The sequence below is a fragment of the Podarcis liolepis genome (assembly GCF_965112155.1).
Source record: "Podarcis liolepis genome assembly, chromosome: 2".
Classification (NCBI taxonomy): Eukaryota; Metazoa; Chordata; class Lepidosauria; order Squamata; family Lacertidae; genus Podarcis; species Podarcis liolepis.
Window position 1 is genome coordinate 8,241,152 of NC_139555.1, and position 60,948 is coordinate 8,302,099.

At 49.2% G+C, this 60,948-nt stretch overlaps 2 protein-coding genes across 2 annotated transcripts; one reads left to right on the forward strand and one right to left on the reverse strand.

The window, feature by feature from the left end:
• Window positions 1–7,193: 7,193 nt before the first annotated feature.
• On the reverse strand, window positions 7,194–56,218 carry MARCHF9 (membrane associated ring-CH-type finger 9; the record flags this gene model as incomplete). The annotated part of the gene is made up of 4 exons (XM_083485213.1): window positions 7,194–8,205; window positions 19,616–19,808; window positions 21,113–21,268; window positions 55,829–56,218. 4 exons carry the CDS (start codon window positions 56,216–56,218, stop codon window positions 7,877–7,879), a joined length of 1,068 nt encoding a protein of 355 aa, XP_083341339.1. The 3' UTR covers window positions 7,194–7,876.
• A 377-nt stretch (window positions 56,219–56,595) lies between these two features.
• LOC310698215 (uncharacterized protein) lies at window positions 56,596–59,197 on the forward strand (the record flags this gene model as incomplete). The annotated part of the gene is made up of 2 exons (XM_083485175.1): window positions 56,596–57,566; window positions 58,765–59,197. 2 exons carry the CDS (start codon window positions 56,596–56,598, stop codon window positions 58,892–58,894), a joined length of 1,101 nt encoding a protein of 366 aa, XP_083341301.1. The 3' UTR covers window positions 58,895–59,197.
• Window positions 59,198–60,948: the final 1,751 nt, after the last annotated feature.

The following is a 60,948-nucleotide window of genomic DNA, read 5'->3' on the forward strand; positions in this document are numbered from 1 at the left end:
CCTGCAAGAGGCAGCTGCCAACTTGGATGGCTTTAAAAGAGGATTAGGTGAATTTATGGAGAATAGGACTAGCAATGACAAACCTAGACAGCAATGACAAACCTAGACAGCATCTTAAAAAGCAGAGACATCACCTTGCCAACAAAGGTCTGTATAGTTAAAGTACTGATGTACGGAAGTGAGAGCTGGACCATAAAGAAGGCTGATCGCTGAAGAATTGATGCTTTTGAATTATGGTGCTGGAGGAGACTCTTGAGAGTCCCATGGACTGCAAGAAGATCAAACCTCTCCATTCTGAAGGAAATCAGGCCTGAGTGCTCACTGGGAGGACAGATCCTGAAGCTGAGACTCCAATACTTTGGCCACTTCATGAGAAGAGAAGACTCCCTGGAAAAGACCCTGATGTTGGGAAAGATGGAGGGCAGAAGGAGAAGGGGACGACAGAAGACGAGATGGTTGGACAGTGTTCTCAAAGCTTCCAGCATGAGTTTGACCAAACTGCGGGAGGCAGTGGAAGACAGGAGTGCCTGGTGTGCTCTGGTCCATGGGGTCACGAAGAGTCGGACACGACTAAATGACTAAACAACAACAACAGGACTATCAATGGCGACTAGCTACGGTGACTATGGTCTACCTCTTGTCAGGGGCAGTACGCATCCGCATGCCAGTTCCTGGAAACAGCAGGAGTGCTGTTGCGCTCAGGTCTTGCTTGTGATCTTCCCCATAGCATCTGGACTGGATGGACCACTGGCCTGATCCAGCAAGGCCCTTCTTATGTTAATAACAGGTACGATTCCAACTTGATTATTCTTTGAGACTACTACATAGTCTAACCTCACGGTCATGAAGATGCTCAGTTGTTTCTGAATTCAGCCTTGCAAATAACTCACAGACATCCTCGTAATCCAGTTGCCCACATCTGCCAAAGCTAGTGATCCATGGCTTAAAACAACTTTTGGAAAGATTCCATTGCAGGGGATTTTTCCTACTCTTCACAAGCAACAAGGCAAATAGCTATTTATAAGTCGGCGCTACTGTGATGAAATGGATCACTCTTTCTTCGCGCATAGATAAAAGGCTAAATTTGTTTCACTCCCATGCTGCATGCCTGGAGAATAATTGCAGCTTGGGGCAGCACCCAGGAGTTGCACACTGAGAAATGGCCCCAATGTGTCACTCCCTCATAGCCTTCTTCCGACAGCTCAAGCTCTCTCTCTTGATCCAGCAAAGCACCATGGCTCTCTGCTGCCTCCATTCATCTGATGGGTTGTCAGTGGACACCGCTTTCCTATAGCAGGGACGGGGAAATCTCCAAATGGTTGAAACTACAACTCCCATCATTCCTCATGTTGGCTGCACTGGCTGATGGAAGCTGGAATCTGACAACGTCTGGAGGGGCAAAGGTTCTCTATCCCCATTGCATAGCACAGGAAAGTTCTGCTCAGCTCCATAGGCTCAATATTTACAAGTGTTGGGGGTATGGCTATATTAGTTAGGTGCGGATCACCCTCCAATTAAGGTGGAGGAGATGGCTAGTAGTGATAGAAGTGTTATTGAAAATTGGTTGGAGATAAGATAAAGTAATGATATTGGTGGTAATTTTTGTCATGTTGTAAGCATTTGGGAAAGGCCCGTGCTTCTGAGCATTCTCTCCTTCCTTGTAATACAGTGGTACCTCAGGTTACAGACGCTTCAGGTTACATACGCTACAGGTTACAGACTCCGCTAACCCAGAAATAGTACCTCAGGTTAAGAACTTTGATTCAGGATGAGAACAGAAATCATGCTCCGGCAGTGTGGCAGCAGCAGGAGGCCCCATTAGCTAAAGTGGTGCTTCAGGTTAAGAACAGTTTCAGGTTAAGAACAGACCACCAGAACGAATTAAGTTCTTAACCTGAGGTACCACTGTACTGGTGCATGTGTGCTGATGTTGCTGTATATGTGCACATTTTGATATCCTCCTACTCTCCAGAGCTGTAGTCTGGTTTCACCTGTCCTCCACCTGCTTCCTAACAACAGCCGGGACTGAGAACCACCTGGAAATTCCATCAGCTGTCTCTCAAAGCCACTTCCGACCTGGGGAGGAGGTGGTGTTGTGGGCTTCACGCCCCCAACACGCACGCGGAGGCTGGCTTCCAGCCCCTGCGCGATCAGGGGAATCCTTGGGCCTTGTCATCCCCTGGCCAGCTAATTGGCTGGCTCAGGGGGTGTGGCTTGCCTCATTTAAGGCAAGCGCAGCCCGGGATCTCCCTTTTTGGTCGCTCAGCTACTTTGGTTACACTGGCCTCCTCCGAAGCCTATGGAGGTCAGGGCCTAAAGCACGCCCCCGAGCTGTGACCCCAGGGGAGTCCCTAGTTGATGTGCATCAGCAGGGCTGCCCCTGCTGGTGTTAACCCTTCCCGGTCTTCAAGCAAACAGGCTGAAGCCAGATAGTTGGATAGGACCAATGCCTAAGCCAATACCAATACCGCTCTTTACCTGTAACCAATAAAGTTGTGGCCAATTTTAGCCCATTAACCTAATATAATTGTGTCACGTGTCTTTATTCCTACTGGTGGGAGGTGGGAACTCGCCACTCAACTAACCACACCCAGGAACAATAGAGGGCTTTAGCTCTGGATGGAAAACCACCACCACCACCACCTGAGATGTGGAACCTCCCAGATGTTGTTGGAATCCAACTCCTAGAATCATAGAATCATAGAATCATAGAATCATAGAATCATAGAGTTGGAAGAGACCACAAGGGCCATCGAGTCCAACCCCCTGCCAAGCAGGAAACACCATCAGAGCACTCCTGACATATGGTTGTCCTATCAGTCCCAGCCAGTATGGCCAGGGGTCAGGGATGATGGGAGTTGTAGCCCATAAATATCTGGAAGACCACAGATTCCCCACCCTTGCCCCAAGAAACAAAAGAAGAAAAACTGATTGGCCTGAGCACAGAAGGGTCCCATTTGGTGCAGAGTCAAGCCACAATCAGGGAAAGCCAGGTTCAAATTCCCACTTGGTGGTGAGGTTCTCTGAGTGACCTTGGGCCATACACACATTCACACATTCTTTCTCTGCTTATCCTACCTCATATGGTCATTGTGAAGATAAAATGGAGGAACACCACCTTAAGCTCCCTGGAGGAAAGGTGACAAGTGAATGTAATAAACAAACGCTCGTAAACTGAAAGGTAGGTCAAGAGTGGGGAACCCATAGTCCTTCGGGTGTTGGTGGACTCCTAGCTTTCATCAGCCTCAGCAAGCATAGCCAAAGGTCAAGGATGTAGTTCAGAAACATCTGGAGGTTGTCGTCCCCAGTAGGTGGTCTGGTCATAAATTCACAGGAAACAACTGGAGAGAGAGAGGGATTCACATTCAGGAGCACTGCAGATGGCTTTGACTGCTGACCACACCTGCTCAGAATCTTATGTTCTGAATTAGAGAAAAGCTTCTCCAGGAGGTGCTGCTTGATTTGAAGCACAGCTGCGGATTACAGACAGATTCGTGTATCAATAGTTCTGGGCTCATGGCAACATCAGTACAGTAATAGAAAGTCCTGATCTGTGCATGATTGGGCAGATTCGCTCTGCTTTAATTGGAGCCGAATCCTATCGTAAAACTACCTCCCAAGGTGCTGAGAACAAACAAGACCCACACGAGGGAGCTGGTGTGGAAAGCAAAAAAAGCACGGCTGCCTCCTTCATCCTCTGCTGGCCTTGTCCCGCTGGAGCTCCGCTCTGCTACAGAAATACTGCCTCAGCATTTTCAGCCGCTCTTGTGTAGTGGTTTGTCCCTAGTGGGAGTATTGACCATTTGCTTCCGTCTGTGGCTGGTCTGCTCCTCCTTCCTCCCAGCCAATCCTTTGTGGGGGCCTCAGATCATCACAAGCAGTTTGCAGGGCTCCATTGACATTTCTTAAAAGGGAAGCGTTCAGCATAGGTCAGTCTTTTAAAAGTTCTCTCTCCCCCTCGCTCTCTTTCTCTGTCGATCACAGTGCAGGAGTTGCAGCAGCGAGAATACTCTGGCTCAAAGGATTCCAAATGGTTGTGTAACAAAGGCAGAGCGATAGGGGCACCTGCCCCACAAGCCCTTGAAAAGGGTACAAAGCAGGCAAAAAAATAAAAAAGCCCAAGCAAGGAAACAGTGATTAAAATTATGTTTGCTCCATGCCATGCTTTCCTTCCAGTTTGGAACCACTTGGCCAGAGGAAAGGCGAGGTCTCAACTCACTCAGAGGCACCACTGCCACTTCTCATTGGCTCTGTGCTGCCAGCCTGCCACCGTAAAAAAGTTAAAGGACCCCTGGATGGTTAAGTCCAGTCAAAGGCGACTATGGGGTTGCAACACTCATCTCACTTTCAGGCCAAGGGAGCCGGTGTTTGTCCACAGACAGCTTTCCGGGTCATGTGGCCAGCATGACTAAACCGCTACTGGTGCACGGAGGACCGCGATGAGTGCCAGAGCGCACGGAAACGCCGTTTACCTTCCCGCCGCAGCGGTATCTATTTATCTACTTGCACTGGCATGCTTTCAAACTGCTAGGTTGGCAGGAGCTGGGACCGAGCAACGGGAACTCACCCCGTCGCGGGGATTCAAACCGCCGACATTCCGATCAGCAAGCCCGAGAGGCTCAGTGGTTTAGACCACAGCGCCACCCGCATCCCTCTACCGCAGTAGAGCACATTCAGCCACCAAGCCAAGATGAACCAAACACTGCTGATTCAACAGCAGTGGCATTGTTGTCATTGTTTCAGACAACAGCTTCTGGGGATGGGAAATGGGGGCTATCCCTCTGAGCAGTAGGAAATTGGGATTTCAGCAGCAGTGGCCGTAAAAGCTGTCAGCTGTCCATAACTCAGTACTGGTCACTGAGAGCAATGAAGAGATTGATTTTTCCTGAATTCCCCTCGGATCTTACCTGCCCCACCCAAGGGGTGGCCAGTTCATTTGAGTGAGGCGCTTAGCAAAATACCCTCTTAAGTTTCCCCTTCCGATGTCAGCCCAGTAATCTTAATGGGTGGCACCACAGCAGAAAGCAGCCGTGCTGCAATGAAGCTGGCATTTTAATTTCCAGTGTCCTGGAGCGACAGTACGTCCAGGGCAATGGGAAAAGTTAAAATGGCATCTCTCAGACCTAGCAGCCTGGCATTTAATCAGGGCAAAAGGACTAGTTAAGAAAGCCTCTTGCAAGTATGTCAGGTGGGTCACTGCTGGAGCACTGGGAAGCTGCCTGAGGATATCACATGCTGGCCCCAATCCTGAGTCCAGGGGTGACTGTTGTTTGCTAGTTGATTTTTTTACCTACTGCTTGAATTTACCCTCCCCCAGCCCGTTTTAAAAATGTGTATGCTATAAGGCAGGGGTCAGCAAACTTGTACAGCAGGGGGCCGGTCCACTGCCCCTCAGACCTTGTGGGGGGCCAGGCTATATTCTGGGGTGGGGGAGGGTGAACAAATTCCTATGCTCCACAAATAACCCAGAGATGCATTTTAAATAAAAGCACATATTCTACTCATGTTAAAAACAGGCGGATTCCCAGACCGTCCGCAGGCCGGATTGAGAAGGAGATTGGGCCAGCCACAGCCCCTGGGCTTAGTTTGCCTACCCATGCTATAAGGTCTCATGATGGGGATTGTTGGACTGGGTGCTTACCCCCACGCTTCATGAAGGGGGTTTCTCTCATCTGATTTCTCTCCTCACAACTTCCCAAGAGGATTAATTCTACCTAGACCATCCCTCACAAGCAATGATCTAGTCAACTTTTTTATACATTCACTGATGGGGTTTCTGAAAGATCCCTTGTTGTTTGGTTCCACTGCCTGTCTCCCCCTCCTCATCACCCACATTGAGCGAGCATTTTCCCTGATATCCTTAAAACCGAAATCGATGCTTTGGAAACTGCTGCCTGGGGCTACATAGACTCAACTGTTCCATGAACAAACATTTGCATTTGTTTCTGCAGAAGAGTGTCAAAATTCCAGAGGTTCCTACAGATACAGACTTCCTGAAGAAACCTATTGATAGCTACACGATAGTCAAAGATTAGGATCAGCAGCCATCTCCAGCTGCAATCTCTGTGTTGGCCCAATAAAAGATAGAAATTCACCTATTTTGTATTTCAGACTAGAGGACGAGATGTGTAAACTGCAGAGACTGTCCTGGGACTAAGAAAATTCACATCACATACACCATCCATCCCTATACTGCAAGGACCTGTATTTTGGGTCATTTTGTGGCTGCTTTCTGGCAGGTTTCAGAAAGAAAGTAGGGTTGTAGCTCTGGGATCGTGTTTATAAAGCACAAGGCCCACTCTTACTCCATTCTTCCATCGCCTTGGTGTTTCTGTTGCATCGAGAACCCCCAGCCTAATCTTTTATTCAGAAAAGAAACTCCACATTCCATACAGCCAGTCTTAACAATGTCGCAAAAATTTGCATAATATGCTTAATTTGCATAAATGCATTCCGGTTGCAGAATCTTCCTCTCAGTGGTGAATATTCTTCCAGGCGTGGAGATCGGGCTGGATGTTTAGGCTGCCTTTAAAATACTGTACATGCATGATATGCCAATGCAACTCAGAATCACACTCAGAAGAATCAAGTATGGAAGGTTTGCACCCGGGCATGTATTCACTTTGCAGAATGGCTACTAGGATTTCATATCGTCAAGGCAATTGTGAGATTCAGACACGCATACAGTAGAGCTCTCTTGGGACCATAAGACTTCAGAATGCAGGGTGTTCCTGCTCTTAAATTGTATGGATGTGTCTGCACTTTTTTTTTTAAAGGAAACCCTTCCTGAATGTAAAATTCTAAGATATCAGGGAGGTTAGCCTGGAACTCCTCACTAATGTATTATTTCCCCACAAATAGAGTTTTTGACATTGAATACTCCTTAGATTCCCCATCCCTGTCCTAAAAGTTAACGCAAAGGGATCCCTTCGCTGCATAAATGTCCCCCATCATCTCCACATGCCCGCTAGATGACACATTGCACATACCCTGACCTGACTGGAACAGACTTTTTAAACGGAAAGCGAACAACGCAACTGAAGGACACCTTCATGTATATAAACAATTCTTTATCCTTCCATTGTCAGAGAGAAGGAGAAAAGAAGAGGGGCAGAGGGAGGAAGAGAAAGAGATTTCCATGCATTAAATTAAAGATGAAATGCACAGGTAATATATCTTATTGCAAGATGCCATTTTGCTTTAAGAAACATGTTTATTGCACCATTATTATTTTGGAGGGATGGGTAAAAGTTCAGAACCTCTCTGGTTGGTGTCTCCCAGTCAGAGAGACCAATGGGATGGGTTGGAAAGGCAGGATGGGTCTTCTGGCAGGATTTCCTTTGAAAGATGAGGTAAAAATGTTTTCAAATATCTGGATTGGTTGGCGCCGAGACTCGTTCAGAAGGAACCAGGCAGGGGCTGGTTGTTGTTTTTTTTTGTGTGTGTGTTGTTGTTTTGATTTTTAAAAAAATTAAATAAATAAATAAATAAATAAAAACCCCACCACACTTCCAAGGAGTTTAGTCATAACAAAGGAGGGTCAGGGGGTTTTTTTGAGGGGGGGGGAGGGGGGTTGTCTCTCCTTTCACCACAAGCTGGATGGAGAGAGAAAGAAAAAAAATTCACATTGATGGGAGGGCAGGAAGGTGCAACCAAGTTGAGGCACTCCCCACGCACAACAAGGAAGAGGCGGGTGGGGTCTGCGGCGGCAACACCACGGAACCGGGCAAACCTCCTGCGTCGGACAGTATACAGCGTGCGGCCCGCCCCGTAAGGGCTCGGAATGGAGCCTGTGCGGAAGATGAAGGCATCAGCTTCTTCCTTCCATGGGAACCGTGGAGCCTCTCCCTCCTGGCAAAGGCCCCGTAGGCTGTTATTATACCGTCGTGACCCTCATGACAACCTCGCGGCTGGAACTGGAGCCCCCGCGATGTTCGTTAGGCCGCAGGTGGCTGAGAATGTGCAGAATTGTATAACCACAGTGATGGTTCAAAATAGTCCTAACCCGCTGGCCCCGCTGGGAGGTCCTCTCACTCCCCGAGGAGGGGTTCGTCCGTGAATTCCGCCCTCCGGGCTTTGTGCTCCCGCCAATTGGTTCCCCTAGGTCCTTGGCTTTGTCGTAGTTCAGCACCTTCCACTGCTGGTTCACCGCTTGCCAACGCTTGAATATTCGATACACCGAGGAGCCTTCGTGGATAATCAAGCCTGTCGAAAGAAGGAAGGAAATATAAGATGGTTGCCTGGGTTCAGGGCTGGGGGAACTCTGAAAATAGGGTCCAATAAGGCACCTCAGTTTCTTTTAGCCTCTCATCATGTTGGCTTGATCTTTGACTCCTCACTCTCCTTTGTTCCCCATATTCAAGCACATCACAAAAATACAGCCCTTCTTTGTCTCTTCTGCTCTTCAGCAAAGACTCAAGAAACTCTGACCCTCACCCTGCTTTTCATCTTCTCTTGCAACCTTCTCCTCTCCACCCTTCTGTGGTTTTACCTATGTCCCTTCACTTTTATCAGGCACTCTGACAAACGCATTCGCCTCACTCCTTGCTCTGACCCATATCTCCTGAAATTGCTATGTTGGCTTCCAGTCCGCTTTGTGGTCGATCTCTTTGTTCATATCATCCCAGCAACAAATCTCTGCCCAAGTCCAGAGCCCCTCCACCACCACCACCAGTCACCGCTCTTGCTCCCGCAAGGAATTCCAGTTGCCTTTCTCCCTTGCTGTCCCATGTGCTTGGAACTGCCTCCCAGCACACACCCGTGTGACCCCTCCCTCTCACTTGCACCAAATCCTTCCTCAATCCATCCCTTGGAGCCTTTGGCACAACCCAGGTTCCCTTGCTACACTTTAGGGCACAGTCCTAAGCTTGTCTACCCAGAAGTACCGTATTTTTCGCTCCATAAGACGCACTTTTTTCCTCCTAAAAAGAAAGAGGGAAAGGGGGTGTTGAAACAAAGCCGCTGATCAGCTGATCAGCAAGCGATCGGGAGGGGAGATAAGGGACTCTAGCAATAAAGGAGGCTGCCTGGGAGGGGGGAGGTAAAAGCACATGGATCCTCAGGATGTTTGTACTGGGTCACCCCAAATTCACCATCAGATCACATAGCATGTCCATGGCTACAGCCTGCACCAAAAAATCATGCATCCATTGTTTCGTGGGGCCGCAATGGCACAAAAACGTGGTTACAAAGCACGGATCCACATGGATTCTCAGGATTTTTGCATTGGGCTACCCCAAACTCACCATCAAATCACATATCATGTCTGTGGCCACAGCATGAACCACAAAAATCATACATCCACTGTTTCGTTCAGAATATATTATTTTCTTGTTTTCCTCCTCTAAAAACTAGGTGCGTCTTATGGAGCGAAAAAAACGGTACGTCAATGGGGCTTCCTCACTGGTTAAACAGGGTTAGGACTGCAGCCTAAGCCTCTAACCAAGGCCAAACACATGCAATTGGAGTGATGGCACATTATTTCACCCACTTGCCACATCCCTCCCTTTCTTCTATCAAACTTCAGATTGGATGCTCCTCAGGGCAGGGAACTGCCTTCTTGCACAACACAGGTTGAGGGTACTATATAAGCAAATGAACAAATAAATACAGTGGTACCTTGGGTCTCAAATTCCTTGGTACTCAAAAATTTGGAACCCAAACACTGCAAACCCGGAAGTGTTCTGGTTTGCCAACTTTTTTCCAGAGGCCGAACATGCTCTGTTTTGAGTGTTACTCTTCCGATTTGAGTGCCACACTTCCGTTTTGAGTCTGTCTGAGGTCTGTCTGTTTTTGCTATTTATTTAGCATTTTGTTTTTGCGGCTCTTTTTGTTGTTACTGCGTGGAACCCAGTTCAGCTACTGATTGATTGATTGTGTGACTGCAGTACATTGTTTATTGTTTTCATTTTATGGATCAATGGTCTTGCTAGATAGTAAAATTCATGTTAAATTGCTGTTTTAGGGGTTGTTTTTAAAAGTCTGGAACGGATTAATCCATTTTGCATTACTATGGGAAATCGCACTTGGTTTTGGAATGCTTTGGTTTTGGAACAGACTCCTAGAACGGATTAAGTTTGAGAACCAAGGTACCACTGTAAGAGGTGAGGTCTGAGTTCATCTGGATCGCACCTCGATCCATTTCCACCTCCAGCTTAGCCTGAGTTCGTCACTTTGCCACAAAGCACCCGTGTCACTGGAATAATTTCTCTCCTGTAGTTTTGGGCATGCTCATGCGATTTCCACGCAGGGCCTGCACATATGCGTTTGGACGGGGGAAGACCCAGGTTCAAGTCTCTGCTCAGGAACAAAGCTTTCTGGGTGGCTTTGGGCAAGGTACCATCACTCAACCCAAAGCCATTTCACAGGGCTGTTGTACAAGAAGAGACTGCGCCTTGCACAATCATTTGCACGGCCAAGTAATTCTGTTTATAGCTTGTCCTCATGATTTGTGAAGGGATATTGGAAAAGTATCCACAGGGCACAGATCCTCTGTCTTGCAAGACTTGTCACCTAGCTGTTTCTCCTGGCCACTAGTTATTAAGGGTAAAGGTAAAGAGACCCCTGATCATTAGGTCCAGTCGTGACCGACTCTGGGGTTGCAGTGCTCATCTCGCTTTATTGGCCGAGGGAGCCAGCGTTTGTCCGCAGACATCTTCCGGGTCATGTGGCCAGCATGACTAAGCCGCTTCTGGCGAACCAGAGCAGCGCACGGAAACGCCTTTTACCTTCCCACCGGAGTGGTACCTATTTATCTACTTGCACTTTGACGTGCTTTCGAACTGCTAGGTTGGCAGGAGCTGGGACCGTAACGGGAGCTCACCCTGTCGTGGGGATTTGAACCGCCGACCTTCTGATCAGCAAGCCCTAGGCTCTGTGGTTTAACCCACGGTGCCACCCGCGTCCCTCCTCTAGTTATTAGGCCGCATCTTTTCCTACGCCCCAACCACCTACCCAAAATAAAACCTGCATATCGAGCCGTTTAAGTTAAGCATATTTGCATGCATTATATGTTTCTGCACAAATGTATTTCTTGAGCGTGGGGTGTTGAGCTTTCCTGGCAGTTCCCTGGGTAGATTTTGGATTAAGTTATGTGCAGTTTTGCTCCTATTCCCTACCCAGATTAAAAAACAAAACAAAACATCAGCTTTCATTTTCCATTTTCATGGAACCCAGGCCAAGAATCAGTTTTAGTCTGGCATTCATGAACTAAGGGCAACAAAAGCTCAAGAAGATATAACTGCTTTATGCTACGAACTCTCCCTCTTACTTACTTCCCCTCCCTTTCTTTCCCATGTGCTGAGATTTAAATGTGAAGGCCCTTGGGGCAGGGACTCGTATTTTGCTTATATTGCTCTGTGGCACAACAAGTGGCATAGTCAGAAGCGTACCCAGGCTCCCTTGCACCCTCGGCAAGGAGATGTATCTGTGCCCACGTCCCTTGTGCCCTTTGCAGATGAGTCTGTGCACCTTACCCAGCGACCCAGAGCAGTGGAGGACTCCCCAAGGAGTGTGCGGACAGGCAGGTGAGCTCCGAGTCACTCCAAGCCAGAGCAGAGAGGTGCGATTTTTGCAACCTCCTGGGACCGCACTCTTGGCAGAGGGCAACCCCTAGGTATGCCACTGGGCACAGTGGTTAGAGTATCAAATTAGAACCTGGAAGAAAACAGGGTTCAAATCCCCAACTGGCCATGAAACTAACTGGGTGGCTTTGAGCCAGTCACTACAAATGTACAAATGATGGTGGCAGAGACATAATATTACATGTAAAAAGGACCCTTCCTCCCTATGATAAGGCACAGACCAGATTCTTGGTAACAAAAGGGTGTAAATGTATTATTTCATGACATGGAAACTGCCTTTACGGATCGTGCAGACTCAGGAGAGTGAATAAACAAACATCTAGGAAATGGTGGTTTTGTGATTAAGCAAATATGAAATATATTTGGCGGGAGTGTGAAATAATATGAAACCTTTAGAAATAGGTAAATATCATTATTTCGGAGATAATCAAGTAAGTTCCACCTGTCTCCTCTTCTTTGGAGCATGCCAAAATATTATGTTAACGTCACGCTTAGGGAATTGGCATATAAAATAATTCCGCAAGACTGAATGTTGCAGGGAAACTTTCCCAAAATATTGAAAACCTGGCTAAATCAGCATCACGAGTCTTTGTGAACTATGCATATCAATAAATTAGCAATGTTGATACAATTACAGCGGAATTGGTGCCCTTGAGTGTTGACCCCCATTAGCAAGGCCCTTGTGTGGTACAACACGCAACAGTCTCAGCCAGTCAGGCCCTTTGGCTGGGGTTAATGACAGGTATAGTCCAGAACATCAGGAAGGTGCAGAGTCTGGGAAGGTTTATTTGCAGGAATTTCTGAGGGATGCATTCCGTGTTTTGGAATAAGGTTGTGACAGAAGTTTGATAGATAATAACATGCATACAGAGGGCGACATGGGGGACGTGGGTAGCTCTGTGGGTTAAACCACAGAGCCTAGGACTTGCCGATCAGAAGGTTGGTGGTTCAAATCCCCGCAATGGGGTGAGCTCCCATTGCTCGGTCCCTGCTCCTGCCAACCTAGCAGTTCAGTGCAAGTAGATAAATAGGTACCGCTCCGGCGGGAAGGTAAACGGAGTTTTCGTGCGCTGCTCTGGTTTGCCAGAAGCGGCTTAGGCATGCTGGCCACATGACCCGGAAGCTGTACGCCGGCTCCCTCAGCCAATAAAACGAGATGAGCGCCGCAACCCCAGAGTTGGCCATGACTGGACCTAATGGTCAGGGGTCCCTTTACCTTTACCTAGAGGACGATATGTCTGTAACGCCTTTTTTTTGTTTCCTTATTTCTGTGCGTGTTGAAAAATAATCCCTCTCCCCCCCCCCCGCAACATATTCTGGAACTCCAAGAGACCAGCGAGTTATAAATACCATCTCCCAACTGGATGCCACCCAGGGACAATCAATTGTGCTCCCGCCATCCTCTATCGTGGGTCATTACCATGCGACACGTGTCCCTGTTGAATCAATGGGAAATGGAAAAGTCATTCATTCATTTCCCAATGACAGCGCACCGCTCGCTTCCCACAAGGGGCCTAGCTGTTATCATTCTGTCTTGCCAGAGCTCATCCATCAGTGCCACAAACGCGGCTTGGCCTCTTTAGTGAATGTCATTGGCTTCCAATTAAAAAAGGCTTTCTCTCCCTTTGACGGTGTGCGGTGCTGGAGGTAAAATCTCTAGCCATCTGCTGAGGAACCCAAAGGCAAAGGCAGCCACAGGGCATACCAAGCCCTAATTATGCCGCCCACGCCTTCAACCACGCACGAGGCCATCGACAAAGGCACATGACACAAAAGCTGCCGCCAATCTTCTCATCAGGACACACCTTTGGAGAAAAGGTTAACTGCGGCCCACTGAACAGATTAAACATGCATCTAAATAATATCGCGGTTTCCCAGGAGCACAGTGCTTGAACCAGGGACCTTGGCTCTGAGAACCTAGTGGCTATTAAGCTCAGTGGCAGAGTGCAAGGCTTTGCATGTCTACCAGCTCCACCTGGTACGCAGGCTAAGACCCTACCTGCCTGCGGACTGTCTCACCAGAGTGGTGCATGCTCTAGTTATCTCCCGCTTGGACTACTGCAACGCGCTCTACGTGGGGCTACCTTTCAAGGTGACCCAAAAACTGCAATTAATCCAGAATGCGGCAGCTAGACTGGTGACTGGGAGTGGCCGCCGGGACCACATAACACCGTTCCTGAGAGATCTGCATTGGCTCCCAGTACGTTTCAGAGCACAATTCAAAGTGTTGGTGTTGACCTTTAAAGCCCTAAACGGCCTCGGCCCAGTATACCTGAAGGAGCGTCTCCACCCCCATCGTTCTGCCCGGACGCTGAGGTCCAGCGCCAAGGGCCTTCTGGCGGTTCCCTCACTGCGAGAAGCCAAGTTACAGGGAACCAGGCAGAGGGCCTTGTTGGTAGTGGCGCCCGCCCTGTGGAACACTCTCCCATCAGATGTCAAAGAGATAAACAACCTGACATTCAGAAGACATCTTAAGGCAGCCCTGGTTAGGGAAGTTTTTAATGTATGACATATTAGTGTATTTTTGGTTTTTGTGGAAGCCGCCCAGAGTGGCTGGGGAGACCCAGCCAGATGTGCGGGGTACAAAGAATAAATTATTCTTATTCTTATTATTACTTCTTTCATGTCCTGCTTCTGAGCTTCGGTGGAAGAATCTGGGTTGGCACTGTGACAAACAGAATGGCAGGCTAAAGTGGACCTTTGGTCTGCATCGGGCAGGCATCCTTTAGTTTCCTTGGCTGCTCACAGCTTTTACTGGGGACAGATTGCGCATGAAAACCTGTAAAATTGGCGTGCTCCGACCGAGGTAGGCAGATTTAGGGGTTTTATGGCACTATGGCAACTAGGCCATATTGAGCCCAACACGGACGTCTGCTGTAAGCAGTTGTCTCCCATCTCTCCCATGCTGTTCAAGCATAAACTTTATTCTGTCAGCAATCAGGCTTCATTCCCAAGGTATTTTATGAACTATTTCAAAACACAAACACGCAAAACAAACATAAATCTGGCACTTGGATTAATATCTTCACTCAGAAAAGGAAGTCAGGTCCAAACGTCCAGAGATCACGGGAAGACACAATTAAATGAATGTGTGCACACAGCACCATTGAACGGTCTGGGAGCATCTGATGCTGCAGCCAGCGAAGGCCTGGCTCATCCCCTGAATGGGTGGCCACAGGCAGCCCCACAGAACACCATAGATATTGACCGTATTTTTCGCTCTATAGGACGCACCGGACCATAGGAGGGGGAGAACGGGGGGGGGGATTCTCCCCCTCTCTGCACAGCGCCCCTTCAGCGAAGCGGCAGGAGAAACGGAGCCCCTTCCATTTCTCCTCCCGCTTTGCTGAAGGGGCGCTGCACAGAGGGAAAACTGTGCAGCGCCTCTTCAGCGAAGCGAAGCCCGGAGAGCGATAGGGATCGGTGTGCACCGACCCCTCTCGCTCTCCAGGCTTCAGGCGGCTATCCGCAAGCCTTCAGAGCACAGCGGGAACTCCTGCTGCGCTCCAAAAGGCTTGCGGATAGCTGCCTGAAGCCCCCGAAGCGCAACACGAAAGCAACGCAAAGCCTCCGGAGCACGGGGGGAGCTCTCCCTCTGCGCTTCGGAGGCTTTGCGTTGCTATCGCTGAAGCCAAGGAGCCTACATTCGCTCCATAAGACGCACACACATTTCCCTTTAATTTTTGAAGGGGGAAAAGTGTGTCTTATAGAGCGAAAAATACGGTAAAGGGATGCATGCACCACAAAATGAATGTGGCTGTGCCTCCGAGTCTCTGGTTCTGAAAAGCTGTTTGCTATGCTATGTATAGCCTTCGACACATAATCATTACAATGGGTTCAACTGAGTTCCCAATTTCCCCCCACCCATGGGTTATTGCAGCATTATTTCTCTGCCCCCCCTCCCCCGAACTCATCATCATGTTGAGTATTAAAAGTACTGGAATTGTGTTATGTAAATCACCCAGGGATCTAGAGGGGGGTGATTGGCTTATTACACTTGATGTCACCATAGACGGTTGGCACACAAGAGGGGAAACAGAAGTGAGGGGGCAGATGGATCCAGAAGGTTGTGTTGAGGTTGAGAGTGGGGAGAGGATGAGGACTGGATGGTTAGTAAACTACACTATGACATGCCAGCCTAGATGACTAGCGGCTCCTCCTTCCTCTGAGGATATTAGCTCCAAGGGTCACAGCAGATACACTGCATGAGTTAGAGGCCTGGGACTAATTTGTGTATTACGGCATTGGACAATTGATATACCGTATTTTTCGCTCTATAAGACCATAAGATGCACCTAGTTTTTGGAGGAGGAAAACAAGAAAAAAAGTATCCCAGAAGCCAGAACAGCAAGAGGGTTCGCTGCACAGCGAAAGCAGCAATCCCTCTTGCTGTTCTGGCTTCTGGGATAGCTGCGTAGCCTGCATTCGCTCCATAAGACGCACACACATTTCCCCTTACTTTTTAGGAAGGAAAAAGTGAGTCTTATAGAGCAAAAAATACGGTAATTTGTGTCACCACTTTCCTGAATGCGGTGTGCGTCAAAGCACAATTTGTGGCTTACACCTTAACATATATTTCCCCTTTAAATTAAATCCTGCTATTGGTCCTTGAGCCACTTAATGGGTCTCGGCTTCTGCTGTCTCACTGTTTCAGATCCTTCAGCAATTTTTGCCATCCCATTTTCAAGACTCATCTCTGTAGCCATGAGGCCTAGAAACCTTAAGAGAGGAGAGCTGGGTTTCTAAAGCCTGTGGCATCCTGATGAAGGAATGGGTTTCCCAAACCCAAAAATGACTATGCAGGCAGTTTGGAACTGCACCAAAATCCCTACTTTTCCTTAGCTAAAATCCATTAACTTGAGCTCTGAGTCAATGTATAAACAAAAACCCGGCCGTGCTCAGAGCCCTCTCCTTTATCAGTTTGTGACGGCAGGGATGACCCTGACTGCACCAGTAGAACAGAGAAAGACACAGCTGTACCTTATCTTATGTGCTGATCACAAAAAACACACAGACCTAAGTCCGGAACAACACCAGAAGCGTGTTCCCAGAGATGATGACCTCTTCCTCCAAGATAAGAGTAGGAAGAGGAAGATCCTTTTATGGTCAGAAGTACAGGAAGGAATTCCCTTTTATGGTTAAGAATACCAGAGCAAGAACATATGTGATGTCAACCTGCGTACATAGGCTGACATCGTTGGATTTATATGGGAAGGAGGGAGAGGGTGCCTGGAGGATATATATACTGCATGAAACTTGTCATTTCTTTGGACTTGCTGTGGACTTGATCACGCAAGTGCCTTCTGCTATCCAGAGAGCAGAATAAACTCTTTCTTCGAACCAATCTCAGTGTCATTTGACTTCCTACCTCCTGTCCCGGAGCAATGCAGACCCAATCGGTGAACTCAAATGAGGCTACACTGAGGCTTTTGTTAACGTTTCATTGCTGGCTGGTTTGTGTCTGTTAAGCCTGCGCTAAGAGCCAATTCCGACATTTTACCCATACAGATCTGTGGAGACCTATGTCTTACAGCTTGCTGTCATTTCCCCTTGTGTTCAGAATGTGGGTGTGTTTTCTCTTTCCTGCTTCCAAGTGATTCTCAGAAAATTCCAAACACCTCCAGGCCCCTTGGGATGTTTGTGTGTGTGGACAGGCGAGACGTTGCATTGTGCTGTAATCATTCTACGCTTTGACTGACCCTGCCACTTATAGGGGAAAGATGTATCTCACTGGCAGAGCATCTCCTCTGCATGTAGGGAGTCCCAGATTCAATATCTGGCTTTTCCAGGCAGGGCTGGGAATGTCTCCTGTGTGAAACCCTGGAGAGTGACTGGCAGGCTGGGGATACAATTGTAGATCGGCCAATGGGCAGACTCAGTATAAAGCCAGCTTCCTATGTTCCTGGTTCTAGGAAAACAAATGGTCCCCACAGAAGCAGTGGCTAATTTCTAAAATAAAAGGTGCTGGGACTAACTTCAGCAGGGAAGCCATACTTCCCTCCTGTCAGGTTTTTATTCCTATTCTCAGGCAAGGTATGGTATGCCTGGTATGCCCCACGGAGAGCCTCAAGGTCCATAAATAACAACACCCTAGTGGTCCCAGGCCCTAAGGAAGTTAGATTGGCTTCAACCAGAGCCAGGGCCTTTTCAGTACTGGCCCCAACTTGGTGGAACGCTCTGTCTCATGAGACCAGGGCCCTGCAGGATCTGATTTCTTTCCGCAGGGCCTGTAAGACAGAGTTGTTCCGCCTGGCCTTTGGATTGGAGCCAATTTGATTCCCTCCCCCCCCCTTTTCTTTTTTCTTTTCCTTCTCCTGCAATGAGGCTACATTTTAATATTTTAATGTTCCATTATTTTAATGTTGTATTTTATTTTTGTTTTCAAGTTGTAATCATTCATCTTGTTTTTATTATTGCTTGTAAGCCGCTCTGAGCCCGGGCTTGGCTGGGGAGGGTGGGGTATAAATAAAAAATTATTATTATTATTATTATTACTATTAAGGTGCAACTGGCCATCAGTGGCGAAAGCAAGGTACTCTGCAGAGGCTCAGAAACCACTCTCCACAATATCATTACCAGGCATGGGGCTGGGCCCAGGCTCTGAATAAAGGTTCTGGGGCTGAGTTTGGGGGTTTGAAAATTCTGTGTCTAGAATGTATGTATACATTCATTGCCCTATATAAACTATGCAAATTAAGAACACCGATACAGTTCGTTTTGTATATTTCCCCCTAGGGTAAAGGGACCCCTGACCGTTAGGTCCAGTTGCGGATGACTCTGGGGTTGCGGCGCTCATCTCGCTTTACTGGCCGACGGAGCCGGCGTACAGCTTCCGGGTCACGTGGCCAGCATGACTAAGCCGCTTCTGGCGAACCAGAGCCGCGCACGGAAACTCCGTTTACCTTCCCGCCGGAGCGGTACCTATTTATCTACTTGCACTTTGACATGCTTTTGAACTGCTAGGTTGGCAGGAGCTGGGACCGAGCAAAGGGAGCTCACCCCGTCATGGGGATTCGAACTGCGACCTTCTGATTGGCGAGCCCTAGACCAGGGGTAGACAACCTAAGGCCCGTGGGCTGAATGCGGCCCAATCACCTTCTCAATCCGGCCCGCGGACGGTCTGGGAATCAGCCTGTTTTTACATGAGTAGAGTGTGTGCTTTTATTTAAAATGCATCTCTGGGTTATTTGTGGGGCATAGGAATTTGTTCCATTTTTTCCCCAAAATATAGTCCGGCCCACCAGATCGTCCGAGGGATGGTGGACCGGCCCCCGGCTGAAAAAGGTTGCTGACCCCTGCCCTAGGCTCTGTGGTTTAGCCCACAGCGCCACCCGCATCCCATATTCCCCCCCTAGCAAGGGGGAAATAGGAAAGCAAAGAACTGGAGCCCCCGTCCTTCCCAAAGGAAATCTTAATCAGCCCCTCCCACCTCTGCACCCGGGACCCAATAAGATATTGGTAACTATTTACCATTTCCACATCCTTAAACTCTCCCTCTCTGTATATATGATTTACTTAGATTTTTGGGCTGACAAATTCTGAACGCGGTAACAATAGGCTTGCATGATGTCCAGGAACACAAACAGCTCTGCAATTTAATAACGCCAGAGGGGCTGGGGAAGGTGGGTGAAGGAGATTTTAACACACGGTGGCTAATCGTTACAATCTCAAGCAAAAGTAGGATGCAAGAAAACTTGTCTACAGAGAGCTGCTTTCTGACCTCAATAGAAGCATACATTCTCCATCCTAATCTCATTTCCTGTGTTACTGGGCTGCCAAGACTATTGCCAGGAGGCACTAATTCAGAACTGGCCTTTCCTAATGGTTAGAAATCTCCTGAAATCTACCATCAAATTCCTTTGCATCGAGTTCCACAAGGGAATCACAGAGCGGACGAAGCATTGATTTTCCTTTTCCCTGCATCCAGCAAGCTGCAGGGATCATGCTAGCAGAGAGAGCAAAACAGGGGGAACCCTCCCGTTTGGTTTTTTTTTAAGCAACGGAAGCAGGCTTGGCTGGCTGGACTCACTCACCTATGCAGACGATGTCCATAAAGCCGTACATCCCATAACAGATCTGGAAGAGCAGGTCCTGCCGCTGCCACTTGGCCGAGGGGCTGAGCGATGACCAGATGAGCCACGAGATGCTGGCGATGAGGAAGAGGGAACCCAGGATGATGGCTGCGATCTGTACCTTTTCGATCACCGTCAGGGAAATCGCCTGCCACTGGGGGCGGGGAGGAAAAACAGCACATGGGAGCAAACGCCGGCAAGGTGCTTTTGCCAAATGATGGGCAGAACAAGCCAAGACGGGATTTTCCCATGAGGCCGAGGGGTGCAGCATCTTAGGGCGTCGATGCACAACAAATGCAATACGGAGAGCTTGGGCATTGGCAAAAATCATTCTGCTACAAATATACAACTGTTTAGGGAAGTTTTTAATGTTTGATGTTTTATTCTGTTTTTAATGTGTTGGGAGCTGCCCAGAGTGGCTGGGGGAACCTAGCCAGATGTGTGGGGTATATAACAACAACAACAACAACAACATTAATTACGGCCCGATCCAAGGGTTGTAGCCAGTGCTAGCCCTGTTCAGAAAGGAACCACTGAAATTGATAGACATGACTAACTTAGACCCATCAATTTCAATGGGTCTACTCTGAAAAGGACTATTCCCCATGCTGCTGTTTCCCATGGCTTCCTTTCCACACCCTGTGACCAAACCAGGTAATGGGAATAGAACGGGGGGGGGGGGGTAATGCCACAGGACAGTGGTTTTTGGAATGTGCTACAGGATATATCCTCAGGTTCCTTGAGAACTTACTAATCTCCTTACTGAGGAAGGCTTGAGAACGGCAAACAGGTTTCTCCAATGTGCAATCACAGGGGGCGCACTGAATGCTTCATGCCCTCAGTTGGTGGAGCAATGCTGAAGCGCAATAAAGGCTTCACCAGGTGAAATGTGCACCACACAGCACAATGGGTGAGGAATGTACGGCCATCAGAATCTTTTTTGAGGTAGTTAAGACTGCTTGGCAGGCCTAGATGTGTATGTGTGCTCTCACACATGCGCATCATCTGCCATACTTTGCTGTTGACTCCCCTTCTCCCTGCAACATGTTGCCTGCTGGTAAAAAAATAATTCACCAACCAGGGTTTTAGCAGACCCTCCAAGTGTCCCTATATTCCAGGGACAGCCCCAGATTTACAGAAGCCGTCCCGGTTTCCGATTTGACCCCAGAATGTCCCGCTTTTCCTTAGGACATCCCTATTTTCATTGGAGATATGTTGGAGGGTATGGAATTATGTGACCCCCGAGCCGAGCAGATAAGTAACTATACAAGACATCAGAAGGCAGCCCAGCATAGGGAAGTTTGTAAAAAAAATGTTTAACGTTTTATTGTATTTTTTAATATGTTTGAAGCCACCTAGAATGGCTGGGGCAGCCCAGTCATGTGGACAGGGTACAAATAGTAAGCTTTTCATCAGAGAAATGTTGTAGGGTATGGCTTTAGCCGTTTCGGTGCTTACCTGCAAGGGATTCTTTGTGCTAATGGCTAAGACCTGGTATTTGAAGTAGCACAGCTCGCAGCTCCAAGAACCTCTCTCGCTGATCCAGCGAATCAGGCAGGGCTGGTGGGTGCAGCGGACAGACCCGTCGCAGCGACATGGGCTTAACAGCTCCCCCTGCAAGGAAGAAAGCAACGGAGAGTCAGGGAGGTCTTCGCTTACTGGCTACAAGCTTCCTGGACCCCGCTGCCGAGACTTCACAGAAGCTACCCAGGCCTGTAGGAGTACCCAGTACCAATCATTACAAACCATCACCACCACCAAGAGGATTCTGGGTAACACCGGCCATCTCTAAGCCTAGAGTCCACTAAAGGTAAAGGGACCCCTGACCATTAGGTCCAGTCGTGGCCGACTCTGGGGTTGCGGCGCTCATCTCGCTTTATTGGCCGAGGAGCCGGCGTACAGCTTCTGGTTCATGTGGCCAGCAGGACTAAGCCGCTTCTGGCAAACCAGAGCAGTGCACAGAAACGCCATTTACCTTCCCGCCAGAGTGGTACCTATTTATCTACTTGCACTTTGATGTGCTTTCGAACTGCTAGGTTGGCAGGAGCAGGGACCGAGCAATGGGAGCTCACCCTGTCGCAGGGATTCGAACCGCCGACCTTCTGATCGGCAAGTCCTAGGCTCTGCCGATCCATTAGGTCTCCTCTATTTAAGAAACCACCACCACACCACACCACAGAAGCGAGCCTGGTTCGTTAGTGCTGCCTGCTTAATGTGCTGGCAAGGAGAGCAATTAGCATCAATATTTCAAGCTCGCTTGCAGGAAGTATTAATGATAGGTTAGGGATATATGCCTGGACAAGGAAATTGCTGTAGATTCCTGTCAGCTGGGGGGTGGGCAGAGCAAGAGGTCACTACTGGGTCTCTGGCCACGTATCCCAACAGCAGCAAAATCCTGTTGCTAAGAACACAGCAACAAAGGAGGAAAGGGACAGGCTGCAGAGAGAAAGCAAGCAAGCAGGGTAGCCAATGACTGGATTAGTCAATTGGTAAAGGAAATTAGGAGCAAGCTCTCAGCTGGATGGAGTGGCCCGTTGGTGCTTGGCATTACCTTAAACATGCGGGCTTAAGTTGCTCACTTTGATATTGAAAGGAGGTAGGGAGTCATGTAGGGATGTTGGTGGCGCTGTGGGTCAAACCACAGAGCCTAGGGCTTGCCGATCAGAAGGTCGGCGGTTCAAATCCCTGCGACGGGGTGAGCTCGGTCCCTGCTCCTGCCAATCTAGCAGTTCGAAGGCACGTCAAAGTGCTAGTAGATAAATAGGTACCACTCCGGTGGGAAGGTAAACGGCGTTTCCGTGCGCTGCTCTGGTTCGCCAGAAGCGGCTTAGTCATGCTGGCCACATGACCCGGAAGCTGTACGCCGGCTCCCTCAGCCAGTAAAGCGAGATGACCGCCACAACCCCAGAGTCGGCTACAACTGGACCTAATGGTCAGGGGTCCCTTTACCTTGACCTAGGGAGTCATGTGGCTCAAGGCTGGCTTTCCATGGAGAATGGCCTGCCCCAGCCCAAAAATGGAAAATGAGTGATGTCCCAACTAAAGAAGAATGGCAACATAAGCTGATGGAATATTCACTGCTTGCGGACTTAACAGATACAGTGGTGCCCCGCAAGACAAATGCCTCGCAAGACGGAAAACCCGCTAGACGAAAGGGTTTTCCGTTTTGGAGGTGCTTCGCAAAACGAATTTCCTATGGGCTTGCTTCGCAAGACGACAGTGTCTTGCGAGTTCCTGCTGGGTTTTTTTCCTCCCCCCCCTTTTCTAAGCCGCTAAGCCGCTTATCAGCTGAGAAAACCCGCTAGACGAAAGGGTTTTCCGTTTTGGAGGTGCTTCGCAAAACGAATTTCCTATGGGCTTGCTTCGCATGACGACAGTGTCTTGCGAGTTCCTGCTGGGTTTTTTTCCTCCCCCCCCCTTTTCTAAGCCGCTAAGCCGCTTATCAGCTGATCCGATCAGCAGATAAGCCGCTAAAAGCCGCTAATAGCGCTAATCCGTTAATCCGTCAATGGGCTTGCTTCGCAAGACGAAAAAACCGCTAGACGAAGAGAATCACAGAACGGATTCTTTTCGTCTTGCGAGGCACCACTGTAGAACAAGAGAACAAGAAGAGCATATGTTTAGAGAAGATTGGAAAGTGTTTATTGAATATAAGGGGGGAAATTGTGTACACTTAAAAACGTGGGCAGCATTAAGTGAAATTCAGCAGTGTAAATAAGTTTTGATGGATGTAATAATGGAATACTGAGTGGTTTAGTTTATGTAAAACATGCAGGGATTTTATGATATGCAAAATGAACCATGGAAAGAGAAGAAGGGAAGTCACTGATATTTTAAGGGTGTTTAAACGAGTATTCTAAATTGTGAAACAGAAAAGGTAATAAAAATTATATGCAGTATATAAAAAAAGAGAACGTTGTGCCCCCAATAGCTGTCAGAGGGCGGGGCTTGGCAAAAACCTGACGCTGGGCCCAAATAAAGAGCAAGAGAAGGAGCCACACCAGGGCCCCACACAGCTGCTTTCTCTTCCAATTTAAGTGGCAAGTTTAACACAGGCAAAGCCACACTGGACCAGGCCAGTGGCCCATATATTCTAGCATCCTGTTCTCCCGGTGGCTGACCAGAAGGCCACAAAGAGCAGGACATGAGCACAACAGCACCCTCTCCATATCTGTGTCATTTGGCCCTAGCTTGGAGGACCAGTGGGCAGAGGGTGAGCTCTCTAACGATGACTTTACTGGGGATTGTTTTACAGTTCTGCTTCCCCTGTAGAGGCACCCCCACCACCATTAGCTAACAGAAGCGGTCCTCGAATTCTGATGTTGACTCTTGCTTGATGGGTGAAGGATACAGAGGGTCGTGCATGTATAAAAACTAGCCTACTGTACAAAATTACATTAGTGACTAGGGCTGGGCGATATCTGGTTTTCAACATTGTGATATATCACCAGCTAAACATTCTGGTGGTGCTGTGGGTTAAACCACAGAGCCTAGGACTTGCCAATCAGAAGGTCAGCGGTTCGAATTCCCACGCTCCCGTTGCTCGGTCCCTGCTCCTGCCAACCTAGCAGTTCGAAAGCACGTCAAAGTGCAAGTAGATAAATAGGTACCGCTCCTGCGGGAAGGTAAACGGCGTTTCTGTGCACTGCTCTGGTTCACCAGAAGCGGCTTAGTCATGCTGGCCACATGACCCGGAAGCTGTCTGCAGACAAACCCGGCTCCCTCGGCCAATAAAGCGAGATGAGCACTGCAACCCCAGAGACGGTCACGACTGGACCTAATGGTCAGGGGTCCCTTTACCTTTTAAACATTGTGATATGCTGATCTATCACAATGCCTGAAGTAAGTATGGAGCTATGTAGAGGCAACTGGCCGGCTTCACAGTTTTCCTCACATTGTGATTTTTGCATAACCCACCTACCATGATTGGTGATTTACTGCCTGGTCAAAAATGGTGAAACCGTTATCACGATGTGGACTTCAAACCAGTTTTGGAGGATAATCAGTATGTCACCTAGCCCTGTTAAGTGACCCCCACCTACTTTCCCCCCTGCCCACCACTGCCATGTGGCCCTCAAAAGGTTCACTAGAAGGGAATGTGGCCTTTAGGCTGAGGAAAAGTGCCCCCACCCCTGATCTAGCACAGTAACAATAAGCAAGAGAAGGAAACAGAAAGATAAGCAAAATTAGAAGAACGTTTCAAAGTTTACGTCAGACCTTTGAGTGGCACAAAACCATTGGGAAGGAAAGCGGCTTTGAATAATTCAATTATGTTCCTATTGTTACAGTTGTGGGCCTCTGCAGAATTATTAAAAATCCAGCCTTCTATTTTCAGTCATTTAAGCAGGAAGATGAGACAAGACAGGAGAAGATTTAAAAAGAGGTAAAGGAAATGGGGATGAGTTTGTGCGCAAGGAGTTAAGACTGACGGTTCATGGCAGGTGCTGCTATGCTCACAGCACACCAGAAAGTAACAGGTTAAAAAACACATTGAGTTATCATGAAATCCTCATGAAACTATACATCATGGTAGCATCGCAAAGCCGTTTTTCTTGTGTATAGATGCTAGGTAAAGGTAAAGTTAAAGGTACTCCTGACCGTTAGGTCCAGTCGCGGACGACTGGGGTTGCGCCACTCACCTGGCTTTACTGGCCAAGGGAGCCGGCATTTGTCCACAGACAGCTTCCGGGTCATGTGGCCAGCATGACGAAGCTGCTTCTGGCAAACCAGAGCAGCGCACAGAAACGCTGTTTACCTTCCCGCCAGAGCGGTACCTATTTATCTACTTGCACTTTGATGTGCTTTCGAACTGTTAGGTTAGCGGGACCAGGGAACTGCTAGGTGGGCAGAAGCTGGGACCGAGCAACAGGAGCTCACCCCGTCACGGGAATTTGAACCACTGACCTTCTGATCAGCAAGCCCTAGGCTCTGTGGTTTATGCCTACCACAATGCAACATGTAATATAATACAAATTCCCAGTCTGGATCCTGGGCACTCCTTGCACGTTAAGTTCATCAAGTATATGCCCCTGTTGTTTGAGGCTCAGAGGATGGACCTGACATCCAGGGCTTTCTCCATAATGGTACCTTTCTCTTGGAAACTCCTTACCAAAGGAAACCCGTCATAGAAGTTTGCTCCTTAATTTTAGCCCCTGTATTAGGAAGGCCATTGGCAAGGATATTGTGAAGGGGTGGCACATCTGTCACTCTACATGCAAGTTTTGCACGGTTTCCCAATGTTCTGTGCAAAGAAAGCCTAACACATGAACCAGCTCAAAGCAGCCTTAGGAAAATCACCATTACTCAACAGAGCCTGCTTTCTATTGCTTTGTGCTCTACACAATCCATTTGTCTTGGAGACTGATCCCTATTCTAAGTCTGCATTGCAACTTTGCTCAGGCCATGTGGACACTCATTTCTGATCTTCAAACCACCACCAAGCCCTTTTCATGCGATCCTGTCGTTCCCACATGATTTCTTCATTGTTGCCGGTGGGGAACCTTCAGCCCATGGCGAAGTCTTGGGCTACAAGGGGTTCCAATTTGACCTGCTCAGCCATTTTTGTGAAAGCACCCACCTGTCAATCAGGTGACACCATCCAGGTGGCAGCTGATGGCTCGGTTCAATGGGTACAGCCAACCCCTGCAGAAAGCACTATCGAGCCCATCAATCCTGCTTGGTTCAGCTGCTCATGTCAGTTTCCCAGAGGCAACTGGAGCGCACAGCCAATCCTTACAGAAAGCATGATGAACATGAACACACACACACACCCCTCACACATCAGCTGATATGTGGGATGGTTCAATCCTCAGTGTTTGCTAATCGCAAATAAAGCAAACATGCTGTGCAGGGGTTGCTAACACTGTGTCTTCCAGATGTTGCTGGACTCCAACTCCCATCAGCCCCGGTCAGCAAGGGATGATGGGAGCTGGGAGTCCAACGGCAGAGGGCACCATGTTATAAATCAAAGTCTTGTTCTGAGCAGTGGGAAAGGGGCAGAAGGGTAACTGAGTAGACATTCTCCATCGTTCTGCCCGAACACAGAGGTCTAGCACCGAGGGCCTTCTGGCGGTTCCCTCACTATGAGAAGCCAAGTTACAGGGAACCAGGCAGAGGGCCTTCTCGGTAGTGGCACCCGCCCTGTGGAACGCCCTCCCACCAGATGTCAAAGAGAAAAATGACTACCAGACTTTTAGAAGGCATCTGAAGGCAGCCCTGTTTAGGGAAGCTTTTAATGTTTAAAAGGTTATTGTATTTTAGTGTTCTGTTGGAAGCCGCCCAGAGTGGCTGGGGAAACCCAGCCGGATGGGAGGGGGTATAAATAAAAAATTATTATTATTATTGCCTTGATCTCATGGGATGCTGCTCTCTTGGCCGCCAGAAAGTGATGCTGGCGATCTAGCAAAGAATATGGGCAACAAAGGACTCCTCTCACTAGGTGATTTAAACAGTGCGCACACCCCCCCCCGGGGGAGAGGGCTACCTCTGTGCAGTTGCTTATTTCTACACCCTCCCAGGTTCTAGGGCTAGATATTTTTTTAAAAGGACTACAAAAGAGAAAAATGGACCGTCCCCACCCCCAGGTGGTGCAGCTGCTATGTGCCACTGTGCTCACAGCCTGGGTTGACTGAAGCACAATGCAGAATCAAATTGGAGGATCGGGGGGGGGGGGAATGACACAGACAGAGTTCCTAAATTGGGTCACTGTATCCAACAAAGGGAAAACAGGAGGGGGGGTCTGGCTTTCCTCCTTAATCCGCTGCACACTTAGCTTGCCTGCCCTCCTTGCAACCCAGCCACCCCTCTCCACAGAACCATGGCTGCAGCTCAGGGCATGCTTAAGCAAGGCAGGAAGCAGCAGGCTGGGGTGGCCATTCGGAGGATGTAATTACCGTATTTTTCACACCATAGGACGCACCGGACAATAGGACGCACTTTGTTTTAGAGGGGGGAGAACAAGAAAAAAAAAATCTCCCCCTCTCTGCCCAGCGCCCCTTCAGTGAAGCGGCAGGAGACGCTGCGCAGAGAGGGGGAGAACTTTCCCCCTCTTGTTTTCCTGCTCTAAAACAAGGTGCTGTTTAAGGTGAGTTCAGGCAGCTACCTTGGAAGCCTGGAGAGCGAGAGGGGTCAGTGCGCACTGACCCCTCTTGCTCTCCAGACTTCAGGTTCCTTTCGACCTGCTCTTTGGGGCTGGCAGGGGGAAGCCCACCACCAGCCCCAAAGAGCAGGTCAGGGAGCAGCGGAAAGGCGCAGGGGAGAGGCTCCTGCCATAGCCGGGCGTCACCTCTCCAGCCGGGAGAGGGTCGCGGGGCTATGGCTTCTTTAGCCCCCCGCGCGCTCTCCCGGCTGGAGAGGTGACACGGGGGCTGTAGAGGCTCCTGCCATAGCCGCGCGTCACCTCTCCAGCCGCGAGAGCGCGTGCGGGGCTATGGCGTCTTCACTCCATAGGACGCACACACATTTCCCCTTCATTTTTGAAGGGGAAAAAGTGCGTCCTATAGAGCGAAAAATACGGTAACTGAGATTGGGGGGCAGGGGAGAGAGAAAAGGGCAGCAAGGCTGCAGGAAGCCGTACACAAGGAGTGGGTTGTGGCTCTGAAGTCACAGGAGAGACACGTCTCCCATTGTTTTAGGAAGGAGGAGGGACATAACTGTCAACTTTCAGATTTGAAAATAAGGGATCAGCAGCCTCACCTGTCCTGGGGAGCCTAGAAAATAAGGGATCAGTAGCTTCACCTGTCCCGGGGACAATCTACGCCGGGATATCTAACAATCTGGGATAGCAGCGGGAAGCAGTGGGAAATGGCGCTGGAATTTCCCGCAAAAAAAAAAGGGGAAGGTTGACAGCTATGGGGAGGAAACAGGCTCTGCTGACAGAGGCATCTGATGTTGCCCGCAGCCTCCCACCTCCCGACATTCCCTGGACTATTTCTGGATGCCATGGACAGGAGCACCCATCACATTCCAGAGAAGCCTTCGCTTCAAAAGACAAGAGCAGGTTCCTAGTCCTTATGGATGAGATGGCAAGCTTAGACAGGTGAAGGAAGTGCTGGTACTGGAAGGAGCAAACAGCCATCCTGACTAGCAGCTGCTGATAGTCTTGTCCTTATTGCCTATCCCAGTAAACAGGGTTAGAAACTTTGGTACAGAATATAGGTGCCCAATGGCACCTTAAATCTAGGTTGTGGTTGCCACAACTGAATGTCTTTTCACCAGGGGGTTAGACTAAAGGACAGGGTCTCTTCCAATGCTACAATTCTATGCTTCTGTTGTTTAACTCCTACAAGAATTCCCTTGTCCCAGTAAAAGAAAGAGAAACACACACAGTGGAAATCGAAATGGTATTAACGATATGGAGGGTATTAACAATAGACTAAGGCAGAGGTTTCTGAACTGTGGTGGCCAATCTGGCTGGTGCTCAGAAATTTCCACGTAGCTGCAGTTGCCAAATGCGCCTGGCACCTGGCTAATTTCAAATAGGGAAGTGAAACATAAAAAGTAAAAGGTAAAGGGACCCCTGACCATTAGGTCCAGTCGTGGCCGACTCTGGGGTTGCGGCGCTCATCTCGCTTTATTGGCCGAGGGAGCCGGCATACAGCTTCCGGGTCATGTGGCCAGCATGACTAAGCCGCTTCTGGCAAACCAGAGCAGTGCACGAAAACGCCATTTACCTTCCCGCCGGAGCGGTACCTATTTATCTACTTGCACTTTGACGTGCTTTCGAACTGCTAGGTTGGCAGGAGCAGGGACCGAGCAACGGGAGCTCACCCCATTGCGGGGATTCGAACCGCCAACCTTCTGATCGGCAAGTCCTAGGCCCTGTGGTTTAACCCATATATGTATGTATAATTTTTATTACGTTTTTCATTTCTACATCTGAAAATAATCATTTTACATACTGTTAAATATCCAACGACTCCCCCCCTTCTCTTTCCTTGTTTCGTTTTCTTGATCTTTCATTCCTGCATATTTTCCTATAACTATATTAGTCAGTTATCCACTTTTACATCACTCAGGCGTTAATTACACTGTTAACTTTATCTTAATGCTGCTAGCATTTTCAGCTGTGTACAGCTATTTTCCATATACTCAATAAATATTTCCCACTCTTCTTTCAATGTGTGTTCTTCTTGCTCTTTTATTCTATATGTTAAACCTGCAAGATCTGCATATTCTGCCGTCTTAAGTTGACAGTCCTCTTTGCCTGGGGCCTCCCTCACTTTCCATTTTGGGGCTAACAAAACTCGGGCCGCCGTTGTTGCATAAATTTTGTTGACACTTAAGAGATTTCAATTGGGATTATTCCCAACAAAAAAGACTCCAGTCTTTTGGGGAAAGGTATTTTTTAAAAAATTCAACTCATTATAGATCATTTCCCAATATTCTTTTACCTTTTTACAAGGCCAACAATATACGGAAAAACGTTCCCTTCATTTCTTTACATTTCCAACACATATCTGATTCTGCTCTGTACATCTTAGCCAACCTACTCGGAGTTAAATACCACCTGTGTATCAATTTCATATACCCTATTTTTTGCTCTATAACACGCACTCGACCATAACACGCACGTAGTTTTTAGAGGAGGAAAATCTGTACGCATGCCACCCGTAGGCATTCCCTCCATAACACGCACAGACATTTCCCCTTACTTTTTAGGAGGAAAAAAGTGAGTGTTATGGTGCAAAAAATACAGTAATTCTCCGGTCAGCTATAACTATCCACTGTCTGCCATCAATGACCAGGCCAGGCCAAATGTAAGGAAAGGGGGGTTAACTTGACTCACAACAGCAAATTCAGATCTTCAGCGTGAGAAGTACTATTTCACAGAACACTCGCTTTTCAATTAGTTCTAACCAGGCCACAGGGAACAGGAAATAAAGATTTCTCCCTTTCCCCCAAACATATATGGATCTGAGCTTTAAAATAACAACAACAGCCATGTAATCAGCAGGCAGTGGCTGTCGATGGGGAAAATGTTAGTCTGTGATGCATTCATTACAATACGAAAGGGCCATCAATTGTTCATCTAAATCAATTCTCCGCTGTATGATTATTACCATGTGATAACTACATTGCTTGGCTTCTCTTGATTTTAGATGACGTAGGACCTTCTGGTATAATGGGGTCTGTTTCACACTACAGGAAAAATACTGGTTATTAGAAAAAGGAGAATGCAGAGAAGCAGAACAAATTCTCTGCATCTGTTTCCACTGTGGAAGAAGTAGGGCAGATTCCGATGCCTGAACTAAGTTTCATAGGTAAGGAGTCAGAGGAACTGAGATAAACAGTGGTGACAAGAGACAAGTTTGAGGTCTTACTGACAAGTTTAAAAGGTAAAGGGACCCCTAACCATTAGGTCCAGTCGTGACCGACTCTGGGGTTGCGGCGCTCATCTCGCTTTATTGGCCAAGGGAGCTGGCGTACAGCTTCCGGGTCATGTGGGCAGCATGACTAAGCCACTTCTGGCGAATCAGAGCAGCGCACGGAAACGCCGTTTACCTTCCCGCTGGAGCGGTACCTATTTATCTACTTGCACTTTGACGTGCTTTCGAACTGCTAGGTTGGCAGGAGCAGGGACCGAGCAACAGGAGCTCACCCCGTCGCGGGGATTCGAACCTCCGACCTTCTGATTGGCAAGCCCTAGGCTCTGTGGTTTAACCCACAGCACCACTCGCGTCCCATTGACAAGTTTAAAAAGGACAAATCACTAGGTCTGTATGGCATCCGTCTGAGAGTTCATAAAAGAAGTGAAATTGCTGATCTTTTAACAGAAAGGTATAACTTGTCCCGAAGAACAATCTCCATAACCAAGGACAGGGAAATGATTAACATAACACCAATTGTGAAAAAGGGATGGAGGGAAATTTCAGGTCAGTTCGAGGAAGCATGGTAGAAAGCATTATTAAAGGTAGAATTGCCAAGTGTATAGAAGAACAAGTCTTGCTGAGCAGAACCAGCATGGCTTCCGCAAGGGTAAGACTTTAAGGTGCTTCTAGGTGGATATTTATTGTGGGATGAGTGTTCCTCATGCATGCCAAGTTCTTGGAGTAGCCACACCATGTCATTAGCTGTACACCCCATTCATTTAATCCAGATTCACTCTTTCTGGGGGAAATCCAGTAAGTTTAAAAACAAACAACTGGCGCCAGCAACCCGTTTGAGATATCTGAATGAACCAGTTATAATATTAAGCCCCCCTCTGAAAACACCCCAACTAGCCTTTTAAAGCTCTTTCAGAGTGTCAAATGTGGGTGGGAGGAAGGTGTGTGAATACAGTAGCCCCTGTGTACTTGAGACTTTCAGTATGCTTTCAATAAAGTCATAGTATCATAGCATTGAGGGACACGGGTGGAGCTGTGGGTTAAACCACAGAGCCTAGGACTTGCCGATCAGAAGGTCGGCGGTTTGAATCCCCGCAATGTGGTGAGCTCCCGTTGCTCGGTCCCTGCTCCTGCCCAACCTAGCAGCTCAAAAGCACGTCAAAGTGCAAGTAGATAAATAGGTACCGCTCTGGCGGGAAGGTAAACGGCATTTCCGTTTGCTGCTCTGGTTCGCCAGAAGCGGCTTAGTCATGCTGGCCACATGACCCGGAAGCTGTATGCCGGCTCCCTTGGCCAATAAAGGGAGATGAGCGCCGCAACCCCAGAGTCGGCCACGACTGGACCTAATGATTGGGGGTCCCTTTACCTTTACCTTATCATAGCACTGTAAAGCTGGAAGGGACCAAAGGGTCATCTAGTCCAACCCCCTGCAAGGCAAGTCTCTTGCCAAAGACTCCTGAGTAGGCTTAGCAGTCATGGTATAAGAGAGCAGGTCCTCTTTTGGAACAGTAACTGGGTAAAGAACAGGAAGCAAACAGTAAGAATAAACTGACATTTCCTACAATGGAAGGAGGTAAGAAATGTGTCTCTATGTCCCTCTGCTAAGCGTTGAATGCTAGATGGTTCAGGATGGACAAAAGTACCTCTTCATACTGCACACAGTTAAACTATGGAATTCAAAATGTACTGATGGCCACCAACCGAGACGGCTTTACAAAGGGCTTAGCTGAATTCATGGAGGATTTCTTTATTTAACAAAAGGTATATGATCGCTTGATTGCAATAAAACCTCTAAGTGGCTGGCAAAAAGAGTAGGACATTAAAATTATCCATAAAAGAAAGTTAAAAACAGGATTTTAAATTAAAATAATATAAGGGGTATCAGTGGCAGTTATCTGTGATGGCCACGTGTCACCTCCAGAGCCCGTACGTCTCTATATACAGTTGTACCTTGGTTGTTCAATGGCTTAGTTGCCGAACAAATTGGCTCCCAAGCGCCCCAAAACCAGAAGTGAGTGTTCCGGTTTGCGAACGTTTTTTGGAAGCTGGACGTCCATGGCTTCCGATTGAGTGCCTTTGTTTTTGAACCATTCTGGGTGTCGAACGGACTCCCAGAATGGGTTAAGTTTGACAACCAAGGTACCACTGTACTAGTTTTCTAGCTATCGCAAGGGGACAGGAAGGCAGCTGCATTCCGATCTTGCTTGCCCCTGTGAGATGCTGGGCTTTTGGTCTGATCCAGCACAGCTCTTATGGGTCATTTCCACTGCTCTTCTGCTTATTAGCTTTCTTTCTGAAGATCAGCATACCTGCACATTCCCACACAACTCCCTCTGTCCGTCGAGTGCCAAACGGCATTCATCCTCTTTCCTCCCGCAGGTGAGCTGGAAGCCCCCAAACCTCACAGCCCTCCTCTGAACCCATTACTGCATGCAACAGTGTCTCTTCCCTGAAAAGGTGTGCTGGGGACTCATCTGCCAGCTCAGGCCAGGAACATACCATTGGCTCGGCCGGCTATTGTAATCGGCAATTTCACGGCTGGCTAATTCCCTTTGCTGCTGCCTTGCTTACACTCACTTGCGGCACACACACACACTCTCTCTCTCTCGCGCGTGCACACAAAACTCACCCGCAGAGCTGCAGGGCTGCCGATAGCACATGGGATGTGGGAGGCAACAGTGGAAACATTTCAGGGGCTCGCAGCATGGCGCATAGACCTGCTGGCTCTGTTCAGTTCCGCTCCTCACCTCAAACTACCTGCTGCTGTTGCCGCCACACGTAGGGTGAAAAGGAGCTTGATCTAAGGCCTATCTAGACTGCTGATGAAGCTCTGGAGAATCTGATTTGCATGGGGAAGGTACCAATTTCCATCCCTTGCCTCTCCAAGTTGGCCCAGTAAAGGCCCTCCTTTCTGCACCCACTTAAGCGATACCACTCTCGCTCCCTGGGCAATAGGGTGGCTAGGATCAGGCCAAGAACGAAAAGGTGGGACAGCAAGCAGAGGCTGCTCCCTGCCACTGTTATAAAATTTTAGGGTGCAGACACATAGCAGAAAAACAACCCTTCAGAATTTAGGAAAAATTCCCTGAGAAAATCACACTTTATTTTCGCACACAGAACAATCCCAAATGCTATCTTGGCTCTCCAAATGACTCTTAAATATTCCCTCTGCAGAAGGAAATCTCTCGGGGAAACCTTTCCCAATCATTCTTCCGTTTACAAATCCTTCAATTCCTGACTTAAAGGCATATTTTGTGTATGAATCGGGTAGGTCTGTGACCTGGATACAAGAACTAAGGTATTTACCTGGAACATCCAGGTAATTTTCAGTCAGCAAGCATTATCTTGACAAACAGGAGACAAGCCACACTCTCAAATTTCTGTTGTAGACCGCCTCTTTCTGTGAAACATGTATGACGCTTTTTGAGTGGTCTCGGCTAAGGGGCTGGGCAGTTTCAAAAGTTTTTGAAGGTTCTTGAACACCTTTGTTCTGGGTCCTCACCTCCTCGCAAAGGGTGGGGGTGGGGTCTCTGTTGCAACAGGATAATTAATATATTCCTTGCTTTCCTTCTACTGGTTCCTGCCTCCAGCCATTGTCCCGTGACCAGTCATGGACTTAGGGGACTCAGAGTCCTTTGGGGAGCTGGGCTGCAAAAGTGAACCCCATTTTTATTTTTTTACAACACCACCATCACTCGCTGGCATGCCTAGCTGCTTCCAAAAAGCAGCTACAGAGCAGAAGGGCCCACCGGCAGAAGGGAGCCCAAACCCACCAATGGGTCCTCTTGCCAATTCTGGTGTTTGGGGTGTCTTGATGGCAGCTAGACATGGATTGGTATTAGCGCACCCTTTTGAGGTGCTGGATCTCGGCAGCTATGCAGTTTGCACCAACTAAAATAAAATAATAATAATAATAATAATAATAATAATAATAATGATAAATTTTATTTATATCCCGCCCTCCCCAGCCAAAGCCGGGCTCAGGGCAGCTAACAACAATAAAATAATACAACATTCTAAAATCATTTCATTATAAAATTAATTCAAATCAAATTGATGGCAACCATTGAGCTAGAGTTCTGTGAAGATTGCCAAAGGAGGGAGTCAGGCTGTGCCCTGGCCAAAGGCCTGGTGGAACAGCTCTGTCTTGCAGGCCCTGCGGAAAGATGTCAAGTCCTGCAGGGCCCTAGTCTCTTGTGACAGAGTGTTCCACCAGATCGGGGCCACGACCAAAAAGGCTCTGGTCGAGGCCAGCCTAACCTCCCTGTGGCCCAGGACCTCCAAGATGTTTTTGTTTGAAGACCGTAAGGTCCTCCGTGGGACATACCAGGAGAGGCGGTCCCGTAGGTACGAGGCTCCTAGGCCATATAGGGCTTTAAAGGTTAAAACCAGCACCTTGAACCTGATCCTGTACTCCACCGGGAGCCAATGCAGTTGGTATAGCACCAGGTGAATGTGATCTCGCAGCAAAGACTCCGTAAGGAGTCTTGCTGCGGCATTCTGCACCCGCTGGAGTTTCTGGGTCAGTCTCAAGGGCAGCCCCACATAGAGCGAGTTACAATAATAAAAGCCAGCCCTCTCTGCCAATCTCAGGCATAAAAGTTGCATGCTTCCTGCATAACTGAAGAGGGCTCAGGAACCTGAGCCACATGGAAGATCTAAGGTAGCTTTGCTGCGCTCAGTCCCAGTTCAAAACTGCCATGATGGCTCGTCAACTCCATGAATTAACGCCCCCAACAAGACGCCATTTTCCCATGCTACTAAGCTCTCTCCAGATGTTACAACAACCACACTGCCAACAGCAGGAACACCAGAGCAATTTGGGCACTGGGCAGGGTGTCAGTCATGGCAGGAGGGGAAATTGCCATGTATGGATTCAGAGGCACAGGAATGCCTATTTTCCTTCCTTTCGTTTTGCTTCTCTTGCAGAGAAGAGGAGGATCAAAAAGTTATCTGTGGCCCACAAGCCCTGACTGCTTGAAATCCTGCCCGGTTCCTCTTCTGGCTTCTGAAATTTCACTTGGCGTTGCACAAACACACAAACACGTGCACACAGCACTGCCAAGGCCATTAATTAATTAAATGTAGAAACAATACAGTAAATAAAAAAAATCACTCTGCACCCAGACTTCTAAGGCACAGCTTTAAGACCCAGGGACATTTAAAAAATAAGTTCTCAGGATGCTGAATTCTGCGCCCAGCAAAATGACTCATTCCCTGCAATGAGTCTATTGTCTGCAAAGCTTCTGTTGACTCTCGTCGATGCAAGCCAGTTTTCCACTTGAATGGTGTAACTGCAGAACAAATAAACACCGTTCTCCCTAGGATGGCACAGAGTTCTGTGGCATTCTTTAAGCGAGCACTGTGCTTTGGGTGTGTGGGGTGTGAGAAAGTTGATCAGGAACTACCAGCGATTTGCAGTAGATCTGCAGGGGTTTCCATCTCTCAACTGTTTCACAACAGCAACAAGAGGACAACCAGTGTCACCTATATTAGGCTGCTGAAATAGCTAGCCAGGAGTGGATTTCTGTGTGAAAGGCGAATTGCATTGGGTGTCCAAAGGCCAGCACCCTATTCACATGTCACTAGCGGTGGTGCATACCGTATTTTTCGCTCTATAACACGCAGATTTTTTCTCCTAAAAAGGAAGGGGAAATGTCTGTGCGTGTTATGCAGCGAATGTGTGGTCCCTGTAGCCGAAAAATAAGGCAAAAATCAAACCGCGCTTCAGGGAGAAGGGAGCTCCGTGAGAAAGCTGTTGCTTTCCTGCATTCTGCCTCAGGGTCTCTCTGCCCACCCTGCTCTGTTTCGTTGCTGTGTTTGCTCAAACGGAACAAAGAGCAGGGAAAGCCCCTCCCCTCCAGGCAAGTAGAGAGGAGAGCAGAGCGTCCGAACAAAGAGCAGGGAAAGCCCCTCCCCTCCAGGCAAGTAGAGGGGAAAGCAGAGCGTCCCTCGCTCTATCCTGTCCCTGCTCCGGAGGGAACAATGTTTGTGAAGGGAAGAGAGATTACAGGTTCGGCTTAAAATTCTGATTTGACTTCCTGCTTTTTGTTTTTGGAGACACACAGCATTCAAATATGCTTTCTTCCATTTAAAAGGATGAAATCCTTAAACAGTGGCTGGCTTGTGTGGGTGGGTGGGGGAAAACTTTTGCCTTCCTTTCCTCACGTTATAGCCCTCTCCTGCATTCTTAGCCTTCTGTGTTTTTCCTTCCCTCCCCACTTAAAATGTGGTTACAAAGCATGGATCCACATGGATCCTCAGGATCTTTGCATTGGGTCACCCCAAATTCACCATCAGAGCACACAGCATGTCCATGGCTACAGCCTGTCCCCCCCAAAAAAAATCACACACCCATTGTTGCCTGGGGCTGCAATGGTGCAAAAACGTGGTTACAAAGCATGGATCCACAGGGATCCTCAGGATCTTTGCATTGGGTCAGCCAAAATTCACCATCAGAGCACATAGCATGTCCATGGCTACAGCCTGTCCCCCCCCAAAAAAATCACGCACCCACTGTTGCCTGGGGCTGCAATGGTGCAAAAACGTGGTTACAAAGCATGGATCCACAGGGATTCTCAGGATTTTTGCATTGGGTCACCCCAAATTCACCATCAGATCACATGTCTGTGGCCACAGCATGAATCACAAAAATGATACGTCCACTGTTTCATTCAGAATATTTTTTCCCTTGTTTTCCTCCTCTAAAAACGATGTGCGTGTTATGGTCAGGTGCGTGTTATAGAGCGAAAAATACGGTAAATGCCAGTGTGCTAGCACTGCACACAAATCACTGGTGGATGTGCATGCTGGCGCCCCATTAAATGTGACCGGTGACAAATTAGCCAGGCGCCAGCCACATTTTGCACCGAGCTACTGACCACTTGCGACCAAGTGAATATGCTGGGCTCCAGTACGGGGATCATTGGATCTTGACTGTTTTCACACACTAATGCTCCACCTGGTAAAATTCTATCCGTTATATTTTATCTGCACATTCAGAATTAATTTCTGGAACCAAATTGCTTCTTCTGTGCAGCCTGAGCAGGAGCAAGGGTCGTAGCTTGTCTTCACTCACTCCACCCCACTGCCCTGCTCACAGTTGTGAAGAATATTCTTATGTTATGAATGGCTTGACTGTGTCACCATTAAGAAAAAGAGGTCGGAATAGGCCCTGGATAAATGGACTTTTCTTCTTTAAGTTCTCAAAGTTCTTAACCTAGCTCAAAGGTTGTCATCTGAACCAGCCAGATGTTTAACTGATAATCGCATCCATCATTTGAAAAAGGAGACCTTAGAGCTGTCTTGCCCCAAAATGGCAGCTAGACATTCCATTTGGGAGACACGGGTGGCGCTGTGGGTTAAACCACAGAACCTAGGGCTTGCTGATCAGAAGGTCGGCGGTTCGAATCCCCGTGACAGTATGAGCTCCGGTGCCTTGGTCCCTGCTCCTGCCAACCTAGCAGTTTGAAAACACGTCAAAGTGCAAGTAGATAAATAGGTACCACTCTGGTGGGAAGGTAAACGGTGTTTGCGTGCGCTGCTCTGGTTCGCCAGAAGCGGCTTAGTCATTCTGGCCACATGACCTGGAAGCTGTACGCCGGCTCCCTCGGCCAATAAAGCGAGATGAGCACCGCAACCCCAGAGTTGGTCACGACTGGACCTAATGGTCAGGGGTCCCTTTACCTTTAGTTTAAGGAGCCATTTAGTGCCTACCTTATATATCTGAGTTTCTAACACTGCCCACTCCCCCATCGTACTGATACAGGTTGGACGACAACCGCAGCACAGCAATAATGTGGGGCTGTGGGGCAGGTTAGCCGCAGATGCTGAAGGTTCCCTCTCCCCCTGTTGTGTGCTTTTTCAACAGCAACTACACCATAGTGACAGCGCAGAATCAGACCACTGTTTTTGGACCACTCCACAGCAAGGCCTCACCAAGACTTTGAGTAGCGGTACGCATACAACTTTAAGGCTGTCAGTCCCTCAGGCAAAGAACTGTCACTTCAATGTTCTGTACAACTTCTGGCAAACTGTTGGCACTAAATACATGTTAAACGGTAGTAAAGCAAGCCCTCACGCAGAGGTTGTAGTTATGTCCTCCAAGCAACAGTAGAAGTTGTGGGTCGGCCATTTTGGTTCTCCGGAGAGGAAAAGCCAAGAAGTTTTCGGAGCCCTGTTCTTAAGGCAATTCTGACTTTTTGCCCACCACATCCACCCCCAATTGTCTTTCGATCTGCAAACGGAATGACATACCCTCCAACATCTCTCTGATGAAAATAGGGACGTCCCATTCCACAATGATAATTTTACTATTTATACCCTACCCGTCTTACTGGGTTGCCCCAGCCACTCTGGGCAGCTACCAACATATATAAAAACATAATAAAACATTGAAAAACTTCCCTATACAAGATTATCTTCAGATGGCTTGGGGGCAGATAACTCCATACCCTCCAACATTTCTCCAATGGAAATAAGGACATCCTAAGGAAAAGTGGGACATTCCAGGGTCAAATCAGAAACCGGGACAGCTTCTCTAAATCAGGGGCGCCCCTGGAAAACAGGGACACTTGGAGGGTCTGGAATTACCAGCCACCGGACTAAAAGAAAACAGAACAGAAGATTTAGATTTAAGCTGCCAGAGTGCCACTTGACTAGGTAAGGTAAAGGGACCCCTGACTGTCAGGTCCAGTTGCGGCGCTCATCTCACTTTACTGGCCGAGGGAGCTGGCATACAGCCAGCATGACTAAGCCGCTTCTGGCGAACCAGAGCAGTGCACGGAAATGTTGTTTACCTTCCCGCCGGAGCGGTACCTATTTATCTACTTGCACTTTGTGCTTTCTGAACTGCTAGGTTGGCAGGAGCTGGGACCAAGCAATGGGAGCTCACCCCGTCGTGGGGATTCGAACCGCCAACCTTCTGATCGGCAAGTCCTAGGCTCTGTGGTTTAACCCACAGCGTCACCCGCGTCCCTGTCACCTGACTGCTTGGCCTAAAATCCAAATATTCCACTGGCTTGTGGATTAACTGGGTTTCAACCCTCCCTGGGAATGGGTTTTATTTTCCCTGCTGCTGCCCCTTTGCGACCACTTATTTCTACGCCACCATCTGGATAAAAATCCACTTCCTGGCTGAAAGAGCCATGTCTCATCCCAAGATGGCTAGGGACATGGGAAGCTGCCATTGCGTTCAGTACTGTCTACACTGATCAGCTGTGGCTCTCCAGGGTTTCAGACATGGGTAATTCTGCTTGGACCCAGAATCTTGTACCACCGAGCTACATCCTTTCCCCAAATACACAAATACACCAATGCATAATTTGAGCTAATCATTTGCAGGCATAGTGATGTCATGAATATACAGGAAGAGGAAGGAGAATTAACATTGCACATCTTCTCAGTATTTACCCTGAGACACTGCGGTACTCAGGTTCACAACAAAACTATGGAAATAGGCGCATTGGTCCATTGATCCTTTTGTAAGCACTTCTTGGGCTTGAATGCAGGAAAACGATTTTGTATTTATTGTTGCACAATGTTTTATTGATATTTTATTTTTTGGAAAAAATATTGTGAGCCACTTCCTGATGAAAGGCATGTGGGACATGAATTATTAAAAATAAAAATAAAATTTAATACATTCAACTCCAGGTTGGGCAAAAGCCTTTGGAGTGGCAGTGGGACATTAATATGTATTCATTTCATCATTATTAATATTCCCTCAATTAACACTTGCCTCCAGGCGTCCCCTAACTCAGTTGCTCAGCACTGCCAGCTTGCAGAACAAGTTCAGCCAGGACTGCTCCAGGAGGAAAAGGTGAATGCATAGGTCTTCCCCATAAGCAATGAAATTGTGGGCTCTGGCAATGCAAAGCAGGAAGTGACATCAGAACGATGGGACAGAGAGAGCCTTAAAACCCTCGTCTGGATTCTTCAAGGGCTAATCTTTCATCATCTTAAAAAGTAGAGACATCACCTTGCCAACAAAGGTCCGTATAGTAAAAGCTATGGTTTTCCCAGTAGTGATGTATGGAAGTGAGAGCTGGACCATAAAGAAGGCTGATCGCCAAAGAATTGATGCTTTGGAATTATGGTGCTGGAGGAGACTCTTGAGAGTCCCAGGGACTGCAAGAAGATCAAACCTATCCATTCTGAAGGAAATCAGCCCTGAGTGCTCACTGGAAGGACAGATCGTGAAGCTGAGGCTCCAATACTTTGGCCACCTCATGAGAAGAGAAGACTCCCTGGAAAAGACCCTGATGTTGGGAAAGGTGGAGGGCACAAGGAGAAGGGGAGGTCAGAGGACGAGATGGTTGGACAGTGTTCTCGAAGCTACCAGCATGAGTTTGACCAAACTGCAGGAGGCAGTGGAAGACAGGAGTGCCTGGCGTGCTCTGGTCCATGGGGTCACGAAGAGTCGGACACGACTAAACGACTAAACAACAAAACAGTTTCTAATACTGCTCTACTCCACTGGCGGCATCCCAGAAATGCGGGTGCTGTTTACATGGCACTCTGCACATGCTCAAAGGCATGGCCTCCTTTTTCCGAGGTGGATCCCAGGCAGCCAGAATGTACACTGATTCCACTTTAGCCTTGCCTGCTGATTGGCTAGCCAAACCTCCCACAGGGACAGCTCTGCGTGGGATGGAAAACGTTTTGCCTGCTGCCCCGAAGCCAGGATGGTAAGTCAAGCCTACAATTAAAGTGACATCTCAGTGTGCATTGTGCCTCACCAATGACTCAGTCCTCCGCTGGACGCCACTCCCTGCAAAGCTTCTGGGGACTGTAGCCTATGGAAGCCGGTGAATGGAGGAAAAGGCCTCCCTTTGGCCACACAGCTGCTCTGCACATCGCCGGCTGGGCCAAAATGCCTAGATCCAAGTCCTACCCTCCGCCAACAAGCCTCAACCAGCAGAAAAAAGTTATTTGAGTAGCCTGCATGAAATAATATTAATTAAAAAAACTGCAAAGCAATTGGGAGGATGAATTATGGGCGCACACTTGTGCGAGTTGGATAACGTAAACATTTAAATATTTCAACAGTGTTTGAAAAGGTAAGGAATGCATAGCATCGTGAGAGCTTTTACATTTTTTATTTATTGGTTGTAAAACGAATCCCCTAGGCGTTGTATATAGACCCCCCCCCCAAAAAGCAGAAGAAAAACTTAAACATAAAGCCATACTTCCATAAAAGCACAATAAACTTGAGAAGCAACCACATTAAAAAACCAACAGCAGCAGCAGCAACAACACAACATTGGCTTAAAAAGCCAATGCAATTCTGGGCTGCATCAATAGGAGTATAGCATCTAGATCAAGGGAAGTAATAGTGCCACTGTATTCTGCTCTGGTCAGACCTCACCTGGAGTACTGTGTCCAGTTCTGGGCACCACAGTTCAAGAAGGACACTGACAAACTGGAACGTGTCCAGAGGAGGGCAACCAAAATGGTCCAAGGCCTGGAAATGGTCAAAGGCCTTATGAGGAACGGCTAAGGGAGCTAGGCATGTTTAGCCTGGAGAAGAGGAGGTTAAGGGGTGATATGATAGCCATGTTCAAATATATAAAAGGATGTCACATAGAGGAGGGAGAAAGGTTGTTTTCTGCTGCTCCAGAGAAGCGGACACGGAGCAATGGATCCAAACTACAAGAAAGAAGATTCCACCTAAACATTAGGAAGAACTTCCTGACAGTAAGAGCTGTTTGACAGTGGAATTTGCTGCCAAGGAGTGTGGTGGAGTCTCCTACTTTGGAGGTCTTTAAGCAGAGGCTTGACAACCATATGTCAGGAGTGCTCTGATGGTGTTTCCTGCTTGGCAGGGGGTTGGACTCGATGGCCCTTGTGGTCTCTTCCAACTCTATGATTCTATGATTCTAACATATGATGAACAGCGCAAAACTAAAAAAAGCCACCAGACACTAAAACCACCAACCACACCAGAGGGACTTAAAGGCAGATTGTAAAAGGCCTGGACAACAACCGACAAGTCTTAACTTGATGCTGCAAAGATAGCAATGCAGGCACCAGGCGAGTTTCCTTAGGGAGAGCATTCCGAAACTGGGATCCCACCTATTAAAGAGGCCCCGAATTACCAGCATAGTAGGTTACTTCCATTTCAGCCTTCAGTGGAAGCATCTTAATATTCCTTACCAATAATTTGTGCATCACAGTAAAGCAACAGGTCATGACTGAAGACGGCAACCTGGGCAACTCTGCTCCATCCCTCAAGTGCACGGAGGAAGCAAACCACAGTCCTTGACTAACTGTCCTGTCCAAACCATAGCTGTCAATGTTTCCCTTTTTTTAAAGGGAAATTCCCTTATTCCGAATAGGATTCCTCGCAAGAAAAGGGAAAAGGTGACAGCTATGTGTCCAAACTAGTGCTTGTGGTTTCTTTCACTGCAACAAGCCCCGGCTACAGATCATGGTTTGCTTGTCATGTGACAGTGAATTCCATACACTAATTACCACTATCGAGAAGTATCTGCAGGCATTAAGTTGCTCGGTGTCTAACTGGCTCTGCAAAATGGCAGCAATAGAAAGCTTGCTGACATCTCCCACCTAACTGCTTGGCACTCTGAAGATTCAATTCTGTCACCCAAACATCCAAAACATTGTTTCAACCCATCCCTACTTCCAAAAAGCAAAGCCCATGAGTCCTGAAACTTGGCTTTTTGTTGCGTTCCAGAGAGACGTTTCTCTTCTATACGCACTACAGAAGAAAACATCAGACACTAAATCCAGACTTCCAAGGCCCAGCTGGAATCTCTGTTTATATGTGAGGCTGATGAGTTAGGAGGAAAATGACAATCGACTCTATATTGGTAACGGGTAGCCCAAGTGTGGGAAATCTTTGTCCCTGAACTACAACACCCATCATCCCCAGCAAGCATGACCGACAACCACTGAGTCCCCACACTTGGGGTTAGCCACCAGAACAAGGATGTGGTCTTGGTCTACATGCCTATATGTTTCCTAGACCTTTCTGCAAAAGTGCAGAATACAAGTGCAATAAATAAATAAATGGATCCAATGATGTTCCTTGTTGCCATCATGGTTTGCAGCGATTCATGGTTCTGATTTCTAGCCTAAACCCATAATCCAGTCTGGCATGCTTAGAGGGCCGGATTTATGATCTAAATCTATTTGCTATCCATTTTGGGGTGTGTTATATCTTGTACTCACAGCTTTCTTGCCCCTTTTGATCTATCTGTAGAAAATGCTCTTACGCATCCTCTCTCAGACACAACATATTCACATTTAATCTTTCCTCGCGAGGGAAATTGTTTGTTCCTCTAATCGTTCTTGTCGCTCTTCTCCAAAACTCTTCCGACTCAAAGTGAGGGGCCTGAAGAAAACAACACTTCCCGAGGCCAGGCTGGGAGACACGGGTTCAAATCATTCAGACCTTAACTACTGCAGGATAATGTCAAATAGCTCAGAGCTGCTCAGTTGGTAGAACATGAGACTCTTAATCGCAGTGCTGTGGGTCTGAGCCCCACTTTGGACAAAAGATTCCTGCATTGCAGAGAGCTGACCTAAATGACCCTTCTGGTCCCTTCCAGCTCTATGATTAAATGATTCTAAGGTGGCGACATTAGATCTTGCAACTGGACAGGCACAGTGGAAACTACTGTCACTAAGGCCTGCCTGACCCAGAACATTTTATAGTCCTTTCAGGTGAAAGAACCAATGGCAAGTGAGAGTAGGCAGGTCACAACACGGCACAGAACTATTTCATTATCCAGAGAACCCTCTTACCTGCAGACTGAGAGTGGTTTGCTATGTGGGATAGTTGTGCAAAACCCTGAAGATTCCCAATCCGAGCCTTAGGGCAGGAATGGAGAGCCTGTGGACTCCAGATCTTGTTGGATTCCAGATCCTATCAGCCCCAGGCAGGAGTTGCTAAACAGTCCCTAATTCATTCATAATATTCCTAAATAATCAGATGCTATACAAAACTTAGGGACGCGGGTGGCACTGTGGTCTAAACCACTGAGCCTAGGGCTTGCCGATCGGAAGGTTGGCGGTTCAAATCCCTACGACAGGGTGAGCTCCCGTTGCTCGGTCCCAGCTCCTGCCAACCTAGCAGTTCAAAAGCATGTCAAAGCGCAAGTAGATAAATAGGTACCACTCCGGCGGAAAGGTAAATGGTGTTGCTCTGAAGCGGCTTAGTCATGCTGGCCACATGACCTGGAAAAACTGTCTGTAGACAAATGTTGGCTCCCTCGGCCAGTAAAGCCAGATGAGAGCCACAACCCCAGAGTCATTCGTGACTGGACTTAACTGTCAGGGGTCCTTTACCTTTTATACAAAACTTAAGCACTTGCTTTGCAGGTCAGCCCAGCTAGCTAAGGTCCCAGCATTCCCAGGCTGTGTCCTCTGAACTTTGCAGCAAGGAATATTCATTTGTTCGTTCGTAAGCATCAAGTTCCAATTAATTTTCCCACAATCCTGCCACTTGCTGCTCAGAATACATACTCTCCTTCTGGCCCTCCCATGAAGCCAGCGACACTTTCCTATTTCAGGCTGCTGTCCTGAGCCAATCACAGTCAATTCGATAGTTCAGGGCAGGCCTTTCAACCTTTAATTTATCCTCATTGTTAAGCGGAGTGCTTTTTCATACATTATGCAGAGGGAAACCTAGGTCGGTCACTGAGTGTGCACTCAGCAGGGAGCCTGCAGCCCATCGCACGTCCGACTAGCATGCCTCCACAACATACATGTTTGCAAAACACCTGCTTGTTGCAGTTGCATGCATATGTACACAAACATGCATCTAAACAATGCAAGATGTCATTGCTTGTTGCAGCTGCATGCATACGTATGCAGCTGCAACAAGCAGGTGTTTTGCAAACATGTATATTGTGGAGGCATGCTAGTTGCAGCTGCATGCATACATACACAAACATGCATCTAAACAATGCAAACTAAGGCCCGGGGGCTGGATCCGGCCCAATCACCTTCTAAATCCGGTCCATGGACGGTCCAGGAATCAGCATGTTTTTACATGAGTAGAATGTGTGCTTTTATTTAAAATGCATCTCTGGGTTATTTGTAGGGCATAGGAATTTGTCCATTATTTTTTTCTTCCAAAATATAGTCCGCCCCCCCCCAAGGTCTGAGGGACAGTGGACCGGCCCCCTGCTGAAAAAGTCTGCTGACCCCTGCAGTATGTGAAGCGGCCCCAGTAGGCACCACCCTAAGGCATGGAGAGGCAAGACTGAATGCCATTAAGGGCCAAACTAGATCTCACATGTGTTAGCCCTGGCATGGATGGTGCGCTTAAAATAAAGAGCTGGTACAGGGCTTGTGCGGAGGAGACAAGCCAAACTGGAGGCCCCCACACCTGCTTTTTTGCAATGGGATGAAAGCCCCCCAATAGTAACAAGTGTCTAGTCTGAAGCCTGTTATGCTATGCATGCTTATTGGGGTGGGAACCCAACTGAATACAGTGGGGCTTACTAGAGAGTAAAAAGAGATACAGGATGAGCCAACAGTGTGACGCGGCAGCTAAAAAAGCCAATGCAATTCTGGGCTGCATCAATAGGAGTATAGCATCTAGATCAAGGGAAGTAATAGTGCCACTGTATTCTGCTCTGGTCAGACCTCACCTGGAGTACTGTGTCCAGTTCTGGGCACCACAATTCAAGAAGGACACTGACAAACTGGAACGTGTCCAGAGGAGGGCAACCAAAATGGTCAAAGGCCTGGAAACGATGCCTTAGGAGGAACGGCTAAGGGAGCTGGGCATGTTTAGCCTGGAGAAGAGGAGGTTAAGGGGTGATATGATAGCCATGTTCAAATATATAAAAGGATGTCACATAGAGGAGGGAGAAAGGTTGTTTTCTGCTGCTCCAGAGAAGCGGACACGGAGCAATGGATCCAAACTACAAGAAAGAAGATTCCACCTAAAAATTAGGAAGAACTTCCTGACAGTAAGAGCTGTTCGACAGTGGAATTTGCTGCCAAGGAGTGTGGTGGAGTCTCCTACTTTGGAGGTCTTTAAGCAGAGGCTTGACAACCATATGTCAGGAGTGCTCTGATGGTGTTTCCTGCTTGGCAGGGGGTTGGACTCGATGGCCCTTGTGGCCTCTTCCAACTCTATGATTCTATGATTCTATTCTATGATTCTATGAGGCTGTAAGGGAGGCAGAGCAGATGCTAGTGTGTCACGTGCCAACAGGGAAGTTCTCCTGCACAAGCTCCACTGAAACAAAGGGAACTGCACAAGGGTGCTAACTGGGTTCCACCTCAAGTTAATTATTGGAGGGCGCAGTGCCACCTGGTTCTTGTCTACAGTCACCAAAATGTCTTCAGCTGACTGTCAGGGAACTGCCATCAGAGCATCAGGTGGTGGAGGGACTCAGGCAGGATGAAAGAGACTCAACTGCTGAAGCAGGGACCAGCAGGGGGAGGAGTGGGTCTCTGAGGGAATGCGAGCAGGAGGGAGGGCTCAGGGAGGCTTCCAGCGAGAACAGTGGGGAGGTATCGGAGTCTCCCATAGGGAGACCCACACCTCGCAGGAAACTGTCACGCCGTGAGTCCAGGAGACGCGTTTCCGTTAAGGAACTTCTTTGCTGGAAACGCTTCCGCAGACAGCCACTGTCGGACTCTACTAGTGACTAGAGCAGACATGTCTGAGGAGCTCCGTCACACACGGAGGTTTGTGGGGTCGCACAAACTCTGAGGGAGCACGTTTTCACGCACAAGCAGCTAATCAAACCCTCACAGCAGTCCGACAGTCTTTGTACGCTGCCTGTGCAAGAGAAGGCATCATGAGCGAACCAACCGGAACCGGAGGAGCAGGGGCTGGAGCTGGTCCAAGCTTGGAAGATAGATACCGAGCGTTGGAGGTTCAACTGGCCCTGCAGACGGCGAGGTTGGAGGAGAGAAGGGCTCAGGATGCAGACAAGAAGGGGAGAGCCACGCAATTCCCCAGAAAGGTACCAGGATTGGTGCAGAAATTTGGGGGGGACCCCAAGGACTACCATGCTTTTAGGACAGAGATGCAATATGCCCTTAATGTGCAGTTCGATGAGTTCCCTGATGAGGAATCGCGAGTTGCTTTTGTAATTGGGCATCTTGAGAAAGGGGCTAGAGACTGGGTTCGACCCCTAATGGCAACGCACAATGACATACTAAAGGACACAATGAAGTTCTTTCGTGCAATGGATATCATGTTTTCCAGCGATATTGAGGAAGGGGTGGTGCGCAGACAGCTAATGGCTTGTAAGCAGGGAAGTCGATTTGTCCGTGAATATTGGACTGAGTTTACCATGCTGATTCACAGACTGAGTTGGGATTTATCGGCGGCACCCGTTCAAATGCTATTTGAAGAAGGTCTTTCTTCGGGGGTGAAAGACGAGCTGGCACGGAGCCCCAGGGCGGAGTCTATGGATCAGCTGACCAAATCTGCGCTGACCATAGGAGCGCGGCAGGAGGCAAGAGCCTTGGAGAGGCGGGAAGGGAGAGGGGAACGTTGGAAGGAGTTCCGCATTCCAGACATTCCTGAGCCAGCTTTCCCGCCGGCAGAGCCGATGGAAATCGGAACAGCGCGCGCGCGCGCATTTTCAAAAACCAGCGAGGGAGCTAAGAAGGAGGGAAAGGGCCCCCGGAAATGCTATCTCTGCCAACAGCCAGGCCACTTTGCCAGAGTCTGCCCCCAGAGGAAGGAATGGCAAGGGAGGGTGGGAGCTGTTGAGGGGGGAGAAGAAGGGGGAGCGGAGCAGGTAAAAGCCAACGCCTGGTTGCCACAATTGGGGCACTGCAGCCAGGCCAAAGAGCAGTGAAAGTGCCCGTGCCAGAAGCTCCTCGACCTGCTCTAGTGATTGAAGTGTCGCTAGAGCTGCAGAATGGGCACCCCCTAAAAATAAAGGCGCTATTGGACTCAGGCAGCTCCTGCAATTTTATGAGCAAGGAGTTTGCTGCTGAACACCAGATACAGACCATCCCTTTAAGCAACCCCCTGCAGGTGACCACGATTGATGGCAGGGAGTTGTTGGGAGGAGGAGTCCGCTTGCAGACTGTCCCAATGATAATGAGGGTGGCAAGGCACACAGAACTGATAGCGTTTAATGTGGCCACCCTGGGAGGCGCTCCCATTATTTTGGGAATGAGCTGGCTAGCTCTACATGATCCGCTGGTTGGCTGGCATCAAAGAGTGGTGTCCTTTGGTTCAGCACATTGCCTAGAACACTGCAAAGGGGAGAAGGGTTCAGCAGGGGCCCAAGCCACCCTAGCAGGGACTGAAGTAATGGGGAAGGTGAAGGTACCACCACAGTATGCAGATCTCAGCGACGTGTTCAGCGAGAAGGAAGCTGACCAACTACCACCTCATAGACCCTTTGATTGTCAGATCAATTTACTCCCAGGAGCACAGCTTCCCGTGGGCAAGTTGTATGCCATGTCAGACAGGGAAATGCAGGAGTTGCGAGGGTTCATTGACAAGAACCTGAAGAGAGGCTTCATCAGAGAGTCCAAAGCAGCAGGGGGGAGCCCAGTGTTCTTTGTGGACAAAAAAAATGCGGACAAGCCGAGACTTGTATGTGATTTTAGGCGGCTGAATGCAGTGACTGAACCGGTGGCGTTCCCTATGCCCAGAATTGATGATATTTTGACCAGGGTGAGGAAGGGAAAGATTTTCACAAAGCTGGATCTAAGGGGGGCGTACAACCTGATACGCATAAGGAAAGGGGATGAATGGAAAACCACCATGTTTACCCCTTTGGGGGCGTTTGAATACCTCGTTATGCCATTTGGATTACAAGCAGGCTCCGCGTGTTTTCAATCTTTTATGAACCACGTGCTGGGCCCTTTGCTCTACAAGAATTGCGTTGCCTTTCTAGATGATGTGTTGGTGTATTCTGAGAATGAGGAGCAACATGTGAGAGACGTCAGAGAAGTGTTGAGCAGACTGCAAGCCAACAGGCTGTGGGTCAAACTGGAGAAGTGTCGGTTCCATACCAAGGAGGTGGAATTCCTGGGGTACCGCCTGTCAGACAAGGGATTGGCCATGGATCCCGGCAAGGTACAGGCAGTGCTGGAATGGAAAACACCCAAAACCAAGAAGGATGTGCAGAGGTTCCTAGGGTTTGGAAACTTTTATCGTAAGTTCATCCGCAACTTCGCCCATCTGACGGCGCCCATCACTGACTGTCTCAGCAGTAAAAAGAAGTTTGTATGGACGGCGGAGGCGGAGCGAGCGTTTGAGGAACTGAAAAGGGCCTTCGCCTCTGAAGAACAACTTCTGCATGTGGATTTACGAAAGAAGCTAAGGGTTGAAACAGACGCATCTGACAGAGCCATAGGGGCGGTGCTTCTTCTGCAGCCGGGGAAGGAGGAGTCAGAGTGGCGTCCGTGTGCCTTCTTCTCGCGGAAGCTGAACAAATCCGAGAGGAACTACACGGTGTACGACCGAGAACTGCTTGCTATTCATGAGGCGTTCCGGAGATGGAGGCATCTGCTAGTTGGTGCACAACATAAAGTGCAAGTGTGCACGGACCATAAAAATCTAGAGTACTGGAGAACGGCGCGAGTGCTCAACCAAAGGCAGTTGAGATGGGCCCAAGAGTTCTCCAAATTTAACTTTGAGATTTGTTATGTGCCAGGCCCAGAGAATGTTAGGGCGGACGCTCTCTCACGCAAACCTGAATATTTGGAGGGGGAGGGAGCACCCGAAGAAACCCATATCATTCCAGAGGACCGCTGGGTGTGTGGGGCGACTTTGGTGGGGCAAAGGGAATTGGTAGAGGGTACGGTGCAGGATGCATACGCCCAGGGGAAACTCAGGGATCTCAGAGGGGGTGAGGGGGGCCCTGGAGGGGAGGTGGATGTCAGGGAACTGCCATCAGAGCATCAGGTGGTGGAGGGACTCAGGCAGGATGAAAGAGACTCAACTGCTGAAGCAGGGACCAGCAGGGGGAGGAGTGGGTCTCTGAGGGAATGCGAGCAGGAGGGAGGGCTCAGGGAGGCTTCCAGCGAGAACAGTGGGGAGGTATCGGAGTCTCCCATAGGGAGACCCACACCTCGCAGGAAACTGTCACGCCGTGAGTCCAGGAGACGCGTTTCCGTTAAGGAACTTCTTTGCTGGAAACGCTTCCGCAGACAGCCACTGTCGGACTCTACTAGTGACTAGAGCAGACATGTCTGAGGAGCTCCGTCACACACGGAGGTTTGTGGGGTCGCACAAACTCTGAGGGAGCACGTTTTCACGCACAAGCAGCTAATCAAACCCTCACACTGACCATGTATTAATTCATTACTTTGAAAGGGCTGAGACTTGGCACTACTAACAGGTCCCAGGGGCTAAATGCCAGCGAATCCTGGCTCAAATTAAGCCGCAGAGACATCATCCAGGTCATGGCAGGCCAAGAGCAAAAGAAAACGGAACTCACATCATTTACAATAAGTGCACATTCATGCTAATAAATGGCCACATGGAGGTGTGATTATATGGATACAGAACAAAAGCCAATTGACTGTATATGTGCATATACTCATAGACATTCTCCACATCTAGACTCTTCTTCCACCCCCAAATCAGGCCCATATTTACTAATGCACTAAGTGTGAAATATGCACACATATATATATATTTGGAAATGTGAATTCAACTACACACACAGCTATCAATGCAGGAAGTGAGCACAGATAAACACAGGAGATTCTTCCACATACACAGATGTGGAAATCTTCAAGTACCGTATTTTTTGCTCTATAAGACTCACTTTTTCCCTCCTAAAAAGTAAGGGGAAATGTGTGTGCGTCTTATGGAGCAAATGCAGGCTGCGCAGCTATCCCAGAAGCCAGAACAGCAAGAGGGATTGCTGCTTTCGCTGCACAGCGATCCCTCTTGTTGTTCTGGCTTCTGAGATTCAGAATTTTTTTTTTCTTGTTTTCTTCCTCCAAAAACTAGGTGCGTCTTATGGTCTGGTGCGTGTTATAGAGCGAAAAATACGGTATTTTCCAAATCTGAATGTACAGACAAAGGGAAATGTATAATTATTATTCCTGCCCTTCAAATTAGAACAGACATGTGTACAGCCACAGAAACATAAAACCAACAGGCACACTAGCACAGACACCTGGGTTTCCTTCGTTCACAATCATTCAGTATAATGATGGAAGCAAACAAAGTGTCTATCCTTAGCACAACAGACTCCTTTCTTCAAAGGTATGCAAGATGGGGGATCTGAAAATGGATTTTCTGCATGGGCTACTGACACTCCCAACTTATCCCTGTGCCTTCATCTCAGCTGAGAATTATAAACAACCCATCCACGGAAGGTTCAGCTGCCTCTCTCCAGCTCACACCACCAAACTCTTCGCCTACGGGGCTTCATCTTCCTCTCTTGTACACAAACACACACACATGCCACTTAACACAGATGAGAAACTCCTTGACACACTTCAACTTTCCTATTTTTGAGGGGGCTATGCTAAGTGGATGAGCACAAGCTTTGCTCCAGGTCATCTCCACTGAAAATGATCAGGTAGCAAGGGACAGGTAAGACTCCTACCTGAGATCCTGGGCAGCCACTGCCAGTCTGAGGAGACAGCACTGGGTGAAGATGAACCAACAGCCTCATCTAGTCTTAAAGGTACAGGTAAAGGGACCCCTGACCATTAGGTCCAGTCATGACCGACTCAGGGGTTGCGACGCTCATCTCGCTTTATTGGCCGAGGGAGCCGGCGTACAGCTTCCGGGTCATGTGGCCAGCATGCTTAAGCCGCTTCTGGTGAACCAGAGCAGCGCACGGAAATGCCGTTTACCTTCCCGCCGGAGCGGTACCTATTTATCTACTTGCACTTTGACGTGCTTTCGAACTGCTAGGTTGGCAGGAGCTGGGACCGAGCAACGGGAGCTCACCCTGTCGTGGGGATTCGAACCGCTGACCTTCTGATCAGCAAGTCCTAGGCTCTGTGGTTTAACCCACAGCGCCACCTGCGTCCCACTAGTCTTACGTGCACATAAATCAACTCTTTCAAAGTGATTCGGAGCTATAATAGCAATCACAAGCATGGAAACAGAGTGCTGGTCATTCCAGGTTAACTTTTTAAAAGGTGCAATTCTATTGGGCTCCGCAAGCTTTTTAAACCATTCCTAAAAGTGACCAACTTCCCCCAGTATAACCTTCAATGTTGCCACTGGTATGGTGTTTTCCTCCAGGGCCCTTCACAAACATGACACTTCCCCCAACATGACTGTTCTCTCCTTACTGTGCGCAAAGCTGCTCACCTCTGCCCCCCCCCCACCTTGCCAAAAATGGCTTTCACCTGCAAGCTCTGGCATCAAGAGCTTGAGACAAGACTCCCCAGACCAAACTTCTCCAAGTGCAGCAGTGCGAGCACATTCTGAATCCACCCTTCCTCGTCCTAGACAACCCGCATGGGGGAATTGTCAATATTAAATACTGTGGCTGCCTGATCTCTGAGAACATGATTAATTACGGGTTCTACCACACACACACAAAATTAATCTTCACTCCAGTTTCTGTCTGTATTTAAACGAGTTCCCATGAGGGAAGGATGAAGCAGCCCAGAGTAAGGATAGGGCCCTGCCTCACACATCTTCCAGCATCCCCAAGGATTTCAAAGGTAAACAATGGCCACCTTCCTTTTATCCTCCAGAAAATGCTACAAGCTATGTCAACTTCCTACATTCTAGCTCCTCTTAACTAGGGCATTGAGACCCTTAGGAAGATGCTCCCATTGTCTACAGTACGGTTTCTCATGCACAACAGCGGGGGGGGGGGGGAGGGAGAGAAAGACACAGAGACGCACACACAGTCAGTCCCCCTTTGCAAACTGGTGCTCTCCTCCTCTGTGTGCGTTTCAAAAGCTTCAGCCCAGGCCGCTGGTGTGACCACTGCTGAAATGTCTGAAATAGAAAACACCTCTTTGCTGCAAGAGGTGGCAACAGAGATCAATGGGAGGCATGTCTCCGAGCCAACCAGACTATTCCTGGAGGTGTGGTCTTCTTCCCAGGTTCAGCTTTTAAACACCCCTGCCGCTTGCTGTCTGCCGGAATCCCAAAATTCTCCATCATACACTGTTCCAGCAGCTAATTACAGTCTTCTTGTCTTCTTGAAACAGCTCTCTCCCCCCCCCCCGCCCCAGCCACCCCTCCGCCTTTGCACTATTCAAAGAAGAAGCCTCCTTCTTTGTCTTACAGCGTAGAAAACCATCTCTCTGCGCTCCTTAAGGCAGCTGTTTTGGGGGAGGAGGGAGGAGAAATTCCTGGAGATAAGAAAACAGGGCGCATTGTCCATGCAAGTAAAAGGGATTTGTGTTGCGATCCTCTGCATGTTTACTCCAAATCTCACTATGTATGCTCAGTGGGCATTACTCCTTGGTAAGCGTGCTAAGGATGGCAGCTTCCAGCTCTGATCCTCCCTGCTTAGAGAAATGCAATCTTTCCAAGCATCCCAAACACCACACACCTTTTGGTCCATGCAAGGAGGGGTCTTGTTTATAGTTTCAAAGCACTCTCCAGTCCTCAAATGCCAATGCAACCCATATCTACAGGTGACGCCCTCCCACAGACTGCTAGCTACCTATATGACCATGAGGACAGGCAGGCGATCATGTCTCAGCTCAAGCGAGCCCAGGTTCCGCATCCTATACATCAGGGTTTCCCAAAACTTTGGGTCTCCAGCTGTTCTTGGGACTACAATTCTCATCATCCTTGACCACTGGTCCTGCTAGCTGGGGATGATGGGAGTTGTAGTCCAACAGAAGCTGGAAATAGCAGTTTGGGAAACCTTGCTCTACATGTATGCTATTTCCCCATATACCCAGTACCCAAGAACCATAGTCACCTGGGCATACAACAAGCGAAGGGAAGCTGTGGTCCTCCAGATGTTGTTGCACTACAACTCCAATAATCTGGGGCTGATGGGAGCTGGACTCCATTAACATCTGGTCCCCCTTCCTGATGTACAACATTTCCTAAAAGGGTGTACAGTGGTACCTTGGGTTAAGAACTTAATTCGTTCTGGAGGTCCGTTTTTAACCTGAAACTGTTCTTAACCTGAGGTACCACTTTAGCCAATGGGGCCTTCCGCCCCCGCCGCGCGATTTCTGTTCTCATCCTGAAGCAAAGTTCTTAACCTGAGGTACTATTTCTGGGTTAGTGGAGTCTGCAACCTGAAGCGTCTGTAACCCGAGGTACCACTGTAATGCCACCAACTTGGCCAACGTTACTGTAGCATCACTACGTCTCTCCCATATGAACCTCACAGCACACACCCCAGTCTGTGCTCCTATATATCAAATCACCTGGCGTCCTGGAAGCTAAGTCACAAGTCAATGGTCTGGCCCAGCCACTGGCCAGACCATCCTCCTCCGTTGGGTCAGTGTCTCTCATACCCAGATCATCTGCAGCCTTGACAGCCACTTCATAAGTGAAGAACATGGTCCACACTTTGGGAACTTCGTTGATGAGGTGCCAACCAACACCCTTGACTCATCTTGGCCTTGTATAAGTGTGTGTGCGTGTTTTTCACCTGAGCCCAGATCGTCTGAAACCATGCCCCTGTTTTTAAAGGCCAGGTAAGCAATACAGGCCACACCTGAGGTGGGGAACCTGTGGCCTCTCTGATGCTGTTGGACTCAAGGGAGGATGGAAGTCCAGCAAAATCTGGCAGGCCACAGATTTTGCTCACCCTCCTCCCTAGTACCCAGATCCCCTGGCATCCCACCACCAGGTCAGTACCTGGGCACCCCCACCACTAGGCCATGGTGCCAGGGGCAGGGGGGTCTTCCCCATATCCGGCTGCACCCCACACTCAGCCCGCTGCAACCCCCCCACCAGTCCCCCCCCCACTTCTGCCCCACTGACCTGTTCAGGTCCCTGGAAGCAAATCCGGCACTGCGGGGTCCTCATGCCACTATCCAAGCTGCTGCTAAGCGACACCGAGTCCAAAGCTCCCCCTGCCCCGCCCGCCGCGGGCTGCTGGCCGGGCTGTTGCCCGGGGGGTTGGGGTCGGGGGTCCTTCTCCTCCAGGGCCAGGCTCCGCGGCCGGGTCTCGGCGCCTCCGCCGCCGTAGTATTCGGCCTCATCGTCCTGCCGGGCCGAGCAGTCGGCGAAGGGGGGCCAGCCGCAGCCGCTGCCGCCCAGCGCCCCGCGGCTTCCCCCGGCTCCCGGCTCGGGCTCCGGGCGGCCCCGCCGCATCAACACCAGCAGCTTCAGCTCGTTGAAGAACATGCGGATCCGGTACTTGAACATCATTTACCTCCCCCGGTGGCGGCGGCAGCAGCAGCAGCAACGACGACGGCGGCGGCAGCGTTTAGCTTTCTTGGGGGGCGGCAGGAGGGGGGCGGGGGGACGAGAAGGGTAAGGGGCCAAGGGCGCCTAGCTGTGCCCCTGCCCCGCATCGGGGGTCGGGGAAGAAGCGGAGGAGAGGAGCGGCAATGGGGAGCACCGGGGGCCGCAGAGGGGCGAGCGGGGGGCCAGCCTCGGGACCCACATCTCGGACACAAAAGGCGCCGGCGCTGGGAGAAAGGAAGGCTGCGCGTTTACAGGTGTGTGCAGGGTACCCGGGGTGACGGGGGCGCAGGCAAGGGAGCAGCCGGGGGCGAGGAGAAGAAAGGCCTTCCGGAGGGGGGATGGAGAGGGGGTTGATCCTGGGACGGGGGAGTCTATTGCTGGGGGTCTGGGGTGGGATAAGGGCAGGGGGTGAAGAGGGGTACGACGGGTGGGCCTGGCCAGAGGCGCAGGGGATGCGCTGGGGCGAAGGCGGAGGCGCAAAGGCGGCCGCGGTGGGCGAGAGGCGCGCTCCGCTCCCTCCCGGGGCGGGTCTGCCTCCCCTAGGACGCGGCGCGTTCCGTAGGTCCCTCTCGGACCCCTCTCGGACAGCCCGCGTCCGGATTCCCGGGGGCCATGGCTGGCAGCGCGAGAGGAAAGCTTTCCGGGCGTCCGGGGCCTGCGAGCGGCTCCGCAGAGGAGCGCGGAACGGGGGCCGGGTGGGTGGAGGCGGCCGAGGCTCCGGCAGCCAGCGCGCCGCGATCGCTCCTTCTCCTCTCGGCTCTCCCGCTGCTGCCGGGCGCGGACGAGGCGACTCTTACTCTCCGGGACGTGGAGCGCGCCTAGCCGCCGCCAGGCCCTTGTCCGCCGCCTCCTCCCCTCGGGGGGCCGGCTGGGCAGCTGCAATCGCAGGCGGCTCTTTTGTCTGCAGAGCTACGGGCATGTCCGCTCCCTCCTGCAGCCGCAGCCGCGCCAGCGGGCCTGGAGAAGCCGCATCCCGGCTCCGCTCGAGCCGATCTCCCGCAGGCAGGCAGGCGGGCGTTCGGCCCCAAGCTTCGCTCGCCTGGATCGGGTGTCGGCGTCGGCGCGGGGCGCGCGGCTCCGGTTCTGCGGCGGCCCCTGGCGAAGCCGCGGCTCTTTATACGGCCGCCCCCCGGCATGCAACAGGGCTTCGTCCCCGGGCGCCCCCCACCGCGCGGGGTTGCCAGCGGCCCCTACGCAGCCTCCTGCAGCCGCCCCCGAGGTCCGGGGGCTGGGGCGCGCGGCAGCCCGGATGGCAACGGTGGCAGCGGCAGCGGCGGCTCAAAGCTGGGGAATATGGCTTCTCCTTCCGGTACAGCATGTTAAATAAAACATTTCGGGAGGAGAGCGAGCGAGAGCGCGGAGCGGGTGGCTGGCTGGCTGGATGTCTGCGCGGGGAGGGGACTCCGGGGCTCAGAGGCGGGCCGGCGGCGGCCCCAAACCGAGGGGCTGGTGCGTAACCGCTGCGCCACCGACCTCGACCACGTGGAGGGGGGAGAAAAATGAGTCCCCGGGAAATGTGAAAAGTGCCCGGGCAGACATCCTCCTCCCCTTTCCCCCCATCCAGACACATCTGAGAGATTCCTAGATAGAGGCAGGGGAGGGGTTTCGGGGTGGGGGAGCGAAAGAAGCCATCTTATTTTTTGTTACATTTTTATTTTATTTTATTTTTTTTAAGAAAAGCGGCTTGCTATATCCATCTGGCTGATAAAATCACATCTCGAAATTCGACCGTTTGGAGAGATGGTTGGAATCCGCGGAAAACCCGCACTAGAAACCAGCAACGTACCTTTCCCTTCCCCAGGAGGAAGGAAGCTCGCAATATTTGCGCCCTGACCCAGTTTGCACCTTGGCCAATCCTGTGTGTAGGATTCCAGTTCTACTGAACTACCGGAATAGGAATTTGCCTCCACCTGCCAAAGCTCCATATATGCCTCACTGTGCATATGGAGCTCAGGGTGTGGTGTTTAAGAACAAAGGGACTTGAGATATCCATAATGACACAGATTTTTATTTGGGGTGGGGGTGGGGTGCCGAAAGAGAGGCATATGGCATCTCGTCCTCAGCCTCACCTGTATTACAATACACCTGCTTTAGAGCTGAAACATGAAGTTTGGCAAGCGTGTCAGATTCAAAATTTGACAAGGATCCTTCCCAAAGCAATGTCAGCATCCGTTACAAGGCTGAATTGCTCTCCCAATCACATGACAAAAAAACGAATGACAGCTGTCTTCTCTGTTAGAGTAGAGGTTTCGGTAATCCAGAGAAACCTGCTTTAAGTCAGGGGTGCAATTTAACTCAATAATTCTGGGCTCCCACAGATGACACCAGGCATGTACAATTATTGTTTCTCACAGGCCATCAAACACTTGACATTAAATACACAGCCCCCCAAAATGTATTCTTTTAAAAAACAGAGGAATTATGGAGCCTGCTGTAAATGGGGCTGGGTGTGTCTCTAAACCGATGGTTAATTTTCTAACTATTTCTATTGTTTTCTGTTTACCCAGGGGTAGCCAACATGTTGCCGTCCAGATGTTGCTGGCTTGCAGCTTCCTTCAGCTGCAGCCAGCATGGCCAGTGCCCAGGGATGGGGGAAATTGCAGTCCAAAACATATGGAGAGTCCTGTAAAAGGTTAAGTATCAAGACCCCAATATAGAAATAATGAGGTAGTTTAGGCCCAACTGAGCCCCCCTGCACCGAATTCCATGCCTGGTTTAAGTCCCATTGAAATGTGTTCCTTCTTATTTACCCAAAGCATTTATTCACCACTCTCAGGGCAGCTGTCAATGAGGCACGCTATTTGCAGCTAAGATTGCAATCCTAAACACACTAGGGCAACGTTCCACTGAACTCAGCAGGAATAGTTTGGGGTAAAGGAGTTTAGGATTGCAGTGTATGTCCCACCCATTTGAGTAGGACTTAACCAGAACAAACATTTCCTGCTACAGTGGTGCCCCGCAAGACGAATGCCTCGCAAGGCGAAAAACTCGCTAGACGAAAGGGTTTTTCGGTTTTTTGCGTTGCTTCGCTAGACGAATTTCCCTATGGGCTTGCTTCGCAAGACAGAAACGTCTTGCGAGTTCGTTCGCTTTTTTCTTAAAGCCGCTCGAAGAGGCGCAGTTGCGACGGACCGTGCTTTGCAAGACGAAAAACATCGCAAGACGAAAAGACTTGCGGAACGAATTTATTTCGTCTTGCGAGGCACCACTGTATTTTTGAGATCGCAGAAACTTGCTATTTACAACCCTGTCCTCAGTTCCACCGAGTTCCCAGATATAGTAGGTGTGTATAAAATCACCGCCTTAATTAAGTATTTTGGCTAAGCTTGAGTCTCGTAATGCAAATCTCAACACAGGCACATGGATTTAGAGCCGAGTCCAGGGAGAGCTCAGTGAGGGACCTGGGATATAGATACCTGCTATGTATTTATTATTACATTTCTGTCCCAGCTTTCCTCCATTCATGGCACTCCCTCATTGCAGTCCTGGGACATGGATGCTCACAAGTGGGGATGGGGAGACTCGGCGAGAATGGTGCTTTGCATGCATGTGTGCTTGTGTAAGCATTTAAAAATGTATTTTATTTATTACTAGCAGCCTTGCACCTGTCATTGCTTGGGAATTCTAAGAAACCAAAAAATCAGTGCACTTTGATAGTTCATTCTGCCATCTTGATTCAAAATGGTGTCCAATTGTATCCAAACAGAAATGGAAACCACCTCATTTCTTTCTGGAACCATCCTGACAAATTTGGTTACGGTATCTTAAGAGGTGCCCCAAATGCATAGGCAAACAAATTTCCAAAATATACCATAGATTACATTACATACAAGCAAACAAGTGGGCGAGGAGCCCGGCCAGCTGGTCCACCAGCCCTTGCTGTTGGGAATGGAGTATGGACAGACAAGACCAATGCAATGCGCTCTACGTGGGGCAACCTTTGAAGGTGACCCGGAAACTACAAGTAATCCAGAATGCGGCATCTAGACTGGTGACTGGGAGCGGTCGCAGAGACCACATAACATTGGTCCTGAAAGACCTACTTTGGCTCCCAGGACGTTTCTGAGCACAATTCAAAGTGTTGGTGTTGACCTTTAAAGCCCTAAATGGCCTTGGCCCAGTATACCTGAAGGAGCGTCTCCGCCCCCATCGTTCAGCTCGGACACCGAGGTCCAGCGCCGAGGGCCTTCTGGCGGTTCCCTCACTGTGAGAAGCAAGGCTACAGGGAACCAGGCAGAGGGCCTTCTTGGTAGTGACGCCTGCCCTGTGGAACGCCCTCCCATCAGATGTCCAAGAGATAAACAACTACCTGACATTCAGAAGACATCTGAAGGCAGCCCTGTTCAGGGAAGTTTTTAATGTGTGACATTTTAATGTATTTTTAATCTTTGTTGGAAGCCGCCAAGAGTGGCTGGGGAAACCCAGCTAGATGGGCGGAGTACAAATAATAAATTACTATTACTGGGGCGGCAGTAGCGGCTGCCCAGAGGACTCCCAATGAGAGGGGAGAAGAGGCTGAGGGAACACTCCACAAGGGAGGGTGTTTGAGAAAGGGCAAGGGGGGACCTGACTGGGCTCCTGAGCCCCACAGGGGAGCTGCAGAAAAAATGCAGTTGGTCAAGGGAGCCGTGGAGGGTTTGACAAGTAAATGGGAAAGGGCAGTGTGTGGCAGGGAGAGAGTGGAGAGTTAG